This window comes from Chelonia mydas, chromosome 4 (genome assembly GCF_015237465.2).
Source record: "Chelonia mydas isolate rCheMyd1 chromosome 4, rCheMyd1.pri.v2, whole genome shotgun sequence".
Lineage (NCBI taxonomy): Eukaryota > Metazoa > Chordata > Testudines > Cheloniidae > Chelonia > Chelonia mydas.
Genome location: NC_057852.1, coordinates 129,663,295 through 129,735,383, shown reverse-complemented (window position 1 = coordinate 129,735,383; position 72,089 = coordinate 129,663,295). Strand labels below are relative to the sequence as shown.

Genomic DNA, 72,089 nt, shown 5'->3' with positions numbered 1-72,089 from the left:
TGCCTCAGACCCCCGGAGCTAGAAAGAGTGAGGAGTCACTGCTCATGTGGGACTGAGTGGTAGGATCCACTCATAACAGACTGATGCCCATCCAGAGAGGGGAACTGGGCCAGGTTGTGACACCTGATCTTAGTTAGGGCCTCTAGGCCCTATTGTAATATAAACAACAACAACATAAGAGCTGAATACTGCAACCATTGAAGCAAAGCTCCTATTGACTTAAAAAGTGCAAGATCAGGACTTAAATGGAAGATATATTATCCAGATGATACCATCATCCGTTTGTTCAATCTAGGCTAAACACCTTCACTCTCACAGGCTGTTCGTGCATCATCCTGCAGCACAATAAGACAAATAAAAGTAATAGACCCCAACGTGAATATTTTACAGTTTTAAAAATAGTGTTCAGGTTTTTTTATCATCTTTCTGAGTGTTGTTAATTTAACTAAAAAGAAAAGGAGGACTTGTGGCACCTTAGAGACTAACCAATTTATTTGAGCATGAGCTTTCGTGAGCTACAGCTCACTTCATCGGATGCTGTAGCTCACGAAAGCTCATGCTCAAATAGATTGGTTAGTCTCTAAGGTGCCACAAGTCCTCCTTTTCTTTTTGCGAATACAGACTAACACGGCTGTTACTCTGAAACCTGTTAATTTAACTGAAGAAAGATGTGTCAGGCTTTTTGTCCTCATCAACTCTTTTGTGCCTTGGACCTGTAAATACTGTTACACCATATGACTAACAAAGTTTTTTTTTTACTCCCAGGAAATTACCCTAGTACCACTTACCTTTCCCTGCAACGTGTAGAGAGTGCTTGTTTGTATAGACAGCACTCATTTTGTGAATGCTGACTCTGGATAAAATCTAATGGCAGGTCGGCAGATGGTTTAAGTTTGAATGACAAGTATGTTTTTGATGAAATGATAGAGTTCATGATTCTAAGCAATGGTAGGAGGGAGAACAGCAAAATAAAGACAATGGATTTTAAGAAGGCAGACTTCAGCAAATTCAGGGAGTTGGTAGGTAAGATCCCATTGGAAGCAAGCCTAAGGGGAAAAACAATAGAAGACAGTTGGCAGTTTTTCAAAGAGACATTATTAAGGGCACAAGAGGAAACTATCCCACTGCATACGAAAGATAAGAAGTATGACAAGAGAGCACCCTGGCTTAACCAGGAGATCTTCAGTGATCTACAAAAATTGAAAACTAGGTCAAATTACAAAGGATGAATATAAACAAATAACACAAAATTAGAAAGGCCAAGGCACAAAATGAGATCAAAGTAGCCAGAGACATAAAGGGTAACAAGAAAACATTCTACAAATACATTACAAGCAAGAGAAAGGGTAGGCCCATTACTCAATGAGGGGGAAAAATAATAACAGAAAATGTGGAAATGGCAGAGGTGCTTAATGATTTCTTTGTTTTGGTTTTCACCAGAAGGTTGGTGGTGATTGGACGTCTAACGTAGTGAATGCCTGTGAAAATGAGGTAGGATCAGAAGAGGCTAAAATAGGGAAAGAACAAGTTAAAAATAACTTGGACAAATTAGATGTCTTCAAGTCACCAGGGCCTGATTAAATGCATCCTAGAATATTCAAGGAGCTGACTGAGGAAATATCTGAGCCATTAGCGATTATCTTTGAAAGTCATGGAAGACAGGAGAGATTCCAGAAGACTGGAAAAGAGCAAAATATAGTGTCCATCTATAAAAAGGGAAATGACAACCCACAGAATTTCAGACCAGTCAGCTTAACTTCTGTACCTGGAAAGATAAGGGAGCAAATCATTAAGCAATCAATTTGCAAATATCTTGAAGATAATAAGGTGATAAGTAACAGTCAGCATGGATTTGTCACAAACAAATCATGTCAAACCAACCTGATAGCTTTCTTTGACAGGGTAATCAGCCTTGTGGATTGGGGGGAAGAGGTAGACGTGGTATATCTTGACTTTCGTAAAGCTTTTGATACTGTCTCACATGACCTTCTCATAAACAAACTAGGGAAATGCAACCTAGATGGAGCTACTATAATGTGGGTACAAAACTGGTTGGAAAACTGTTCCCAGAGAGTAGTTATCAGTGGTTCACAGTCATGCTGGAAGGGCATAAGGAGTGGGGTCCCTCAGGGATCAGTTCTGGGCCCGGTTCTGTTCAATATCTTCATCAATGATTTAGATAATAGCATAGAGAATACACTTATAAAGTTTACGGATGATACCAAGCTGGGAGGGGTTTCAAGTGCTTTGGAGGATAGGATTAAAATTCAAAATGGTTTGGACAAACTGGAGAAATAGTCTGAAGTAAATAGGATGAAATTCAATAAGGACAAATGCAAAGTACTCCATTTAGGAAGGAACAATCAGTTGCACACATACAAAATGGGAAATGACTGCCTAGGAAGGAGTACTGCAGAAACGGATCTGGTGGTCATAGTGGACCACAAGTTAAATATGAGTCAACAGTGTAATGCTGTTGCAAAAAAAAAAGAAAAAAAAAGTGAAGGTCATTCTGGAATGTATTAGCAGGAGTGTTGTAAGCAAGACAGGAGAAGTAATTCTTCTGTTCTACTCAGGTCTGATGAGGCCTCAATTGGATTCCTGTGTCCAGTTCTGGGCGCCATATTTCAGGAAGAATGTGGACAAGTTGAAGAGAATCCAGAGAAGAGCAACAACAATGATTAAAGGTCTTGAAAACATGACCTATGAGGGAAGATTGAAAAAATTGGGTTTGTTTAGTCTGGAAAAGAGAAGACTGAAAGGGGACATGATATCAGTTTTCAAGTATGTAAAAGGTTGTGACAAGGAGGAGAAAGAAAAATTGTTTTTCTTAACCTCTGAGGAGAGGACAAGAAGCAATGGGCTTAAATTGCAGCAAGGGAGGTTTAGGTTGGACATTAGGAAAAACTTCCTAACTGTCAGGGTGGTTAAGCACTGGAATACATTGCCTGGGGAGGTTGTGGAATCTCCATCATTAAAGATTTTTAAGAGCAGGTTAGACAACCACCTGTCAAGAATGGTCTAGATAATTAGTCCTGCCACAAGTGCAGGGGACTGTACTAGATGACCTCTCGAGGTCCCTTCCAGTTCCATGATACTATGATAGATTTGGCAATTTCCGGCAATATCCTTGGGAAACCTTGCTGAATTAAGTTAAAATATCCATTGTATTCAGTGACTGGTTTATGTATTATTGTGGGCCAGGAATGTATGTGATTTCTCTCTGGGGGGAGATGGGATGTGAACCCAGAGAAGTGTTATGAATGTCAAAGGACTATACTAAACAATGTGCCAGACAAAGATGGACTTTGGGGGCAAACAGTGCAAATGGTTTGCCCAAGGGGAGGTGAACGCAAATTCTTCTTCGTCTCTGACTGTGGAAAAAACAAACTTTTGGAAGCTACACCGTAAGGAGGGGACCATTGTCTGCTGACTACCCTGTCCCGAAGTCTCAACATCAAAGGCCCAAGATGTATAAAGGAAAGCTGTGTAAGGAAAGAGTAACCTATTCATGAGCATTCTAGTTCTGAGCTGAGGCTGTTATGAACTTGTAACAACAGAAAAAATCTTTCGTGGGGTTTGAAGGACTGACTCCTACCAGGGCCGTTGCTGGAGTTTGCGGTTGGGGGGGGGCGGGGAAGAGAATCTCTGGGAAGCTTATTAGCATGTGAGTAGGTTCCTTTCTCACTTTACTATGTTTTCTCTGTAATGCTGTCACCTTAACAATAAATGTGCTTGCTCTTAAAGAGCTGTGCGGTAACCGGTGCCTGCTGGCAATTACATACCTTCTGAGAGAAACCAAAGCACAGATGCTGGCCTGTTTACACAGTCTGGCTTGCTGAGAATATTGCAGTGTAAGCAGGGAACCATACAGCCTGGAAAAACACCAGTCAGGAGGGAGAGAAATGTGGATCTCTACTCAAGAGAGTCGATGGCTGAGAAGCCAGGAGCCTAGAGTGGGTGTTCTTCAGGGACCACAGACAGGGAATATGGGTAGAACTGTCCTGTAACAGTATTGATCTGGCTGCTTTTATGAGAGCAGTCGGAAGAGGCCCAAATGAACACCTATGTTTGGCTAGAATATAGACGTATGTAAGAAAGTCAAACACTTGGAGCTATTGAGAACTAGGATAATACTGCAAAAATATATTTATTTATTATTATTTAGATTTAAAGCACCCCACAAAGAGCTCTCATCCAGATCTCTGCATGCCCTTGACCTAAATGTAAAAGCACAATAAAGAACAAGTTACACAACTAATCCAGTATAATCACTGATCAGCAGTCAGAACTTATTTGTATTAAAGTATCACCCAGAGGTCCCGAACAGGATCAGGGTCCAATTGCAATAGCACTGTCTAACTACAAAGAGACACAGTCCATGCCTTATGCACGGTCTGGATAAGGACAAGAAATGACAGACAATTGGATGGGGGTTGGGAATGGAAGACGAGTTTAACAGTAATGGGAACACAAAATTACATACAATCATTTGATTGTACACTCCCAAAGTCAGAACACAACTATTCCAAGATGCAGCTGCAAATATAATCCTATTCTTACTACACCACATTTTCTAAGTAGCAAGACCACTAGATTATACAATATCAATGAATATTTTTACGACTCAAAGCCCTGGTGAAATCAATGGCTCAGGGCTGGTCTACACTAGAAAATTAGATCGACTCACTCAGGGGTGCCACTGTCATTGTTTAAGCGTAGATGTAGCCTCAAGAGGCCCTATTTGTTTCAGGGAGTCTTTCAGTAAAGTGAAACTACTGGTCAAGTTGATAACAAAACAATGCTCTAGTCATACCAGTAAGCATTTTATTCTTAGCATGCTGTGTTTCCTTTTTGCAACATAAAGCAATATTACAACACAAGATTTTTACTATGAAAAGTTCTATTAAAATCAATAATGCAAGTGCCATCCTTCACACTACTAGGACTTTGTATGGTAAAGATAACATGCAGTGTCCTTGTGTATATTACAAAGAAATTTGTACTGCCTGTTATGAAATATACACACACGAGGTTTAAATCTTTTCATTTATTTTCTTTAATAAATAAATGGGAGATATTAATACCTCTCAGAAAGCCATTACTAGCTGGGAGTTTAATGCAGAAGTGGAAACTAAGAAGGCAAGTTGGCACCACAGAAGATGAGAAGAGCCTTGAGGGGAGGGAGAACAGGGTAGGTTCAGGGAGACTGTCCCCTGCATAATGGGAAGCATGAGTGATGGTACCTGTGGGAGATGTGAACAAAGTGGTAGAGGCTGACCTCAATGGCACAGCAGAGTGGGTAGGAGATGGTGAGATAATATGTAAGAGCAGACAAAGAAGGGCTTGTTCAGGGGCGGGGGAAGGGGCTTCAAGCTAATGACTAAAAGTTTGTGTTTGATGTGGCAGAAAAGGGGAAGCTAGTGGGGAAGACACAAAGGAGGGAGTGACATGGTGAGAACAAGAAGCCAGAAGGATGATCTGTAGCAGCAGTGTTTTGAAGAGACCTGAGTGAAGTGAGGTGAGTCTCAGGAAGGCCAAAGAGAAGGAGGAGACAATCAAAATGGAATAGGAAAAGTACCAGGACTAGGGTTTTACCGGCAGGATCAGCTCTGGGAACGCTGTACAGGGAGAAGTGACATGATTTCATACACTCATTTGAATGAAAAATCATAACCAACATTTACTTGTTTTCCTTGAACATTCAGACAAGTTGGGTTTGTTTGCAGGAATGTTCTTGTGAATATTCACATGAACTTGAACTCACAAGGGAGCGTTTACACAGTTCTCTTGAAATTTAATTTCTCTCCTCCTTCCAGCCAGAGGAGCGTAAACAATACCATGTGACTTAGCTGACCTTTCTGTCAATAACCAAAGTAAAGAGCAGCCAAAGGAAGCCATTTGCCATACACACCAAGAAGATGTATTTCTCCTACAAAACCCAGGAACTGTGCATCACATCCTTGAACTCCAACTGTTGGCACTTTGTCTATTGACTGGTAGAAATCACTCCGGTAAATAATGTCTTCTGCAGTTTCCACGATATGCTATGCATCCGATGAAGTGAGCTGTAGCTCACGAAAGCTCATGCTCAAATAAACTGGTTAGTCTCTAAGGTGCCACAAGTACTCCTTTCCTGTAAGACTATCACACATCCTGAGAAAAGAATATTGCATAATAAATAGCTTGAGACCAACCAGTAAGATGAACTCTCCTCCTATAATGTGTTTGTCAGAATTTTTTTAATAATGAGCAAACTAATAACATTCAAAGTCTCTTCCCGGGCAATTTTCAAAGAGATAATAGGGCTAAACTGATCCAGTAAATTATTAGCTGTGAACAGTTCACCCAGCTGTATTGCAGATTCTCTCTTATCTATGGCCTGGCCTTCAGAAGCAGTTGGTATGCTATACATGAGTGTGGTGTTTTGAAAACTGTTAAAATTACACACTATTACTTTAAGGGGTTTCCTGATCCTGTTTGCAGGCTCTGGGTCTCTGGAGAGAAGCATGAGATCCGAGCCTTGACTAGTTCATCTGCAGAGTGCTAGCCTAGAGCCAGGTGGGTTGAGTTGTGCTTCTTTGCTTTAAGGAGCAGCCTGCTTTATCTCTCTGTTTTGGGGGTCTTGTGTGTTAGGTTTCTGAAGTCTAAGCAATAAAGTAATGTTATGTTGCAACCTTCCAGAAAGAATATTGTAACTTCTGTGTGTGTGTGTGCTGTGAACAAGTAGCAAGGACAAAATACTATTTAAAATTGAAACATTTATTTTAATGGGTGGGACAAACCAATATAATAAGGTGAATGGTAAGTAGTTGGCTTCTACTGCTGTCAAAAAAAAAGACAGCAGGGGGATCATTTCTTATTTTCTCTAAGCATCATATTAAAGCACTGTTGGTTTTATCTGAGCATTTCAAATGCTTTACAATCATTACTAAGTTAGACATTACAACCGCTTTGCACTAAGCCTATTCTACAGGTTCCTAAAGTAAGGCTCAACTAGGTAAATGTGGAGAATGTTATGAACCAAAAAAAGCCCCAGACCCAATCACTTTGGTGTGGGTCTCAGTGGTGTAGCTCAGGTCCATCTCTGACTGGCTAATGCCCTGATTCCATAAGTTGTTTCATGCAGGCAGATGTGTGCTTCCATATAGCACCCTATTTACTCAACAGGGTTCTACATGTACACTGGGATCTGTGCATGTGGAGCTCGCTCATTGCAGGACTGGGGGTGAAGTCTGCATGTAAAGGTGATCTCCCAGGTAGAAAGAGGGTTCAGGAGTTTTGGCTTCAAAGTCACCCCATGCTCTAACCACTAATGCTTTGATTTTGCATGCAAAGCACTTAAGCAAGTGGTTGAGTCCCCACTGATTACATGTGCTTCGATGCCGTGCTAAAGCAGAGGGCTAAGAAAACCCCTTTTCCTGTAGCGTTTGTAAGCCAGGAGATGAAAATCATCACAGAAGATACAAATGAAACAGAGTTAAGCATTTGATCCATTTCAGAAAGCTGCTTTGTCAAACTGCTTCAGGGAATTTGCAAAACCCAGAATATTTTTAAAGACATGTAAGCGTGCAGCATACGCCTCAAATTTCTCTGCAGAATGCAAAGCAGTATGTAAATCACTCTATAGATGTGTTTCTTACTGATCACAATTTTACATGCTGCTTTTATGTGGTGCCAGTGAGTTAAGTGTCTGTTACTATTTGGGCGCTCAAAGAGTCAACATTTATTAGAAGCTCTAGTTCAATCTTTGACACTTTAAATTGCTACATTTAGTTTCAGGGGGTGAAAAAAAACAGACAATCCTCATGGGACACCGTGCAATTTCTCATCTGAATCTCACAATTTTTTTTCTAACGTGTAAATAAATTCCTTGTTAAACACACTGTGGGGTCTTTGCATACATTCTGCCTGCCCCCTTGGAATAGATGATTAATTTAATGTTTCATTAGCATGTTTTAGCATGGTCTCATTTGTTTCTAATAGCTTTGCCTCCAAAACCTGTCAGAGGGACACTGACGGAAGCTGACCCGATCCTCCCTTGCATAATAATGAATCCCCATTGGCAAGGTCTCACCGTTAATAAGAGCCAGTGAAAGTCTCTACACATTTCACTCCTCTTTCAACTACATAAACCTGAAAATTCAATTAGAATTAGCACTCATGCTACGCTGCTCTCAACTGTCATGGGTAAGACCTGAGTGAGATTTTTTTTTAATTAAGCAGCAAATTAAGCCAGACCTAACCTTTGACTCAGCAGTGTGGAACAAGGAGCATTGGCGTTGATTCTGTCATTGGTAATGTATCTTGGCTTCTTGCTGTGATACTGCACCCCATATTCTTCATGGTGATGTTATTATGATATGATCATGACATAATTCTGATGTATGTTATGCAAGAAAAGTCACATGACGTGTCATTGGAAAAGTTATGATTTGCTGAATACGATTACCTTATGTGTATGAATGTATCATTTTTTTAATCTAAAGTTATGAATATTGACTATTTATCGGTATTTCAAATGCAGTTACACCTGGGTAATGCCCACTAGACAAGATCCTTTCAGTCTAGATACTGGGTGGAGAATGGGCCATTAGGAAAAAACAATAGGCCTTAGGAGAAGCTTATCTCCCACCTGGGGAGCCTTCCTGAGAATGCTCCAAACAGCCTGTGAGTAATGGCTGCTATTCTATGACTCTACAAGTACATGTGATCAGACAACATGATCCTGGACTCTATCTTGGGATGTCAGCATTTTTCCACAGACTGGTCTGGGAAGCAAGCTTTGAAACAAAGGGTTCCGACCATATACAAAAGCTATATAAAGCAGGGAGTGACATCATCTGGTGTTCTTCACTTTCCACTCAAGAAGACTCCTGGAAACAACTGAGGAACAAAGACTGAGTGGGGGAGAAATGCTGGACCCAGACTAATGGGATTTCTAGCCTGTGAATGAGACACCTGGAGATTTCAAGCTGTAAAGCAAGTGCAGCTTTCCCCTTAAGAATCTGCAGGCTGCTTGTATCATCTCTTAAGGTGAGAATCTGCTATTCATATCCAATCTATTTAGTATAATAAGCTTAGTCTGTGTTTTTTGTTTGCTAAGTAATCTGCTTTGATCTGTTTGCTATCACTTATAATCACTTAAAATCTAGCTTTTTTAGTTAATAAACTTGTTTTTGCTTTATCTAAACCAGAGAGTTGGAGTGAAGTATATGGGAATATTAGCTTAAGGGGCAAAGTCTGTTGCATATTCCTTTCCACATTGAGGGAGGGGGCAAACTTTATGAGCTTACGCTGTATAGTTCCCTGTACAGCACAAGATGGTATAATTTTGGGTTTATACTCCAGAGGTGTTGTGTGCCTCAGGAGCTGGAGTTGCCTTAGCTGTAGCCTTCCTTTGCAGGGTCTGGTCAGAGAGACTCCATGTAACTGCAGCTGGGTGTATCCCTACCTGTATGTATGCTGGTGAAAGTGCAGGCTGGAGGGCTTTGCAGCTTGTCACAACAGTACAGTACATGAGAGGGAACCCATGCTCATGGGTCAAGGGACTCAGTGGTACCTCAGTTCCAGATGGCATCCTGGGGGGAACCCATCACACTTGCCCTTATCCATTGTATCAGGTCATTCCCCTCATGTTGTTGTGTGTTCAAAGAGTCTGAGTAGCTGTAAAAGCATTCAGCAGGCCAATGCTGGGAGCATCACAGTCTTCCCAGAAGATCCAGTATGTCAGTAGAATTTATTGAAGCTGCAGAAACTCTATAATTCTCAGACTAATAGCTAGAGGGGATTAAGAGAACTTGGTGGTTGAAAGGACCATTCGGGAGAGGAGAAAAACCCAGTAAGAGCCTGGTTCTGGGGCAGCTGCATAAGGGAGAACCCTAAAATAATCCATTAGCATCACCCATAATTTCCCATTCCCCTACCTTCCGCTGGCCCAGTGACCATTGCTCTACACTGCCCCATAATATTGACACTTGGTATTCAGATTTGTGAGCACGTCACAAAAGCATCCTTCTCTCTATTCTTCTGATGGGGAAAGAGAGGCACAGAGCACTTAAAAGGCTTGTTCAAGGTCACTCAGCCAGTAAGTGGAGGAGCCAGGAAAAGACCGCAGATCTTGCGATTCCAAGGTGCTGTGTCCAATGCACTAGACCATGTTGCCAGCATAATAGACAGGAGTGAAGTTGCCTAAAGTGGGTTCTCACTTCCTGGCCCAGCAAAGCCTGGGAGCACTAATGGGTAGGGCCCTACCAAATTCATGGTCCATTTTCGTCAATTTCATGGTTGCAGGATTTTTAAATTTCATGATTTCAGGTGTTTAAATATGAAATTTCATGGTTGTGTAATTGTGGGGGTCCTGACCCAAAAAGGAGTTATGGGGGGGTTACAAGGTTATTGGGAGGGGGTTGCGGTACTGCTACCCTTACTTCTGTGCTGCTGCTGACGGCAGCGCTGCCTTCAGAGCTGGGCAGATGGAGAGCAGTGACTGCTGTCCGGACGACCAGCTCTGAAGGCAGCACTGCCGCAAGCAGCAGCTCAGACATGAAGATGGCATGGTATGGTATTGCCATCCTTACTTCTGCGCTGCTGTCTGCAGAGCTGGGCCCTTGGTCAGCAGCTGCCAGTCTCCGGCCACCTAGCTCCGAAGGCAGCAGCGCAGATGTTATGGTTTTGCCATCCTTACTTCTGCGTTGATGTTGGTGGGGCACTGCCTTCAGTGCTGGATGCCCGGCCAATAGCGGCCAATCTCCAGCTGCCCAACTCTGAAAGCAGCACAGAAATAATGGTGACAATACTGCAACCCCCCTAAAATAACTTATGACCCCCCTGCCATTCCCCTTTGGACAGGACCTCCACTTTGAGAAACCCCAGCCCCCCCGTGAAATATGTATAGTATAAGGCAAACACACAAAAAAGACCAGATTTCATGGGAGGAGACGAGATTTCACAGTCCATGACCCATTTTTCATGGCTGTGAATTTGGTAAGGCCCTACTAATGGGATAGGACACTCAGTCCTTAAAATGGAATGAGCACATTCTTCTGCACTGCAGAATCCCACTGGCCAGTACAGGACAAATATTAATAGTTCAAAAGGGAGTCCTATCCAACCTTCCTTGGCTGGAATAAGACATCTCAGGCATGGTGAGGTAGTCCATCAGGAAAGAACAAAGTGGAGAATTCTTAAAAGTCCCCCTTTGAGGCACAGGGGAGTCACCATGGAAGAAAACCAGCCCCTTTTCCTTAATTTCTGTAATTCCAGGTCCTTCCGTGAATCTGAATGTGTTGTGATAATTACACAGTGATGTATTTTTAAAAAGAGAAACAAAGAAATCTCATTCCCACTGCTGCCGTAGAACTCCTAAAGGCTATAAGTGAATAAAGTATCAGATCATTATATTCTTTCCCTCCCCCGCATTAACATATTCAAGAGCATTAAGGGTAGTCAAGCTGTAAATCAGGAGAGCTTTAGGAGAGATCAGAAAATGGAAAAGATTATACACTATTTAGAAAGAGAACAGGGCACTTGAAGAAACTGTACCACATGCCAGATAGTTCTGAAGATTCTCCTCAGAGCTAAGAAGCGAAGCAAGAGCTGGCTTGTTTTAATGCTAAGAAGTCTAATTGTGTAATGGACACAGCTGGAGCAAATAAAGTGGAGGTTGACTTGAGTTCCTTTCCACTAAGAGGGAGAGGCTAATTTTCCCAGCCATTCTTACCCACTTCCAGTCTATTTAACATTTCAGCCATAGCTGGGTTTGGGTTGCTGCTGTCAATAAATTTAACAACGGATAAAAATAAAACAAAAACAAAACCTGTCCCAAGTTGTCTGCCAATAAAGTTCAGTAAAAATAATTCATACGGTAATAGAAGTGGAAGTTAAGAGCAGTCCTACTGGGTCAGACCAAAGGTCCATCTGGTCCAGTGTGGCCAATGCCAGCTGCTTCAAAGAGAATGAACAGAACAGGTAATCACCAAGTGATCCATCCCCTGTCGCCCATTCCCAGCTTCTAGTAAACCGGTCTTAGAGACACTATCTGTTCCCATCCTGGCTAACAGCCATTGATAGACCTATTCTCCATGAATTTATCTAGTTCTTTTTTGAACCCTGTTATAGTCTTGGTCTTCACAACATCCTCTGGCAAGGAGTTCCACAGACTGACTGTGTGTTGTGTAAAGAAATACTTCCTTTGGTTTGTTGTAAACCTGCCGCCCATTAATTTCATTTGGTGACCCCTAGTTCTTGTGTTATGAGAAGGAGTAAATAACACTTCCTTATCTACTTTCTCCACACCAGTCATGATTTTATCAACCTCTATCCTATCCCCCTTTAGTCGTCGCTTTTCCAAGCTGAAAATTTCCAGTCTTACTAATCTCTCCTCATAGGGAAGCCGTTCCATACCCCCAATCATTTTTGTTGCTCTTTTCTGAACCTTTTCCAATTCCAATATATCTTTTCTGAGACGGGGCGACCACATCAGCACATAGTATTCAAGGTATGAACATACCATGGATTTATATAGAGGCAATACGATATTTTCTGTCTTATTATCTAACCCTTTCTTAATGATTCCCAACATTCTGCTAGCTTTTTTGACTGCCACTGCACATTGAGTGGATGTTTTCAGAGAACTATCCTCAATGATTCCAAGATCTCTTTCTCGAATGATAAGTTAAAAATCATTGTTTTGTTTTTTTTCCCCTTACTCAGGGAGTTTGCAGACTAGTCAAAGAATGTATACATATCTATATCATCTACATGTGTAGACATAGACAATCATGTGTTTGGGGCACTATAAAGTCATATCTCCTTGGTGATATGACACCATCCCTCCTGAGCTCTGTGATGACAGTTGCTCTATCCTTTCAATTCACAAAGCCATGCTATTCCTTAACACTTGGGTGCTCCTGGAGGAGGCAGAGAGATATTACATGCTTGCATGAGTCTGCCAGCCAGAAAAGATGTATGTAGTGGTGTTGTAGCTATGTCAGTCCCAGGATACTAGAGAGACAAGGTGGGTGAGGTAATATTTTTTATTGGACCAACTTCTGTTGGTGAGAGAGACCAGCTTTTGAACTTCCAGTTCTGAAGATGTCGAAACCACCTTCCTGGGTCACACCAGCTAATGAAGAGTCCCTGGTGAAGGAAAATCAGATGAGGGAATGGGTGGGAACAGAGGTTGAAGTGGCACAAATCAACAGCAATAGCCCCTCTGCCAGCAGAGGAGTTCCCCAAAAGTGGGTTGGTGCCAGCCTGGTAGTATGGTAGGGCAGGGGAGGAAAGGGGGCTGTAGCATGGGACCGTCCTATAGACTCTTCCGGTGGGTCACCGGTACAGCCCAAGTGGAGCTTAAAGCTGCCGGCACCCTGGTGTGGTCCCTTACAGATAGGCAGATGGACATACTGCCTGCCCTTCTGCCACCACACACACACCAAATGTGCAGCCAGAGACAATACGTAACTCTTGATAGTGGGGGGCACAATTTAAAGGCTCGGGGAGGAGGGACATGACTGCCCCATGTGTCGCCTCTGGGAGGTGGAGGGACATGGGGAAAGTTGAAACTTGCCACTGACTTTGGCTAGACTTTTGCTGGCAGCTGGTGCAGAGCCGTTCACAGGTGAGAAGCCCCATCCGGCAGAGTGGCCGGCCAGCGGGCTGGCTGGGGGGAGGCGGGCCAGGCTACAGCTGGGAGCTGTTTTGCCTGTGGGTGTGAGCCTGGGAGCAGTGGTGGAAGAGATCCCAACCCGGGGAGGGAGAGAAGTTGGAGGGGAGCTCAGCACGGACTGCAGTCCCGTTAGACCGTCTGCTTCATTCCCAGGTGGAGAACGCGGAGAGGGGAAGGCGCTGAGTTGTTAGGAGCCAAGAGGGACTCATCCCACACAGCCCACCATACCTAGAGATAGCAGGGAACTGGGTAGGTTCTGCTCTCAGCACTCCAGGGAGCAGGGTCAACTGGAAGGCAGAAATCTGAGGGGGGCGGGGGGGCATGAGACCCCGCCTGACCCCCCCCGCCCCATGCATTGCCTCTTGGCAGCAAGCTTTTCTATGAGAGCAGTAGGAGAATTTAACCCTGTGGTTGACCTGCAGTTGCAGAGAGACCACTGCCTGGGACTGTGTTCTAAGATGAGGTGGGCTATGCCATGTAAAGTGAGACTCAAGTACTCTCCTGGATTACACCCTTTGCAGTCACAGTGAAGTCAGAGGGGATACCCTGGATGTAACTGAGGTCAAAAATCAGTCTGGAATTTACCCATTACTATTATTACATTATGTTGAGTTTGAATTAGGAGAATAACCTGAACTGGATTTCTATGCCCCTAATTATGGGGCTGCTGCTGTGATAAGCTTTCCCAGGAAGTTGTTTGATACATTTTCCCCTTAAGAACTGGGGAAGGAGTACAATAGGTATATAGCTCGCAAAGGGCCCTCATTTTGAGCCACATCACTCATTGCAGTCTCAAAGTTAGCTACATTCCAAAAAAACGGAGCATCCTCTTGCTTTACTTGTTGAAAATCAGTTCTACGAGAAATAAAGAATCATGAAGTAGCTTATAGGAAGAATGATTGGCTCCAAAGGAATCAATCCCACAGCATTTTAAAATGGCATCAATAATTTTTTTGTGTTACCCATCACACAACTCCCCCTCTCCATTGGCAGGTTTGAGAAGTGCAGCAATATGGTAGAGAGAACAAAGAAGCAAGTGTCAAGATACCAACTCTCAAGTACCAAGATTATCTCCTCTGTTCACTGGGGATGATAAAAAAAATATCTACCTACACTCACAGAAAGGTTGTTAGCATTAAATAAATGAAGGTTGGAAACAGGATGTATTGATTTAAATCACCAAGTGGAAAGCCTGGATTTAAATAATCGATTTTAATCAACTTTTCCATTTGTACTTGTTACTTTCTAAAGAAAGGTACATTTTCATAGGTTGATATGGCTATTAAAATATCTTGATCTATAACTAAATAGAGCCTTTACATCAGATGTGGTACAGCTTTTTGCTACCTAGGAGGATGCATTATAATGATATACATTTATTTAAGTAATTATATAGTTTATTTTTTTCAGATTGATATTAATTGTACCTTTTTAGTATGTTAGAAAATGGTGAGTGATATATTGCTTATTTACTGGATAATTACCTTTTTGCACAAGAATTGTATCAAACTGCATTAGGATGGTAACTGGAATATAATTAAACACACAAAACAACATATAACATTTATTTTTATTAAACAAAATTGGCCCCTAATAAAGCCCATGACCTGATTTGCCGTATTTATAAAGATTGAAAAGCAGCTTTTAACTCAAGTTTTTTGATAGATGTTCATGGATTCCACATTTTTTTTTATTTAAATGATTTAAGAGATTATAATAACTTTAGGCTTTAACATATTGTGTCTTAAATTCAGATTTCATTTTAAACTGGTTACTTTTAAAAAAGAAAAATCTATTTAAGTAAAAAATCTGATTTATTTGATTTTTTTAGGAACCCGATGATGATGATGATGATGATGGTTAGAAAAGCAATTTGTGATCTTTAAAAATACAAGCCACTTGTGATGAATCACTGAAGGAGTGGAAAGTTAGTGAGAAGGTCAGAACAGAATCTTCCATCATTACTTGGATTACAATAGCACCTATAGGCCTCACTGAAGATCAAGGCCCCATTGTGCTAGGCTATAAATACCTTTCAATCCAAATAGACAGGACAGCCTAAGGGAAACAGTCACAAAGAGGTGAGTGACAAAGCTGAGGCTAGAAAACTGGTGTCTCGCTCCCATGCCAAAGACCTATACACCAGACGCCACTTCCTTTCACATACCTTACACCCAGAAAACAATTCACTAGTGTATATTACATTGATTTCTGCCTTTCTGACCAATAGAGCAATAACCACTGTCTGTGTTTACAAGCATTAGCCTTGCCTACCACATGGAAAATTTGGTTAGAAGCCATTGTTTCTGTATTAAACCGTGACAGCTGGAAGCAATAACTCACCGCAATGTACACCAACTTAATTGTATTACCTGGGGTCAGAAGCAAACAGCTACTGCATGTTTTCCACGCTGTGGATGTCTGTAATATGCTATAGAGAGAGACTAACTGCATTTGGCAAAAGTTCAGGAAAAGGTAAACCAAGGACATAGGCAGGGCCAGGAGATTAAAGGAAAATGCTTTTCACACAACAACATCTTGTTAGATGTTCTCAACTTTCATTAGAGTCTTTGTCCCATTGTCTCCTTCCCCCTCTACCCAATTATCTTGGCAACAATAACAGACTTTGACAGGTGCAAGAATAAAACCCATCTTTCCGAGAAAAACAATTGATACTTTTGAAAGTATCTCATCAACCTCCATAGCAGAGCCTGAAAACACAAACACGAAAGTACAGCCCTCTGTGATCAATGTTTTTTGCACCCGTAGAAGATTTACTCCGTGTTCCTTTTCACGCTAAAAAGGCTGCTTTCAATCTTCAGAATGCCATGAAAATAAAGCTATACTTACCATCAAAATAGAATTAGGGTCAGACTCTGCCCTTGGATACAGCTGATGTGTATGTGCATCTAAGGCAATGTTTGGCCTTTCATTAGTAAGTTTCCGATGGCATAGCTACGTGATCCAAGAAGAAAGAAGAACAGTTACTAATCTTTCCGTAATTGTTGTTGTTCAAGATGTGTTGCTCATGTGCATTCCACATTAGGTGTGCACGTTTCATGTGGTGCAGCACATTTATTTGCCAGTATAAGGGGCACCGACGGCACCGCACCCTCTCAGTTCCTTCTTGCCGGCTAACTTTGACAGAGGGGCAGGAGGGTGGGTCATGGAATGGGCATGAGCAACACATCTCAAAGAACAGGTATGGAAAGGTTAGTAACCATTTTTTAGTTCTTCAAGTGCTTTCTCATGTCCGTTCTACGTTAGGTGACTCACAAGCAGTACCCAAGGAGTAGGGCTCGGAGTTCATGGACATACGAATTGCAACTCTGCTCTTCCGAACTTGCCATAATCTCTGGCCTGCTGGGAGATGGCATAGGGGGAGGAGAAGATATGTATTAATGACCAGGTTGCAGCTCTGCAGATATCTTGAATCAGGATCTGGGCCAGCAACGCTGCTAAAGAGGCCTGAGCATTTGTCAAATGAGCAGTCAAGACAGCAGGAGGTGGAATGTTCACATGCTTTTAGCATGCCTGAATACAGGAGGTTATCCAGGATGAGATTTTCTGGGCTGAAGTTGGCAGGCCTTTCGTCTTCTCTGCTAGTGCCATGAAGAATTGCGTAGATGTTAAGGAAAAGTTAGCACATGTGACTCCATTTTGGTTTGGGGCCCACCATTGTCTAAAAGCAAGCACATCATACACCAGGAGGAGTGATCCTTAGATACTGAATCCCTGTGAAAATCCTCCTCCTTGTCTCCAGCCTGCCTTGACTCCCAGTATCTGTTTTTTGTCAGTCTGTAACACCCTATCTCTTGGCCTTTGACGTGAGGCCTCCCATCCTGATAATAAAAGTTACTGATGCATGGCTTTAGGACCATGCTATGTAATTAACATACTGGTTTAGCATGAGGAATGCACCAAGCAGGGATAGGTGGTAGATAAGAAAAGGGTTTGTGTATTGGCTAAGGTTTCCGATGCACGAGGGCAACATGCTTTGCTAAAACGTATATAACCTTTGTATAATCTGTATTCAGGGTCCCCTCCTGGCTAGCAGGGGGGCACCACGCTCGAGCGTAATAAACTTAGTATCTTTTGGGAACTCTGCAGTTGTGGACTTTGTTTATGTGCCTCAGCCTAGATTCGAACTGTGCGTGACCTATCAGGTATAATTCGTGGCATTTGTGTGCGTGTCCTACCAGGTGTAATTCGTAGCATTTGTGTGCGTGTCCTACCAGGTATAATTCACAGCAGTTGTGTGCGTGTCCTACCAGGTATAATTCGCAACATAGATCTATGGAACAGCTTAGTCGTCTCAATGTAGCAGGTTAGGGCATGTCTGACATTTAATGAGTGAAGTCGCTGCTGTTCTGAATTTCTGTGCGGTTTTGGGAAGAAAATTGGCAGGAAAATGGCTTGGTTACTAATGAACTGCGAGACTACCTTTGGAAGGAAGGCCAAGTGGGGGCACAGCTGAACCTTGTCCTTGAAAAATACCATGTATGGTGTTTCTGATGTAAGGGCCCTGATTTCTGAGACCCTTCTGGCTGAGGTAATCACTACCAAGAAGGAAAAATTCCAGGAGAGAAATAGCAGAGGGCACAATGCTAGCAGCTCAAAGGGCGGGCCCATGAGTCTTGATAGGATCAGGTTTAAATCCCATGGGAGAATCGGTTTGCAAATCTGAGGGTAAAGTCTCTCTAGCCCTTTAAGAAAATGGATGGACATGTCATGTGAGAAGACTGACCTTCTGCTCACTGGCAGGTAGAAGGCTGAGATTGCTGCTAGGTGTACCTTGATAGATGTGAGGGTCAGAACTTGTTGTTTTAGGTGAAGCAGGTATTCGAGTATAGACTGAATAGAAGACCGAGTAGGCGAAAGACCTTACTAGGATTACCATATTGAAAAATGCCTCCTCTTGGCCAGGTAGGTAGCCCTAGTAGACAGCTTCCTACTACCTAGCAAGAACTGGAAGACTTGTTCTGAACAGGCCTGGTTCCCCACGTTCAACCATGGAGCTACCACGTGGTCAGGTGAAGGGCCCCAAGGTTTGGATGGAGTAAATGGCTATGGTATTGTGAGATTAAGTCCACACAGAGTGGGAGAAGTAGCAGGGGCACTGCCAACAAGTCTAGCAGCTTGCCAAACCAGTATTGGCGTGGCCACACCAAAGCTAAAAGAATAACCTCACCTTGTCACATTTGATTTTTAGAAAGACCTTGAGCACCAAAGGAATTGTAGAATAGGAGCTCTGACCATTGAAGCAGGAAGACATCTGAAAGGGAGCCCAGGCTGTGACCATGGCACAAGCAAAACTGATGGTATTTCCTGTTCTGCCTTGTTGCGAACAGGTCTTCCTGGGGAGATTCCCAAATTGGAAGATGAACCTGGTGACTTAAGGGTGAAAGGACCTCTTGTGGTTGAGGAGAAAGATATGTTGAGGTGAGATGCCAGGGCATTCTAGGGTCCCAGAAGAATGGCAGCTTTGAGGTGAATGGACTGCTTCATGCAGAAGTCCCATAGAGGGATGGCCTCCTGACACAGGGTGGAGGAATGCTCTCCTTCCTGCTTGTTGATGTAGAACATGGCCGTCATGTTGTCTGTAAGTATTTGTACTACTTTGGAAGCAACACTTGGCAAGCTAAGCAGACCATTCTGAACTCTCTGCTGCTTCTGTGTAGAGAGAGCTCTTCCTGGGACCAAACTCCCTGTGTTCTGAGGTGATCAAGGTGGGCTCCCCAACCTAGATCATAAGTGCCCCAAACTAGAGACACCAAACACTGCAGGGTGGCAAAGGAAATGCCTGCCATTGCTGACTAGGGATCCTTCAACCAATGGAGGCGAGGACCGGGGCTGGAACAAGAAGCACTGAGTCCAAGTGGTGTCTGTTTGGTGAGTAAACTGAAGCTAACCATATCGGCAGGGGTCTGAGGTGCAGTCTTATGTGTTGTACCATGTAAGTCCATACAGACGTGTCCCAGAAGCTTGAGGGCTGTTGTGGCAGGGTGGACCTTGACCCTGGATATCAGATCTGACATTGTCTGGAACTGAGCCTCTAGAAGGAAGAGTCTGGCCTGGGTCAAGTCTAGCACTGCCCTGATAAATGCTATTCTCTGTACTGGGACAACAGTCGACTTTTGTTCTTTTATCAAGAGGCGAAGGGCTCAGAAGGTGGCTGGTCCAGGTTGATTCTGTTCTTTACTTGAGCCTCTGAGCAGCCCTTGATCAGCCAGTCATCAATGTATGGGTAGACTTGGACACCTTGCCTTATGAGGCAGGCCACTACCACTGCCATGCATTTCATAAAAACCCACGGGCCTCGGACAGACCAAAAGGCAGGAAAGTGAATTGGTAATGGGACTGGTTTACTATAAAACTGAGAAATTTTCTATGGCCTTGAAAGATGGAAATGTGGAAATAAGCAGCTTTCAAGTTGAGGGCAGCGTACCAACCCCCTGGATCTGGGAAGGGAATGATGGAGGCCAGGGAGACCATGCAGAACCTCAGTTTCTTGAAATAATTGTTGAGGCGGTGCAGGTCCAGGATGGGTCAGAGACCCCCCTCGGCCTTTGGGGATTTTGTTTTGTTTTGTTTCCATTTGACAGTTCTTTCATGGCCTCTGTGAAATGGGAAAAGGACTAGCTTCAGTCTAGTTCCTGGTTAACAAGTGTTCAGATAATATAAAATGCTAATTAGCACCATTCTTAGTGTAAAAGAGTAGAGGGGTGATGAGGCAATACTATATAACTCCAATATACTCCCCGTCTTCCTGCACCTTAGCTCTACTCTTTGCTTAAGCACAGGCTGCTGTCTTTTCAGGACTTTTCAGAAAACATTACAAAGCTTTAAACCTCAGGGCTTTTGTATGTAAACCCCTCAGAAGTAGGTGTCAGTAGTTCCCAGGCAACTTCAAAGAGAGAGTACCATGTTAGGGGGCTTATTCCTTCACCCACTTACTTCTCTGGTCCTTCTCGCATGAACAGAGAGCAACAATACCCGAAGTCCAAAGGTGCAAACAATTCAATGTTTATTGGGGTGAACTTCCAGCAAGCATGATTCCAGTTTCCTTCCTTAGTGTCTGTCCCCCTTTCCAGCTCTGACACCACAGAGCCTTACACCTGTGTCCCTGTTCCCATTCCTGCCCTTACCGAAACATGATTCCAATTTCCTTACCCCCATTCCCTGTTCCCATCTCCCCCTTTAGCAAAACATGATTCCAATTTCCTTACCCCCATTCCCTGTTCCCATCTCCCCCACCCATACACCCACCCCCTCACTTCTTGATTGACTGCAGACTATACAGTAAAACTTGAATTCTGCTTAGCTATACCTTAACCAATCATTTTCCTGAAATTTAACTAACCAATCCTAACATATTGTAACATGATTATGTAACCAATTATACCCCACCACCTTAATTAGTTTACACCCAGCAAAATTAATTATACAGCAGACAGGAACAATCACAGAACCAGACAGAGATTATACAGACAAACAATAGCAAAGTGAAAAGGAGTACTTGTGGCACCTTAGAGACTAACCAATTTATTTGAGCATGAGCTTTCATGAGCTACAGCTCACTTCATCGGATGCATACTGTGGAAACTGCAGAAGACATTATATACACACAGAGACCATGAAACAATACCTCCTCCCACCCCACTCTCCTGCTGGTAATAGCTTATCTAAAGTGATCATCAAGTTGGGCCATTTCCAGCACAAATCCAGGTTTTCTCACCCTCCGCCCCCCCACACACAAACTCACTCTCCTGCTGGTAATAGCCCATCCAAAGTGACCACTCTCTTCACAATGTGTATGATAATCAAGGTGAAGAAGAAGAAACAGATTGATAGAGCCAGAAGAGTTCCCAGAAGTCACCTACTACAGGACAGGCCTAACAAAGAAAATAACAGAATGCCACTAGCCGTCACCTTCAGCCCCCAACTAAAACCCCTCCAAAGCATTATTAAGGATCTACAACCTATCCTGAAGGATGACCCAACACTCTCACAAATCTTGGGAGACAGGCCAGTCCTTGCCTACAGACAGCCCCCCAACCTGAAGCAAATACTCACCAACAACCACATACCACACAACAGAACCACTAACCCAGGAACCTATCCTTGCAACAAAGCCCGTTGCCAACTGTGCCCACATATCTATTCAGGGGACATCATCACAGGGCCTAATAACATCAGCCACACTATCAGAGGCTCGTTCACCTGCACGTCCACCAATGTGATATATGCCATCATGTGCCAGCAATGCCCCTCTGCCATGTACATTGGTCAAACTGGACAGTCTCTACGTAAAAGAATAAATGGACACAAATCAGATGTCAAGAATTATAACACTCATAAACCAGTTGGAAAACACTTCAATCTCTCTGGTCACGCACTCCCAGACATGAAGGTCGCTATCTTACAACAAAAAAACTTCAAATCCAGACTCCAGCGAGAAACTGCTGAATTGGAATTCGTTTGCAAATTGGATACTATTAATTTAGACTTAAATAGAGACTGGGAGTGGCTAAGTCATTATGCAAGGTAGCCTATTTCCCCTTGTTTTTTCCTACCCCCCCCCCCCCCAGACGTTCTGGTTAAACTTGGATTTATGCTGGAAATGGCCCACCATGATTGTCATGCACATTGTGGGGAGAGTGGTCAGTTTGGATGAGCTATTGCCAGCAGGAGAGTGAGTTTCTGTGTGTGTTTGGGGGGGGGGGGTGAGAAAACCTGAATTTGTGCTGGAAATGGCCCCCCTGGATTATCATGCACATTATAGGGAGAGTGGTTACTTTGGATGAGCTATTACCAGCAGGAGAGTGAGTTTGTGTGTGTATGGGGGTGGGGGGGTGAGAAAACCTGGATTTGTGCTGGAAATGGCCCACCTTGATTATCATGCACATTGTAGGGAGAGTGGTCACTTTGGATAAGCTATTACCAGCAGGAGAGTGAGTTTGTGTGTGTGTGTTTTTTGGGAAAAAAAAGAAAAGGGGGGGGGTGAGAAAACCTGTATTTGTGCTGGAAATGTCCCACCTTGATTTTCATGCACGTTGTAAGGAGAGTGGTCACTTTGGATAGGCTATTACCAGCAGGAGAGTGAGTTTGTGTGTGTGGTTTTTGGAGGGGGGTGAGGGGGTGAGAGAACCTGGATTTGTGCAGGAAATGGCCCACCTTGATTATCATACACATTGTGAAGAGAGTGGTCACTTTGGATGGGCTATTACCAGCAGGAGAGTGAGTTTGTGGGGGGGGGGGGGGCGGAGGGTGAGAAAACGTGGATTTGTGCTGGAAATGGCCCAACTTGATGATCACTTTAGATAAGCTATTACCAGCAGGAGAGTGGGGTGGGAGGATGTATTGTTTCATGGTCTCTGTGTGTATATAATGTCTTCTGCAGCTTCCACAGTATGCATCCGATGAAGTGAGCTGTAGCTCATGAAAGCTCATGCTCAAATAAATTGGTTAGTCTCTAAGGTGCCACAAGTACTCCTTTTCTTTTTGCAAATACAGACTAACATGGCTGTTACTCTGAAACCTGTCAATAGCAAAGTGGGAACTATAATGACAAAACAATACAGAAGTGAGGATTTCACATCCCAGCTATTGATAAGTGAGTTCTTGCCAGACAGGATGCTATCAAACTAAGTTTCCTTTTACATCTTCTAGGCACTTCCCTTTCTCTGGAGGTGATAGGCATTATCAGGACAGGATTGTATTCCTAACAGCCCAATAGCACCTTCTTTCAATGTGACTAGTTTGGAAAGTGAGGATGTGACCGGTCGCTTCCCAGTGTATGGCTGCCTCTGTTGCTTAGCCAAAGGCCTTAATCTAAGAACAGGGCCTCAGACTGTCACAGTAAGAGAAGGACCTTACACTGGCAGACAGTGATTTTGATTCTTTCTTTTATACCTCTAACTAGCCAAGTGATAAGAATACACCTAAATTCTTCGAGTACAGGCCTTTACCGACAGGCCTGCATATCTATATCCTAACATACCATACAGATTCTTAGTAAACAAATGTTTAACTCACACAAAAGCATTGCAAATTGTAGCTGGAATATCATGAACAACTTTAAACAAAAGCTAATAGTAAATCTACTATTGTTCCTTATCCAAACTTCCCCACTTTTTTGCTGTTACATATATTTATATATAAGGTTCCGACATAACATAGAATATCAGGGTTGGAATGGACCTCAGGAGGTCATCTAGTCCAACCCCCTGCTCAAAGCAGGACCAATCCCCAATTTTTGCCCCAGACCCCTAAATGGCCTTCTCAAGGATTGAGCTTACAACCCCGGGTTTAGCAGGCCAATGCTCAAACCACTGAGCTATCCCTCATATATGCTTCTCTTCTGTATCATGCCCATCAAAGCACATTCTCTTCTGATCCTCTCTCAGAGATCATCGCTCGGTCTTTCTAGTGTATAGTGTATACCCTATATAGACACTTGTATAGTGTAAAGGCCCTAATACATACTGTGTGTCACCTGCACTCTTCAGAGCTTAGCAGAATGGCAGCAGCTCTGTTCTTACGAACACTTCAGAACCCTGTCAGTAAACAGAGAGTCTAGGGAGTTCCACAGCTAAAAGCATTCTAATGCTTGGCTTAGGAGCTGACTTGACCTCAGTTGCTGGTGTTAACCAATATATGCTGACAAGCATATATCATGTGAATAATATACATTATCCAGACCATATATATATTAGCTTGCAATAAGCATAAATAGTATTAAGCACAACTATTATAGCATTTATATAGCCTAAACTGGCCTATGCTTTTTTATATAACTGTTCAGTAATGCTAAGTATCCCATAACTCCTACCGTTTACTGAAGTAAGTTTTTGAATTGGGCAAATAGGGAAGCTAACAAGACCAGGACGGATGCGTGCTTTACCGCAGCACCAGGAAGGGAGTTATTCTCACTGCCCAGTACTGGGATGTCCCAAAGGGAGAGGATAAGACATGAATGTTCTATCCTAGTACAAACCTAGGAGGGGCCTGCACACCCATTGGTGCCTAGTATGCATGTGTTCAAAACAAAGAGATAACGGTATCCAGGGGCGGCTCTACCAATTTTGCCGCCCCAAGGAGTTGCCGCTGAATTGCCGCCGCATGACACGGACTGCTGCCCCATTCTCAGTGCCTCCCCAAGCACCTGCTTGGAAAGCTAGTGCCTGGAGCTGGCCCTGATGGTATCAGAGAAACAAGGTAGAAAGCTGATTGATTGCATCTCGTTTCAGAGGATGTACAAAATACCTTTTACTTGTAAACAGGTAAGGTATAAAAAGATGGGTCTGGGGTGTTACTTGGGGAACATAACTTCTGCATAAGGTTAATGTAACAATGCTGCAAGAGACAGCTTCCTGGAGACTGGTATTATATAGAACCTTTCTCCTGCACCATATTATTGACTTATACTAATTAATCTGACTGGCATTGGTTATTAGGTCTCTTGAATATATTTCATAACAAACCAAAGTGTGGTCACGCAATTGACTATACAATTTCTCAACATTGGTGAAACAAAAATCTGTAACCGGTATCCAAAGTGGTACGGATATTGGGATCAGCATATAAAAAACCTACTCTTTTGATTTTTAAGGCTCTCAATTCTGTGGGGCACTATCTTTTTCCCCCATAAGTCTAGTTAAGTCAGGTATGTCTAGATCCTCATTTCATTCAGCTCTGATCAGTTCTCTCTTTAACTGAGACAGAAACCCAGTTTAAAGCAGTTAGCTAATATCTAAATGTAAGTTCCACAAGCTGTGTAGCACCTATAGGAGACAACTGCCCCCCTCCAAACTCTCTCTCCAGGTCCACAAAACATAGTCAATAGACCAAACATTATCCTAATATAGGACTTCCCTAGTAAGTAAAGCTGGAATAACACTAACCTGTATCCAAAGTGGTAGAAGCATTGGGAACCAGCCCTCTCAGCAGACATCTCTTAAACTACAGGACTGTCTTTAACTTCTATATTTATAACCTCTACCCCACCCCCACCCCCATGCTCTGATTGGCTCAGCTATCAAATGGTGAATATCTGTGGGACCTTTCTATATAGCTTTGCAGCTACTGAGCTTGTCCAGTAACTGCCAAACCCTACTTCTGGATGTTTCTGGGAATTTCTAGCTGAGTTGCCCTGACATGCACTCTGCATATGTGCAGAGAGACAATAGTATTCCAACTAAAATCCAGTCTCCAGCACACGGCTTCTCACCCTTTCTTTGGGTCAAGCAAAGTCAAATGCTGCTGAATAAAGCATTTTGTTGAAGTATAAAGCATATGGGCTGTACACAGAAAGAGAAAAGATGGCCTGGTGACTAAAGCTATGGAGTAAGAGGTAGGATTCCTGGGTTCTAGTCCAAGTCATGACAGACTTTGTGACACTGAGCAAGTCATATAAGCCAGCATTTTGAAACTGGGTTGCCTAAATTTAGCCACCTAAATTTACATCAAGGGACTTCATTTCCAGAGGTGCTGAGCATCCTCTGCCCAGTGCCGGATTTACACCTTATGCACCCTAGGCACAGCATCTTCAGCGCCTCCGGTTTACAGCCAAGCTTCCTCCCACTGCCACTCCCTCCCCGCACTGGCCGAGACTGGTCTGGCTTCTGCACCGGTCCCAAGTGGCTTGGGTCCGGGGAGGCAGGTGCTCGAAGTGGGTTAGTGGGAAAAGCAGCTTCCTTACACCATCACTTGCCTGGGAGCATGTGTAACAAGGCTGGTTCTGGCGGGACCCAACTGAGAGTGCTAATTCAGGACGAATTGCTTAAAGCAGGGCAGTTACAGCCCAAGGCTGGGGTTTCTATGCACACCAAAGCAAACCAAACCGGCCAAACAGAGAAGACTATGGTTTTACCCCACTGGCTAACCACAAGTCACACAAACAATTCCCTTAGACACTCCAGTTTCCCAGTATCACCACCAGTGCCACTCGTTATGGGGACAAATGGTTATGAAAAACAATACCCCAGTAAAAGAAAAAAGGTTCTCTCGATCCCAAAGGATCAAGCCCCAGACCCAGGTCAATATACAAATCAGATCTTACTCACAAATCACGCTGTTGCCAATCCTTTAGAATCTAAAATCTAAAGGTTTATTCATAAAAGGAAAGAAATATAGATGAGAGTTAGAACTGATTAAATGGAATCAATGACACACAGTAATGACAAAGTTCTTGCAGTGATAGAATAAACTGCAGGTTCAAATCAAGTCTCTGGAGAACATCCACAGCTGGGATGCATCATTCAGTCCTTCCTTCAAAGCTTCAGTGTAGCAAAGTCCCTCCAGAGGTAAGAAGCAGGATTGAAGACCAGATGGAGGAGCTGCAGCAGCTTTGTATAGTCTCTTGCCATGTGGTCTTTCTTTCTTTGTCCCAAAGACAAGCTGTCCATCACATGGCCTGGAAAAACCTCAGAGTTCTGTCCATAGGCATGTCCCTGCATACCTTGCTGAGTCCCAAAGCGTGTCTGCCTTCTCTCAATGGGTCAGTTGTATGGTGGATGGTCCTTAATGGGCCATCAAGCAGGCTAGGCAGAGCTGACACCAACTTGTCTGGGGTGTCACCCAGAAGAATAGCATAAGTTTGAAATACTGACAGTATAGAGCCAATATTCATAACTTCAACTATAAAAATGATAGACATATACAGATAGTATAATCATAACCAGCAAACCATAACCTTGTCTTAGACACCTCATTTGACCCCCTTTATATAAGATTTGGTGCCACTACAGGACCTGGGTTGCAACAATGATCTATACGGTCCCAGTTCAAGTCAATAACGTCACAGCATGTAACATCAGTATCAATGTAATTGCTGTGTCAGGGTTTCCTCCCCACTCTGAACTCTAGGGTACAGATGTGGGGACCCGCATGAAAGACCCCCTAAGCTTATTTCTACCAGCTTAGGGTAAAACTTCTCCAAGGCACAAACTCTTTGCCCTTGGAGGGTACGCTGTCACCACCAAGTGATTTAACAAAGAATCAGGGAAAGGACCACTTGGAGTTCCTATTCCCCCAAAATATCCCCCCAAGCCCTTACACCCCCTCCCCTGGGGAGGCCTGAGAATAATATCCTAACCAATTGTTTACAAAGTGATCACAGACCCAAGCCCCTGGGTCTTAGGACCATAGAGAAATCATTCAGGCTCTTAAAAGGAACAGAACTTTATTAGAAAAAAAAAAAAGGTAAAAGAAGCACCTCTGTAAAATTAGAAGGGAAGCTAATCTCACAGGGCAATCAGACTTAAAACACAGAGGATTTCCCTCTGGGCAAAAATTTTAAAGTTACAAAAAGAAAACCAGGAATACACCTTCCTCTCAACACAGAGAAAATTACAAGCCAAAACAAAAGTAAACTAACACATTTCCTTGCTAGTACTTACTAATTTTAATGGAGTTGGATTGCTTGCTTTCTTGATCTCTCTCTGGCAAGCCCACAGACCAGACAGGCAAAAGCCTCCCCCCCCGAGATTTGAAAGTATCTTGTCCCCTTATTGGTCCTTTTGGTCAGGTGCCAGCCAGGTTATCTGAGCTTCTTAACCCTTTACAGGTAAAAGGATATTGTGCCTCTGGCCAGGAAGGATTTTATAGTACTGTATACAGGAAAGTTGTTACCTTTCCCTTTATGTTTATGACATGCTGTAATCACCAATAGACAGGTGGTACCAAAGAATAATTCTTTCCACTGGAAATATCACTGGGTGAAATACTCTGGCCTGTGTTATGCAGGAGGTCAGCTCAGATGATCGTAATAGTCCTTTGTGGCCTGAAAATCTACAAATAACCCTATTTATGGACATGTTCTTGGCTAAAATCTGATCAATAAAGCTGCTGTCCTCAGGTGACTTTAACTCTCAAAATATGAGGCCTTGTTCCCAGCATGACTGCCTCATAGAAGAAACAGCACAGGGCAATCTACTCAGCTGTGCTGCTGATTTACCCCTACTGAAGATCTGCCCCACAGTCTTTGTAGATTGCTATCCCCAGTACACATGCAATTGCTTGCATGGTTTGGTGCCTGCCTTGAACACCGGCTTAGGGATGTGTCACTCTCCTGTCCCTTTTATCATCGCACCAAAATGCAGCTGTAAAATGGAATAGTTTAGAGAACTTGATGCATCAGATTCAAAGGAGACGTAGAAGATAGAGAGGAATGTGTGTGTTATTTGTTGATGAGTGGATGCAAATCTAATAAATGAATCTAAGGGAGTCTCTGAAAATTGGTGGAACATGTATGTTGTAGCAGACGGAAGAAGGCATGTGAATAAATTATAGGATTTGCAAACGTATTGAGCCACCGGCACCTCCCACTGAAGTCAGTAGCAGCTTCTGGGTTCTCCGAACCTCTGAAAATCAGGCCATTCATTTAGTGTTTTAGGAGGCTTTCTAGGCATACTTTAAAAAAATCTTGACATTAAGACTCCCATGGTCCATTATCTCCATAGCATTTTAAACTGCATCCGTATTCCCCGCTGTACCTAAGAAACAGCAGCAGAGCCTTCACACTGGAGCAGGGAAATGCCACAATCTGACAAAGCAAATGCTTTCTTGAAGCATCTGAGTAGCCCCGTTGACTCAATGGGGCTGACTCACATGCTTAAAGCTAAGTATGTTCTTGAGTAGGCCCTCTGAAGTCAATAGCACAATTCAAACGCCATAACTAACAATATCCTAGGCTTCGGAGGTTCACCCTGCTCAATTCCCCGTTATTACACCACAGAGCAGGTGAGACGTCATCAGTATAGATTGAGCCTGCCACTTTGGGAATGCAAAACATGGACTGCTGCTATGTGAGCTAAAGGACCCCGTTCTATCAGCCAAGCCTGTAACAGTCTCACCAACCTCTACCTGTGGCCAAGCCACCACTATAAGGGGACAGGGTCCCACACTGAGCATGTTACCTCCTCAAAGAAGAGCTGAGATGCACAGCTGCATGGCCATATGGAACAACTAAAGATTTTGCCTGCTCTGCCACTTTAAGAATGGGAAGGTTCACAAAGCTCTTTTGTGTATCCAGCTTGATTAAAACATATTGGTTTGTTTGTGTTTTCAGGGGTATTGCTCAAGTCAGCAAGTGCATTCTTGCCAACGGCTTCCCATTTGTTAGGCCTTATGCAACCTTTATGTTTTCAAATTAACTCTCCGAGTAGGTCTTTCTGGACTTACAATGGCACTCAGCTTAAATAAAGCAAAACAGTTTTCAAAATATCATTCTCCATCTCGCAAACCTCTGTGTCCTCCATAGTGACAGGCTAACTGAACTTCTCATAAAAGTGAGGAATTATTCTGCTTATCTGCGGTACTTACATCCCTGCAGGTTACAACAGCTAATAGAAAGAGACATTTCCTGTGATGCAGCAAAATATATGTTTTGTTTTGGAGCCCAGAGGAAGCTCTTTTTTAAATGACAACAAGTGGCAGATACAAGGTAGATGAGGTAATATCTTTGCTTGGACCAACTTCTGTTGGTGGAAGGTACAAACCACACAGGGGTCTTCTGCAGATCTGGGGAAGGAAATCAGTGTCTGAACTAAGTACAAGTCAGGACAGATTGTTAAACATAAGGGGTCTGGGAAGGGGTGTTGACTCCTCCCTTGCCCTGAAAGGGTTAATGTAGACCTAGAAGCGGCTAATTAACCCAACAGGCCACAGCTGAGGGAAATCAGGTGGCCAAGTAATCCTCTAACTGATTGAGGGAGCCCACCTGAGGAGGAATGATCTGGGCTGGACATATAAAGACACGAAAGTAGAAGCAGAGGGGCTGCCGCGAAAGTCTGCTGTCACTCCCTGGGAGAAGGGAGGTGCCATTGGGCTGGCAGACCCAGAGCAGGGGTGTCAAGGTTCATTCCCCACTCTGAACTCTAGGGTACAGATGTGGGGACCTGCATGAAAACCTCCTAAGCTTACTTTTACCAGCTTAGGTTAAAACTTCCCCAAGGTACAAACTATTTTACCCTTTGCCCTTGGACTTCCACTGCCACCACCAAACTTTTATCTGGGTTTATTTTATTAGGAAAGCGTTGTTTGGAAACGCCTTTCCCCCCAAAATCCTCCCAACCCTTGCACCCCACTTCCTGGGGAAGGTTTGGTAAAAATCCTCACCAATTTGCATAGGTGACCACAGACCCAAACCCTTGGATCTTAAGAACAATGAAAAAAAAGCATTCAGGTCTTACAAGAAGAATTTTAATAGAAGAAACAGTAAAAAAGAAGTAACAATAAAAAGAATCACCTCTGTAAAATCAGGATGGTAAATACCTTACAGGGTAATTAGATTCAAAACACAGAGAATCCCTCTAGGCAAAACTTTAAATTACAAAAAGACACACAGACAGGAATATCCATTCTATTCAGCACAGCTTAATCTACGCATATCTAGCTAGATTACTTACTAAATTCTAAGACTCCATTCCTGTTCTGTCCCCGGCAAAAGCATCACACAGACAGACTCTTTGTTTTTCCCTCCCCCCAGCTTTTGAAAGTATCTTATCTCCTCATTGGTCATTTTGATCAGGTGCCAGCGAGGTTATCCTAGCTTCTTAACCCTTTACAGGTGAGAGGATTTTTCCTCTGGCCAGGAGGGATTTTAAAGGCGTTTACCCTTCCCTTTATATTTATGACAAGGGGGAAGCCAGGAAGGTTGGACTGGACTCAGAAAGGCAGAAAGGTCTAGAAGGAAAGAGACCTTGACTGCTGGCTAGAGAGTCCCTGAACCAGAACCCAGAGTAGAGGGTGGGCTTGGGTTCCTGTGCCAGCCACTGGGAGTGGTACTATGAGGCAGTGAACAGGATTGTTGAAGAAGAATTTGGAACCCCAGAAGGGGAAAATGCATACAGTGACCTGGCCAGAGGGCTGAGCTTATGCAGCCAGAGAGGGGCTGCAGACCCAGGGAGAGAAGTGGAGGATGGTGTGCAACTGCAAGAAGAGGTGTAAAAATCTCACAAGCTATTCCCCAGAGCAACCAGGAGGAGGCGCCATCCTACTGGTGAGTGGAGCACCCAGCCACAGTTTGGGGAAGAATGCGGGCATGACAGTCACCCCTGATACAAGGGGAGTGTGATTGACAGTTTGAGACAGTTGCTCTGATATGAGGGGAGTGGGAAAAGCTGTAGAAGAGACATTTGGGGAAAAGGGACAATGGAGCCACTGTGAGCCAGAGGCTTTCTTTGAAGAAGGCAGATGTACCTTCCCATGCTGTATCACAGAGTTGCAGCTCTCAGTGAAGGGGGCTGACAAGCAACAAAGGGAGATGCAGGTCCTAATGAGACCGATTCTATAGAGCCAGCGGCAACAGTGGGAGGTGCAGAGATACCTCCAAAACTATATGATACAGTTGGTTGAAGAACAGCACATGACCCTCCAAGAGGTGAGCTGGGACAAGAAAAGAGGTCCCAGAGTCTGGAGACCAGAAGCCCAAGCAAGATATTGTTATACCTGTGGGCGGAGGAGACACCTTAAGAGAACTTGCCCCTATTGGGAAGAGAAGAAGCCTAGTCCTAAAGGAGGGAAAGCAGGAAAGCCCCAATGTGTCCAACCTGTGAAGAAAACAGGAATGGGGGATGCCTGTTTCACCTGTGGGGAACCAGGACATATGAGGAGGCAGTGCCCTCACAGACAGAACGGTAGCCCAGGGAAGGGCAGAGTCCCAGTGGAGAACAAAATCAGAGACAAGCCAGGAGAAAGACCAAGGGTTCCAAAAGGATCAAGCTGGACATTTGGACAATTCTGAAACTATTTTTTCAAAGTTTTTGAGTCTTGACATTTTTTGAAATGTTTGTCTTGAAATGTTTCAGTTTCAACTAATCAGCATTTTTTGACCAAAAACCATTTCGTCGAAAAATTCCCAACCAGCTTTACCATTTCATCAGTGTGAGGAAGGGGTTCACAAACTGCCTCTTAGTAGACCATGTCCATTTCTTCCCTTGACATTTTAAAGGGTGAGCTCTTCTCCTGCCACACATCTGGAAAGATCTCTGAGGAGGAGTTTAGTACAGAGCAGCATGCTGATTTCATGTGTCAGAAGTGGCAGAGCAATGCAACCTACCATAAATATGTGATCATATGAGATGCACAGTGCATGGATCTTTTTGTATTGTGATCTTTGGTTTGCCTGCTTTGGTTCATATTCAGTCCTAGCACAGCATATCCAATTTCATTAAAGTCAGTGTAGTTATCTTTTACACCAAGGGTGAATTTGTCTCATACTGTGCTCTTTTGAAATCTAATATGCACAAATTCCTGAAAGTAAACAAAAATACATTGTATACTATTGCTCAATTTTGCAAATAAAGATCAATTGACACATTTTTCCCCTCCCACTTTCATTGAAATCAGTGTAGGAGATGATTACACAAGGAAAGAGTGTTACACAAGATTGCGGCACACTTTGTCTAAATAAAGACATCATTTTAAAAAAATCTGATAAAAAGACATTTTCCTTATTGGCATCTGTGCACTGAAGTTAATTAGCACCCATGAGCATTTTGATGGGCTTGGGGCTGCATGTACCATCATTTCAAAATCTGGAATGCAGAAATGACAGATTTTAGAAGTAGGAAAGGGCCACTTTTTTCTCCTGTCATTTATGTTAACAGAGATTCTCCTTCAGCTCATGTACTAGGGGTCCATGCTTTTGAAGCAGCGGGAAACCTAAATTCTACCTCCTGTGTGGCTGTGAAGTTCTCAGAGACCACAGAGCGGATCACAGTGACATCCCTGAAGTTCTTAGCTGGCCCATGTATTTGTTGCAATATATGAACCATGTGCTCTTCATTTGAGAAGGTGGAGGGATGAATAAAAGTCTGTTGAATAGCTCTGGTGATGCCTAGGTTTTGTATTTAATTACATTTATATACTGGATTTATTTTGCTTGATTAAAATCACCATTTGAGTGCTTGAACCCTGTCTGATAGAATGCTGTACTATATATACAATAACTAAGGGCTTGTCTACACTACAAAGTTTTGTTGACAAAACTTATGTCGACACCCAAAAGTCGACAAAACAAAAATCGCCAAAGGGTGTTCACACTTGCTCCCTCTGTCAACAGATCATGTCCACATTGGGGACACCATCATCGACAGGGTGAGCAGTGCACCATGGGTAGGTATCCCCCAGTGCAGTGTTGTGGGAAGGAAGAGCTGAACGCTGTGCATCTTGGAATTCTCTCCCATTCTCCCACAGCCCCCTCAGCTGCTGAGAGCAGCACCATGAGTAGCTCTGGGAGCTCTCCCCTGCCCAGGAATGGCAAAGCAGCCCAGCAGTCTGTCCTTCTCCCCCTGCAGCAGCAGTCTACCTGCTCCTGTGTTCCTAGCACAGGGCAGAACAGGAGCATTCCTCTTTGTTTGATTTGTTCTTTGTTTGTTCCCCAAAGGGAGAAGCACACAGATACTTCCCGGAGCTTTGAAAGGGGTGGGGCGCCTGCCTGCAGGGCAGCAGAGATCAAAACACTGAGCAGAGCGATCAGGGCGGGCATTGTGGGATACTGGCGGAAGCCAGTTCTATGGACAAAACAATCAGCAGTGTCTGCACTGGCTCTTTGTTGACAGTAAAGGGAGGGGAAAAGACAATAGTCTCTTGTATGGGTGGATGTTTTCTGTTGCCAAAACTGGGTGTTTTTCGCGACAAAAGTCCCATTGTAGTGTGTACGCTCTTGCTGTTTTGTCGCCAAAGTCAGTTTTTGGTGACAAAACTTGCCAGTGTAGACAAGCCCTAAGTGACCAAGGGGTCTGATCCACAGCCCAATGAAGTCAATGGTGTTCTTTCCATTGACTGTATTGGGCTTTGGATCAGCCCCTTAAAACACAACAAGAATAACTCTTTTGGACTGTCTCTGTAGAGTGGCAGGTTAAATAACATGTTGCTAGATGATTTTGTTTTGCTGCAAATCATTCACCGAGCATTATGTGTTGTATTAGCTCAAACCTTCAATTTCTTGTTGCTTCTGCGATATGAACTTTTGGGGCCACTCTTATAAATGTAGGTTGGAAAACGTTATTAGACTGCAGTGACCTGTTCAACAGAGTTTGGGGCTGCTGAATAAGAAAGAGGAGCAGATTCTCAGCTCCTGCAAATTGTCATCGCTCTACTGGAACTGTGACAATTTACACCAGCTGAGGATTTGTCCCTGAAAGTAATAGCTCACCTCAACCCTAAGTAGTTTAATCCTTCTTTGAATTTGATGTTTTAATTTTATACATACACAAAAAACAGCTTCAATCATGCAGGCAGTTCCATGCAGGAATTCAACTGAACCCCACCCACACAGACGCCCCCATACAGAGCTTCTCACGGAATCTGGGCCCACAGCATGTTCCATGTATTTTAAATAATATGGAATGGGTGGGGGTTCTTTACAACTTGCAACAATGTTTTAAAATGTTGAGGGGGTACTTTTCGTACAGTACGGAAAATATGTATTTCCACACCGCTGTCCCCCATCCCAGATATGGCTTAACCAGTTGTTGGTGAGGTTTTGTTTGTTTGTTTGTTGTAATAGTTAAAGCCACAATTCAGCAAAGATCTTAAGCAAATGCTTAAGTGTCAGCAACTTCAATCAAAGTTAAAGGCATACTTAAGAGCTTCAGTGAATCAGCACCTAAACCTGTCTGTTTGTTGATCATATGGAACCCTAAGACGATTTTTTACCTGCTGTGCCAAGTATAGTTCTCTGCAGGTTATATGAGGCACAGCAGGGTGGGCAAGGGAATGCACATAGAATTGTGTACTAGGAGTGTAGTTTCCTGCCCCAGGCCTTGGCTAATCAATCCTTACCCAGCTATGCTGCAGAATGCGTCACCTGTAGGAAAGCTGGAGGTCAGAGAGGTGCAATAGACTCATCTACACCTGTTTCACCCCAGACTCAGAGGTGCCTAAAATGTAGGCATAACACCCATTTTACAATCCCAATCCAGAATCAGAACGCTTGTTTGCCAAATACTTTCAGCAATGGAGAAACAATATTTGAGCAGAATGGTTTCCCCGAGGCATTCTCAGGAAGCTGGTGAGACTTGTTAATACTGTGCTACATCTACACTGGCTAACTGACACAGGTACTTATCTATGTGTATGCTCACTCATGTACCCCATATTCATGCCAAGTGCACAAATATACTATGCTGGACATGGGTACAAACTATGTACATGCATATACCCGTGTCCACATTGCGCTTTTTGGTACACACATTTGGCATTAGCATTCAGAGGCACTAGCCCAGAGTTGTGTGTGTCATAGGAGACACTCTAGGAACCGCCTTGCAATGTGTTGTTGGTGCTATAGCCATGTTCATAAACTGTTGCTGGCAGTTCCCGCTCACCTCTCCCTTCTGCCAACCTTGGTAAAAGACATGACATCTGTGACCGACAGCATGATTCTGCTCCTGCTCCCTCCTTACGGGACAAATGTGTATGTGTTGGATTACGTGACCGGTGAAAATCTTGGGGAATGGACTTGGACCTTTCTCACAAACCAAAGATGGGTAACCTGGATGGTGGCTCATCCACTGTTGCCCCATGACACAGAGATGCAGAAGTGCTGGTGTTGTCACTGTATGTCCATGGGTGGACTGCCACTTCTGGATGAGGAGAACCAGCATGGTGTGATAGGATCACATCACACTGGAAACCTTGGATGCCAACCAGTGGCTGCAGAACCTCAGAAGGAGGAAACAGATGTTTCTGAAGCTCTTTGAGGAGCTGGTCCCAACCCTATAGTGCCAGAGCACTCAATTCCAGAGACCCATGTCAGTGCAGAAGCAGGGAGCTTTTGCCTTGTGGAAGCTGGCAATGCCAGGCAACTATCCGTCAGTCACAAAACACTTTAGGGTTGGGAAGTCCACTGTCAGGGTTGTGGTGGTGCCGGTTTGTGAAGCTATAAACACTCTCATCTACCCACTAGTGATTGCCATCATCAAAGTTTCAGAAATCATAGCTGGATTCCAGATAATAGGGTTTCCAAACTGTGCAGGGGCCATTGATGGCATCCACATCCCCATGCCTTCCCCATGAAAAGAAGTGAGTGAGTACATCAGTTGAAAACATTATGATTCACTCATTCTTCAAGGCTTAGGGGATCACAAAGGCAGGCTCATGAACACTAATGTTGGACACACAGGAAAAGTACATGATGCCAGGGTGCTGAGGTGGTCAGAATTCTACTTGAACAGTGTGGAAGGGACTTTATTCCCCAGAAATTATGTGGTTCTGTACAGCATCTCCATGCCTGTGATTATTCTGGGGGACTCCACATACCTGCATCTACCCTGGCTAATGGAACCCCACCCCAACACCAATGACTTGGTAAAATAGGAATTTAACTTCAAACTGAGCAGATGCAGTATGGTAGTGGAGTGTGCCTTTGGATGGATGAAAGATTGTTGGCGATGTCTATGTATCCTGTTGGCTGCCAGTGTGGACAACACCATCTGCACTACTGTGATGTGATGTGCTGTGGCCTTCATAACATTTGTGAGACTAAAGGCAAATATATTAGGAGAGAATGAGCATAGGACAGGATTGGATTGCAAAGCCTTTACAGATAGCCTTACAGTGAACGTTCATATTGATGCTGGTTTCTAGTGGGATAGGGAAATCAGGGATTCTGATAAATGAAGTGGGGTAGCTCCCTTTTATGGACACTCCACCAGCCAGTTAGCTATAAAGTCCCTCTTGGCTGCTGTTCTCTGCTTTCTTTACCTGTAAAGGGTTAACAAAGTCCCCCAGGTAAAGAAAAGGGCACCTGACCAAAGGAGCCAATGGGAAAGCAGAACTTTTTAAAATTAGGAAAGAAGCTTTCCCTTTGTGTCTGTGGTTGTTCTCTGGAGAGCAGAGACACAGAGCAGCAATACTGTAAGAAGCTTTCAGCCAGGTATGATCATAAATCATCAGATCATACCTAGAACTGCTTATCTGGAACTCCCAAGGGTGTAAGTAGATCAGGAATGTTTAGACAGATACAATTAGGGTTATTTCTGTTTATTTCTTATGGCTAATGGACTCCTCTGTGCTAACCCCAGATGCTTTTGTTTGCTTGTAACCTTTAAGCTGAACTCCCCAAGAAAGTTATTTTGGGTGCTTAATTTTTGGAATTGGTCTTTTAAAATCTAGCAAAAACCTAAGTTCCAGATGTATTTTCTTTTTTGTTTTTTTTTTTAAGAACAGGATTGAATTTTTGGTGTCCTAAGAGGTATGTGCATGTTGTTTGATTAGCTGGTAACAACAGCTAATTTCCTTTGTTTTCTTTCTCAGCTCTTCCCCAGAGTGGGGGGTAAAAGGGCTTGAGGATACCCCACAGGGAGGAATACCCAAGCGCTCCTTGCTTGGTCCAAGGGTTTTGGGGTTTTTTTGTATTTGGGTGGTGGCAGGATTTACCAAGCTAAGGTCAGAGAAAAGCTGTAATTTTTGGAGTTTAATACTAGCCTGGAGTGGCAAGTATTAATTTTTAATATCCCTGCAGGCCCCCACTTTCTGCACTCGAAGTGCCAGAGTGAGGATTCAGCCTTGACAGGGATATACCTTGGAACATCAGGCAGGCATGGTGTTCTCTCAGCTCAGTCCCAAACAAAGCTCTAGACCACATCCAGCTGCTGTAAATACACAAGGGGAAACATTGTGTTTCAATGCCCAATTTAGTTCCACTCCTGCTGACGGTCATTAGCTGGTCTTTTAGGTAATGACTCACTGGGTAATTGGGACAGACGCCTCTGCAGGCATAAGGACTCTTGGTTTGTGATTGTTCTGTGGAGGGTGTTTACCCAGTTAAATTGCAGTTATTGTTCTTTTTGCTTTGTGTTACCGTTCACAGCTGTTAGCCAGACCATGGTTTAGGAAGAATTATTCAGTTTTTGAAGGATCTTGAAAAATGTTGATGAAGGGATCGGGCAGGGGTTTTGCAAGTGGTTTCACTTATCGGCTATTAATGGAGAGTTCTCAGTGACCATGGTGTGTGGGGGTGGAGTTGAGGAGAGGCTGTTGGGCTGTTCAGTATGTGATAGCATAATTATTTTGTTTTCATGCTCTCTGTTTTGTCAGAGGCACAGGGAAGTTTATCCACACTCAACTTTATTAACTCAGGAAAAAAACTAATCTGTTTTGTCAGTGCATGTTGTAAGTTCAGCATATTTCCAGCTTACTTATTCACATATACCTAAATGGGGAGCTGGGGTTGGGAGGGATATGGAGGACCTTGTGCTGGGGACTTATGCAACTTAAGGCACTGATTTGTGGAGCCTAAAGCCAAAGGGTAGACTAAAGTTGCCACGTTATCTGGGTTTTACCTGGACAATCCGTTTTTTTGGCTTCTGTGTCCGAGTGCCGTTTAAGGTTGCCAGGTGTCCAGTTTTTGACCAGAAAGTCAGGTCGAAAAGGGGATCTGGCAATGCTTTTTGGCACCTGAACAAAAAGTCTGGTTACCACAGGGTAGGGGGAAGAGCAGGTCATTAACCCGTGCCAGATCCTGCTCGGCCAGGGCCGCCTCCTATTGATCCAGAGAGCAATAGGGAGATGGGGCGGGGGGGTAGAGGAGCGAGTGACGGGGGGGGGGGGGGGGGGGGGGGGGCTGTGGAAAGAGGTGAAGAAAGGGCGGGGTCTTGGGGAAGAGGAGGAGCAGGGGCAGGACCATGGGTGGGGGAGGAAGAGGAGCAGGAGTGGGGGCTTGGGGGTCCAGTTACCAACAATTAAAAAAGTGGCAACCCTAGGGAAGATAAAAATAAAAGTTTTCCCTTTCATCACAGCCTGAATGAAGGGTACATGCATACGTAAAGGAAATAACATTTATCGTAAGTAGCACAGGTAACATAACTGACAACATTGTGTAAATGGGAATTTTGAAAGAAAACCAAACAGATAAGAAGAACATTATAACTAATGCCTACAACCCTTTGTCCTTGGGCTTGATTGCCCCATCTCCTGGGAGAGTGGGGGAATAGCTGTGGTAAATGGTCTGGGGGAACATAGGGATGTCTTCCGTGCAGGGGTTAGGGGCCGGATACATACAGGTCTTCCGGCACAATTTCAGGCTCCTCATTCCTCTCTTGCATGTTCACAGGATTACCCTTGGGAGAGGTTTTTGGGTGCCAGTGCAGGGAGTTGTGCTGGAGTCCTACAGCGTCCCCCCTCTGACAGGGGTGGGGGTTGGAGCCTCTGCCTCAGCAGCACGCTGGGCTGCAGATGCAGGAGGATGAGGAGCTGAAGGACATGGAAGAGACGCCAGTTCCTGGACACTGGCAGTGACTATTGCAGCAGATGGGACCCAAATGCTTTCCACCACCACGTGTACCAGGGACTGCTACAAGGAATGCTCCCAGTCCCTTGGGGCAAACTCCCATTCCTTGCACTGTGCATCCTGCTCCAGGAACCAGATCTTTACTGACTCTTGCCTCTGAAAATGTTCCTCCCTCTCAGCAGCGCATTCCTCCCTTCTCATCATAAATCAAACTGCTCCTGGCTCCTCTTGTGGATGTCAGTGAGCAGGTCCCCAGGTCTAGATGAGCTGGCTAGATTGTCGGGCTCAACGGGTAGTGATCAATGGCTCCATGTCTAGTTGGCAGCCGGTGTCAAGTGGAGTGCCCCAGGGGTCGGTCCTGGGGCCGGTTTTGTTCAATATCTTCATAAATGATCTGGAGGATGGTGTGGATTGCACTCTCAGCAAATTTGCGGATGATACTAAACTGGGAGGAGTGGTAGATACGCTGGAGGGGAGGGATAGGATACAGAAGGACCTAGACAAATTGGAGGATTGGGCCAAAAGAAATCTGATGAGGTTCAATAAGGATAAGTGCAGGGTCCTACACTTAGGATGGAAGAATCCAATGCACCGCTACAGACTAGGGACCGAATGGCTAGGCAGCAGTTCTGCGGAAAAGGACCTAGGGGTGACAGTGGACGAGAAGCTGGATATGAGTCAGCAGTGTGCCCTTGTTGCCAAGAAGGCCAATGGCATTTTGGGATGTATAAGTAGGGGCATAGCGAGCAGATCGAGGGACGTGATCGTTCCCCTCTATTCGACACTGGTGAGGCCTCATCTGGAGTACTGTGTCCAGTTTTGGGCCCCACACTACAAGAAGGATGTGGATAAATTGGAGAGAGTCCAGCGAAGGGCAACAAAAATGATTAGGGGTCTAGAGCACATGACTTATGAGGAGAGGCTGAGGGAGCTGGGATTGTTTAGTCTGCAGAAGAGAAGAATGAGGGGGGATTTGATAGCTGCTTTCAACTACCTGAAAGGGGGTTCCAAAGAGGATGGCTCTAGACTGTTCTCAATGGTAGCAGATGACAGAACGAGGAGTAATGGTCTCAAGTTGCAATGGGGGAGGTTTAGATTGGATATTAGGAAAAACTTTTTCACTAGGAGGGTGGTGAAACACTGGAATGCGTTACCTAGGGAGGTGGTAGAATCTCCTTCCTTAGAGGTTTTTAAGGTCAGGCTTGACAAAGCCCTGGCTGGGATGATTTAACTGGGAATTGGTCCTGCTTCGAGCAGGGGGTTGGACTAGATGACCTTCTGGGGTCCCTTCCAACCCTGATATTCTATGATTCTATGACATCCTCCATCTACCCCTACTGTCCCTGGGCTGCTGCTCTTGGCTCACAGGCAGAATGAGCTCTCCCTCCTCAGCAAAAGTTCCTTCCAGTTGACTCACAAGAGCAGCATTGTTCTTTTTCATTCCTTTCAAAGCAGGTAAGAAATCACCATCGTAACATAACTGTGCTGTTGAAGGCCACAATATCGATACATTTCAGTTTTTCAGGTATGTGATTATTCCATCCTTCTTTCTGAGACAACTTTTGCAGGCACCCAGAAAGAAGCACTCGCTGAAAATGGTAGGTAACATCAACTAATTGTTTTTAAAAATTCAGTGTGTGATTGGACCAGAGGGCTAGAGCTGGGGAGGCAGGGACAATGTTAATGGCTCCTAATTTCTTATTTTAAGGCTGGCCATTAGTTGGAGAACACAGCCTTTTTGAAAATACCAGACTGGAAAAGGGAGGTGACTCTCCAGTCCTGTGGTGGGGATCCGGCAACCTATGCCAGAGAGATGTTTGTGCTACTTGTTACCCCACTACATGTTGCTGAATGGAGGGGTTTGTTGAGCCGTGAAGGTGGACCAAACACATTTGCACTGACGTTGAACCTTAAAAATCAGCTCTAGTTTCTGCTGCACCAGAAATTTGCAGACAAATGCTTATGGGAATGGGAGGCAATCTGTACAGGAATAGACTATATTCTAAGCTAGCTGACAGAACCTGCAAGAAGGGGGAGAAGCGAGCCACTGCAAATGCCCACCCATCCCCAAACCAGTCCCTGCAGCATCAGGAAATCCTGACTCTTCATCAAGAAAAGAGCAGAGAAAGTAACAGGGAAAAGAAAGAGTCACACAGCACCTGTACTTTGTTCCATTAACTTACAAGCCACTTGGCAAAGGGAAACAGCATGGCATTCATATAGCTGCTGGCATGGATCCCTCATCCGTCCCCCTTTCTCCTGGCTTGTGTAGCATGGCTTAAAGCGGGGACATCCTTGTCATAAATATAAAGGGAAGGGTAACCACCTTTCTGTATACAGTGCTCTAAAATCCCTCCTGGCCAGAGGCAACATCCTGTTACCTGTAAAGGGTTAAGAAGCTCAGCTAACCTGGCTGGCACCTGACCCAAAGGACCAATAAGGGGACAAGATACTTTCAAATCTCGGGTGGTGGGGAAGGCTTTGGTTTTGTGCCCTTTGTTTACGGGGTTGTTTTCTCTTGGGCCTGAGAGAGGCCAGACAGAAATCCATCTTCTCCAACCCATCCTAATCCAAGTCTCCAATATTGCAACCAGTATAGGTAGGCCAGGCAAGGCGGATTAGTTTATCTTTTGTTTTTCTTGTGAATTTTCCCTGTGTTAAGAGGGAGGTTTATTCCTGTTTTCTGTAACTTTAAGGTTTTGCCCAGAGGGGGATCCTCTGTGTTTTAAATCTGAATACCCTGTAAAGTATTTTCCATCCTGATTTTACAGCGGTGATTTTTACTTTTTTTTTTTCTTTTTTAATAAAATCCTTCTTTTAAGACCCTGACTGATTTTTCCATTGTTCCAAAATCCAGTGGTTTGGGTCTTTAATGATTTTGTAACCAATTGGTTAAGATATTATTCTTAAGCCTCCCCAGGAAAGGGGGTATGTAGGGCTTGGGGGGATATTTTGGGGGGAAGACGTCTCCAAGTGGTCTCTTTCCCTGTTCTTTGTTTAAAACGCTTGGTGGTGGCAGCATACAGTTCAACGACAAGGCAAAGTTTGTACCTTGGGGAATTTTTTAACCTAAGCTGGTAAGAATAAGCTTAGGGGGCTTTCATGCGGGTCCCCACTTCTGTACCCTAGAGTTCAGAGTGGGGAAGGAACTCTAACAACCCTGGACACCAGGGACTGGGAATGATTTAAAACATTTGTACTGTGAAGGGGACCACTGTTATGTTCCTCAGAGACGCAAATGTTCCCTTTCTTCTTCTCAGATGTAACTGGCCTTATAATAAACCCACCTCCCCCCTTCCAGAAGTCTCCCATTTGTAATGGGGAAGGGACGGTTCTGTAGTGAAAGGAGCCGAATCTTAAAAGGAGCTGAAAGCGGCTGTAACGCTGGAGAACCGTTACTCTTGTAAATGTCCTGTCCCCCAACCGAAATCTTTCCACCGGCTCCCTCGCCATCAGCCAAGAAAAGCACAGATGCAGGGGCGCTATGATAATCTGTTCTATGACTTCTGCCAAAAGCTTTATAGTGGTTCATGGTAATTCAATAAAATGGTGAATTACAATTGTGTCTCAGTTGGGGATCATTTGCTGGAGGGAGGCCAGTCTTTTAGCCAGCTCCAGAGAAAGAGGGAGGGGATGTTTCCGGGATGGGTGGTGTGTTAACTAAGCAACCTTTGGTTCCAGTTCCTGCTGTGTCTTCTCCTCAGGCTCCTCAGGAGGGGCTTGCTGAGACAGTTCCTCCAAGTAGAGGTTCAGAATAACTTGCTCCTCTTCCTCTACATCTTCTAGGGCCTCTTTCTCTGTGGTCCCTGATGCTTCTTCACACTGGCCCTTATCAGCATCCTTTTGGACGATGAGCCTGGCGGATTTAAGGAGGGGTCTTGTATCACTTCAGGTTAGATACTGGGAGCCCTGGAGAGCACCCGCTCCAGTTCCCTGAAGAAAGTTAATGTTGAGGACCTTTGCCAGAGTGACTGCTGGAGCCTTTTGCGCTCGGTACTGGAGCTTAAGGTGCTTAATCCATTTCTAGCACTGGGCCAGAGTAAGGTGAATGACTGCCTGTGCCAGTCTCTCCAGAACTGCCCAGTAAGCTGGATGTGCCTGGTTCTGTGGAAGAAGTCACAGAGGACAGTGAACTCTAACCACACATTTATCAGGGCCTGGGTGTGCTCGGCTGGCCAGGCAGCTGCTCTCGAAGCACTTTCCATGTTCATGTGTGGTGGTGAAAACAGTGCAGCAGAAAATTGTTTGAATTGGTCTACACAGCTCACTAATACTACTGGTGAAAATGGGGGGACGGGGACCTTTATATCGTTGAGCAAGAGTCAGGTAGGAAAGAGCTCAGTGCATTCTGGGGATGGGACTGGAGGACTATTGATCTCAGGACATGGAACACATCACTTACCTCCATCTACACTGCAAAATGGCACAGGTAGGAGGCCATGCCACAGCCTGAGATGTGTTCATACCTACACTCTCAGGTGTACTAGTGTTCTTCCCCCCCACCTTCCCACCCCCGTAGGGTGTTTTGTGTCCAGGCACCATGTAGATGTAGCCTGAGAAAGGAAAGTGCTTTCTTAGATTACATGCCACAAACCAAACAGACAAACAACTTATTATTTCTATTACTTAGATGGCTTAAAGGGCTTAGATACTCTGACTGACATTGGGACCCCATTGTGCTAGGCACTATATAACCACCTAGCATGAGACAGGCTCTGCCCCAGATAGCTTACTCTCGAAAGAGCAGAACAGAGAGATGGTATGAGAATGGAAGTATTGGTATCCCTATTTTATAAATGGGGAACTGAGGTGTGTGTAGATTAGGTGACTTGCCCCAGATCATACAGGAAGTCTGTCACAGTGTTGAGAAATTAACCAAATCTCCTGAGTCCCAGTCCAGTACCTTAACCACAAGACCTCTCAAGAAAGATTTGGAGGTTTACATTCCTAAATAAATTACATAGGAGAACCGCCGTGACAATTGGCACTAACTGCAACCTTTTTGACACTCTCAGAAATGCTTTCAAACCAGCCTGACGTCTCCCAGTTACAGATGGTCCTCTATGGGTCAAAGCTGAACTATGTCAACAGTAGCTACCTCAGGAACGTTGGCTTAAAAACATAGGAACGACCATGCCAGTCCAGGCCAATAGTAACCTGGCCAGTCCCAGATGTTTCAGAGGAACATGCAACTCTGGTGTTGGTAGGCTTTTATACATGTCCTCTAGACAAATGGAACCATTCAATTAGCACCTTTTCATGGGCACTCCAATTCTCTCTTTAAAAAGAAAAAAAAAAAAGAGAGAGAGAGAGAGGGAGAGCATTTTATTTCCGAGAAATGCACAGATGGTCTTTCCCTTGAGTGGTATATAAATTCCTTATCCTGAAGATAGGGGGTCTAAGCTACACCAATTTCATTGTTTCTAATACTTGCCATCCCTGCATAACTCTTTTCATTTGAAAGCTATAAAAACAACCTTGTTTTCATACTTTTTAAGACAAAAACCTGTATGACAGAGCTGGCTGAGAAGAGTCATCTTTCAGCCTGACAGTGTAATAGGGTCTTTTCATCTCAAACAAACAGCTTCTCCTATAGAACTGTTGTGAATTCATAATAACTCTGCTGTACAAGTGTATAGTCCTTTCAATTCTGCATGTCACTGCTGAGCAATGGATCTTTCAGTGTTGCGATTCAGAAAGTAGCTTGTAGATACAATTGTCCAATAAATGTGATGCATTCATTTCTTTAGGACCCCTTTCTGAGATTTTAATTAAAATCTATCATTGTTTCAAAACAAGCTGGATGGCCTGACAGTCATTGTGTGTGTGTGTGTGTGTGTGTGTGTGTGTATATATATATACACACTTTATATATATATATATATATATATATATATATATATATATATATATATATATATATATATATATAGTGTATTATATACATAAATAATATAATAACGTGTGTTTGTTATATTTATATATTATACATTTATTATATATATATTGAATTAACAGTAAATTCATTACATTAGTTCAGTCATACACACAATACATAAAATATATAGTACAGCTGAACAGCAAGGCTCTTGTACAAAGTGTCTGATCCAAATTTATTAGTCAAAGTCTACATATATAGTCAATGGGAGTTTTTCCATTGACTCCAATGGGATTTATATCAAGCTGCAAATGAAGAGGTGATATTCATGTGATAATTGCAGAGACACTTGATAAATTAAGCTATCATGCAGTTTTGACATCCTACCTGCCTTCCTGTATTATTAATTATTCATTATTATTAGTTATTATTTGCGTTAGAATAGTTCCTAGGAGCTCCAGTCATGGATTACAACCCCATTATGCAGGTGCTGTACAAATAAAGAACAAAAATATAGTCCCTGCCCCAAAGAGTTTGTAATCTAAGTATACAGTAAGAGATAACTGATGGATACATACCCATCAATGGAATAATACAAGGAAACCATGAGACAATATTGGTCAGCATAGTAGACTATGGTCTCAGCACACCAGCAGTGTAACCATTGTAAAAGTTTTTTGTAGGCCTCACAGCACAGGACAGGTTTAAGGAGGGATTATTTGAACATTTCAAACACTGAGTAGTTTCAGGCCCCAGTTCAGCCAAGTGATTATGCAATTAAGGTATCAAACAGCTGCCATTTTTAAGAAGAAGCCTTCCACAGAAATGTTTCCTGGCTTTCTAGCCAAATATGGAATTGCTCTTCCCCTCAGCTAGAAAAGAATTACCCCAGCCTGAGGCCCAGGATACAAAAAGATTCAGCCCTTCACCAGTGAAAACACAAAAATTCCATAGCTGTAAATACTGTTCTCTCATGCCCATATAGAGGCAGTAGCAGGATCTTTATATCATCGGGAAAGAGGAGGTTTTCAGTTTCCTAACTGAACCTAGAACTCACCACTAGCCCTGTAAGGGCCTCTTTGGCACTAGATTTGAACCTGGAAGGCACCATTATGATCACCGAGTCTGAACTATGTTCTTTAAAACTGTGATGTTCTCAGATAGGTCATTTCTGGATATTTCCTGATAAGTCAGGTCTTTTTAAAAGGTGTTTTAAAGTTATTAGTTTATTGGTGTGTTTGTTTGTTTGTTTTTCTTCTCCCAAGCCCTTGGTCTTGTGGTAGCCAAGGGATCTGGCATTATAGGAAAGTGGTGCTTTGAAATAATCCTAAAATACTGTTGTTTTTTTTTTTTCCCTGAGATCTCCCCTCCAAGTACCCATCAGGCTTTGCTCTGCCCATGAGATTGTGAGATCTGAGGAGACTCTGAAGTGATATTCAGCTGGTAGCTCTGTGTGTTGCATATAAAGAAGAGGGAAACAAGGAAACAGCACTAAGAGTCAACCAACAATGAAACAAAATTACCTTCTGGCTGTTTATTTCCGGTACGACAACCTGACAAGTGAAATAAAGAGCATTTCCTGCAGATTTATAACATGTAGCTGACAGTTACAAATGTACAGTTTATCTACAGTTGGTGGGGAATTTTATGCCATCTCTTATCCTCTTGAAAATGTCCAAAATAGAGTTTTTCTGTAAACAACCAAGTTTCCCTCTGAGGTGCTGGAAGACCAAGAGTTTTGACAGATTGCAGTTTTAAGATTGTAACACAAAGACGTTAAGTCAGTGCCATTTACCCCTTTTTTATTACAATGTTACTTGCCACGCAGATTGTGCCATTATGTGATATTCTGATGGATTTTGTCAAAAGAAGGAGAGTTGTCTCATATGTGCAACTATGAAAGATGGTGATATAATTTACTCTGTGACCTTTTCCATGGAAATACTGTAGTAAAAGATGGTTGTTCTACAGATAGGCTGAATATTTCTATATGGTGTGTGTGTTAAAATGAAACATTAAGTCCTAGATCCTGCAAAGTCTTATGTACATGCTTAATTTTACATAGTGTGGCCGTCTTGTTGACTATTGTGGGAGTTTGTAAAGTTAAGCATGTGCTAAAAGTCTTTGCAGGATTGTGGCTAAAATAGTAGTCCTAAAAGTATAACACAAATATCACCATTGTGCATAAGGCACAATGCATATTTGTCACATCTATATCCTGATTTATTTTCAGAGGTGGTGAGCACCCATAGCTCCCATAGACTTCAAGTAGGGTGAAAGCCTGGGCCCACTTAAAGGAATGGAAGTTTTGCCATTGACTTCAATAGGACCACGATGTCACCCTTAGAGTTTTTAGGATATGTCTACACTGCAGTTGGGGTGTTTGAGCTGGTATACCCAGAGAGAGGGGGGAACCAGAAGCTGTAGGAAGGAGTCCAGGGAAGCAGCAACAGGGTCTGAGTGAAAGTGGACCACAGTTGCCAAGTCCAGAGTCCCTGGACTGGAACCGAGGGCCACCCTGGGTTCTCCTACCGGTCACCGTGGAAGTGGCACCATCAGGGCAGCACCAGAAAAGACTGTCTGAGACCAATTGTGTGGAAGGACTTTGGGCTACATGCTGAGTGACTGGCCGAAGGGCTGATTCACAAAGAGGAAGCAGCTCCTGGTGTGAGAGAGGAGCTGTGGACTGACAGCGAGAGACAGCATGCAACGGTAGGAAGGGGCATTGGCCTGCCAGAGCTAATACCGAGAATGCCCAGGAGGAGGCACCATTCCTGCGGTGAGTAGAGCGCCCTGTCACAGTGGCCAACATCTTCTAGCTCGCCACAATGGGCAAAGGGGGAGGCACAAAGGTTCAGTGTATAGCCATTAGCAACTCAGCTACTCACTCTACATCTGAAGTGATTGAACTTTACCCAAAGGTGGCATGATAGCTCAAAACCAGGAGGCTAGACAGTTGTATCTGTCACAAGATGGGCATTGGCTGTGTTTGAAGCTTGTTCTTCCCACCTAGTATGTCACTTGGAAGTCATATTGAGGTTCTTTAGGGGAATTATCCAAATGGGGTGAGCTGAGATGCTGGCTTGATGGATTCATATGTTGAAACAGATCAATGTGGCTTATCTTGCACTTTAAGGAGCAGATTGTGCTGGGCAACTTGTCACCTGATGACAAGGAGGGGTGATGTTGAAAAGGACCAGCAGCCAGGCCAGCAGGTTCAGTCTCATAGTATCTATTATGGTATGCATGGTTTCATTCAGCTGAGTATCTACTAGTTCAGCTGAGTCACACCAGGGAACAATACTCTGCTACAGAACAGCACCAGGCAAGCCCACAGTTTCTTAGTGTCTGTGCTTCAGCTCCCTAGGTAGAGCCACCTAATTTGCTGATCAAGTTGTTTTTTGTCTTTATTTTCAGTTTTTGTGAGCCACGTGTAAGCTTCTTCAATAGAGATGTGTAAGATAGAAGTGATGTAGCCGGTGATGAGTGGTGTAAACCTGGGCCAGTTAGCTTTTCAGTTGTTCCAGTGATGTTTTTTTATTGGTGCTCACAATAAGGTACTATGAGACTGAACCTGCTAGCCTGGCTGCTGGTCCTTTTCAACAGCATGGATCAGACAATGCTGATTACATGGGAAGTCTTTTCAATACATTGCATATCGTTTGTAGTGGGTGATTGCCTGTGCTGGTGATCCAGGTGGGATCAGGGGAGTAGTCTTGCTTCTATCTGGTAGAATGAAATTGTTGTTTTGGATCATGGATAAGGTGAAGGCCATGGAATGAGACCCAGTCAAAAAGATCAATTCCATATTGATCTGACTCTCTGTATCCCCAGGTGGTGGGGTGGGCTATTAAAAATCTCAAACGTAGATGGCAAGGTGTGGGAGCTTAGGAAGAATATTTGGGGTAGCCCTGGGTTGATGAGGAGGCTTGCACACATTTGCCACTCTACAATGACCGACTCCCACAATATCACAGAGGTCTAAATTAGATGGGAGTGGTTCCATGCTACTAAGATCTTCTCAACCATAGATAACACAGCCATATTTATTACCAGACAGTAACTCAGAAGGTCATAACTTCTGATGATAAAGTGGCTGCCAGAAAGGGAGTTAGCACGTGTCTCCAGAAAGGCAGAATACATCTATGTTATGTTTGGAGGCTAGGGACTGAAAAATGGAGCATTTAGCAGCTGAGAGACCTTCAACATTTCGCGGAAGGATTTTCAGGGATGGGCTAACATTCAAGGTTTCTTGATCATGGTTAAGATCCCTGAGACTGCTTGAAAGTCCATGCTGTCCAGGATCTGACAGGTTTGGCCTACTGGTTGCAGCTTTGGTTTTCTCTTCTGAAGCAGAGTTCTTTTTGGTATACAATGGGAACATAACTGCATTATACCCCAGGAATAAGGTTCAGGTAAAATAAGAGCCTCTGAATCTTTCTTCATAAATCAAACCAAATCCCACAGGAGAGGTTACTTATTTTGTACAGTAATTGAAGTTCTTCTTTGAGTAATGCCCTGACTATTGCTTGACTTCAGCTGTGCATGTGCCCCATGCACCTTTGATAGGAGACTTTTGCTAGCAATGCCCATTTGGTCCACATATGTGCCCTAGCTATTCTCATGCACTGTACAAGGATTCATAGGGCTGTGGTGGATGAAACACCCTCAGCTCCTTTTTAACTGCCTCAGCCACAGATGGAGTGACTACCCATGCCCACTTCTTTCTCTAGCTTGCCCTTTCATAGTTTACAGCTTTAGTACATCTATTAGTTGTAAGTTTACTCTTATTAGTTTTTGTTTAATTTTGTTTGTCTTTTTCTCTCTGAGACACTCCTAGTCTCTTCCCTTCCTTCATCCATGATGGGGTGGTTGTCTCTCCTTTCTGAAGGAATCTTGTCTCCTTTTGGAGCATGCCTAAATCTACCCAGGGTTTAAGCATTGCCTCACTGGTTGGGCTCCTATCCCAGCTAGTGATGACCACTCTCATTGTATCCACTGCTTAGGGGACACTCACATTCCATCTAAGTGCAAGATCTGCTCAGGGTTCAAGAGTATGTCTAGAAAAAATAGGGAGATAAAGCTTAGGCACTTCATGATGGAGCGCTCCTTCCAACCTACATGAGACCCAGGCCTGGATACCCCCTTGTACAGAAGTCTTCCAGTGAGCACAGTGCCCCATCAACCTCTGCAGGTCAGTTGCTCATCAGACCTTTCACGAGAGAGACCTGCGGGAGACTTTTACCAAGTCTTCTAGCAAGAGAAGCTGCAAATCGCCTCACAAAGAAGTTGTCCCTAAAAGACCTGCCATGTCGGAGGCCTTGCTTCCCAGGAAGGGTACTGCTAAGGCTCCAAGGAGTCCTGGTTCTGAGGGCTCCAGTATAGTCAAACCTTAAGGTACTTCTAAGCCTCACAGCAACCATCAATTGGTACCAAAGTCTGCCCCAGTATCACCCACACACGAATGAGGTGCTAGGGGATTGAAAGATTCTGCAGTAAGGAAGACTGTACTGACTACGGCCTCTGTTTCCTCCTCCCCGTCTGCAGTACCCAAATCGACAACACAGTCCAGTCAGCCATCACATCCCACATGGTCCCTGGTCCTGCCATCTTCTACTGATGAGCCCTATCAGGTTTCTGGGCAGATTCACACACTACCAAGGGAATCCAGATTCTCCAGGGACGGCAGACTACTGAACCATGTAGCCTCAAACACTCCTCCCTACTTCTAAGGAGTGATTGCAGCCTACTTCCCTGCAGCCCCCTCTGCTTCCAAATTCCTGTCTTTATGTAAGCTCTGCCTCTTCCCACACAGGTGAGCTTCCCCTAATTAGGACTTTCCTCCCAGGCCTAATTCTCCCAGATTTCAGGCTAATTGGCTGATTGGGCCCACCTGGCCCAAGTCAGCTCTTTCAGGGCCAGTGTGGGGAATACACCCCTTCACAGCCACATGCTTGCAGGCTGCATCCATTGGCAAGGACTGCCTGGTTTCCTCAGTGATTTGCATCATGTCCTTCCCTCAGCAGTTGAAAGCTTAAGACATTTAGACAAACACACTTGACTTGATCAACCACATAGATGCAATAGCATACATACGCACCTGAGCCAATATTCCTGCTGTTGCTATGCCATTCAAATTGGCTAGATATTTCTTCACAATAGGAGTTAAGGAAGATTCAGAAATGCAGTTAAAAAAAAATTCAAGGACCATCTGATCAAAAATAAGATGACGAGCCAGTGTTCTATTCCTGACGTGATGAGCAAAACAGTTTGGCTGAAGTCCCATGTGACCTAAATTATTTGGCATCACTGACACACCAAACTAAACTCTCACCTATAACCTACCTAAAGGTTCAGCTAATTTCATCATACCCTGCTCTACTGGCTCCAATTCCTAGTTTACACAATGGGGAAAATGCACAAATAGCCTTGCTTTCACTCTGTAGTGCCTTTAGCTAAGACGGTATCTCATCACCTCGACAGATGCTTTGCTGAGATGATGAGGTGAATTCCCATCACATTTTTCAGCTGATGGCATTGTATTTCAGCTTCATTAAATGAAGTTTAAGTAGCATGAGAAAAGCCATTCCTGGGCTATTTCATGCTCCATATAACCTTCAGTGTGCTATTTTTCACCAATATTGAGAGAGAGGAGGAGAAGGGAGGCTGTTGTTTGCACAGGTAGCTGGTGAGGCGGTCCACAGGCTGTCTGTTTACATATAGTTATGTTAATAACCCAGCTGAAAGGGCTAGACACACCCCAGGACCGAATAAATAAGCGAAGAGCACAGAGCAATCACTTAAAAAGCATAGCAGTACTTTTTTACAGCATTGTGAGCGCTAGTAATAAGAGGCAAGGTAGGTGCAAAATAATTTAATACAAAGAGAAAGAAAGAAAGTCAGTTTATGGTGACTCCAGTGTGTTATAGACTATTACCTTGGTTACACATATCCTCCCTTGGGTGCTCAATAAGATGGAAGGACAGAAGCTGCCTTAACTACAAGGGACATGCACAAAGCATAGGGAGTCTAGTACCATGAGCAAAGCTACACCTACCTCCCCTTTTCGGCTTTCCCCATACAAAATGCCTGGCCGCCCAAAGAGTAAAGGGCACACTCATCAAAGCAGCAGGCACCAGTGCACAGTCCCCTAGAGCTCCAAGAGACATTGGCCCGGGTATCTCAGCAGGGTGCTGGGCAGGAGCCGGGGAAAGGGGCATGGGGTATGCTTCAGCCCAATGCCTTCTCTAGCGAGTACCCCCAATGTTACCCTGTCACAGGAGGGGATAAGGAGAACCCTTGCAATGGTAATTCTGTCTGGCCCCACCGTGGCACAATGAAACACACACAGAACTCCCGGGAACCTTGGACCCACCCCACCCCTTCCCCATCCAGCTGAACTGCATTGGGTCCACTGGGAGACTCCACTGCCCCAGAGGAGGAGGCTGGATTCGGGCTGCAGAGCCAGGATGTGTCTGTGTGTTTCTCCTAGATTCTGAGAAAAATGTAAATCAGTTTGTGACAAGTTCCTGGCCTTCTTTTCTCCACAGCTGCTAAGGCTGCAGGTATTGTTTTAACTGCTTCGGCTGATATCTGAACTTCTGGCCTTCCCGGAATTCATCAGCAATTTAGCACTAACCTGTTCTGAGGCAGAACGACGAGCTAGCTAATTGCAAACTCATTTCCAGCTAGTGCCCCACACAACTATGGTTCGAAATGAGACGGGCTCAAATGAGGACAGCAAGCCAGAGACTGCCAAAAGAAGTTCCTTTCCACATGAACTCTGAAAACAGCACTGCTACCTAGAGAATTTGAATTGCTGCACACAGGATTTAACGTTTGAGAGAGAATGGATGGTCTGGTGGCAAAGGCACTGGACTATGAGTTCTGTATTCAATTCCTGGCACTGCCTCAGTTTCTCTTCTCCATTTAGACTGCATGGTCTCTGGAGCAAGTGTGGACACTTACTATGTTCTTGTACCACATCTCATCCAACAGGGCTCTAATCTCTGCTGGGGCCAGGATTGTGTATCTGTGCAGTGCCCACTGCAATAAGTCTCCGATCTCTCAGAGGGCCTCTACATGCTACTATAAGGCAGACTAAAATAACAGTTGCCCCACAGTAAATCCATTTTCCCCTCACTTGTTTCTGTATAGATGAAGAAAGCAAAATTTGTTCTCTGTGTTTTCTTTCCCCTGCAATTTAATTCATATGAATGGAGCTTACAGTTGATGTCTGCTAATGTCTAAATAGTCAGGATGCTTTCAGGAAAGCATTTGAAGGAGAGGAAGGAAGGTGCAGGGGTTAGGGTCCTGGCCTAGGACTCAGGAGTCATGCTTTCATTTGACAGCACAGCATAGCCATTTAAGAGAAAACGTATGGACCCTAGTGTTCTACTAACATTAACAGGCATCAGGAACTGCTGAAGCCAAGCACCAGTTCTAACACTGACTACGTGTTTTCCCAATTACACGAAGGATATAATTCATAGATTTTAAGGCCATTTAGTGTCTCCTTCAGCATAACACAGGACAAGGAACTTCACCCAGTCATTCCTGCATCAAGCCCATAACTTCTGCTTAAAACAATATCCAGTCTTGATTTAAAGTGATGAAGTTTCTCTGAGGTTTCGTCACTTAATCCTGACCTCGGGGAAAGTTCAGATCCAGGTTAGAATAATAGTCACGTCATTGTTATTTTCATGGCCTTGTATCCACACAGTCCTCCAAAGCCTTAGGATAGGAGTTACAGGCATGCTTTGAACTCCCCTACCACCCTGTTAAAAAAAAAAAAAAAAAAAAAATCCTTTTATGATGTTAGATATTCCCCCAATATAAAGCTTCATTTTAGATTTATATTATAATAAACCTCATTAGTGTTACTTTAAAATCTCTCTTTTTTCCAGATTCTCAGAAGTTATGGTGATTTGTTGCAAAATTAACATGGTTCTCCAAAACAGAGACTCAATAGTGACCCGATATTGACAAGCTGTCATAGCCCTGGATGAGCTCTCCCTGCTGGACACTCACCTGGCTGCTCTGCTTCTGTGCTCTCCTGGGGGTCTTGGCAGGCTTCAGTCACAGTCTGTGAGTCTGGCCTCTTGGGAACATGGCACAGACTTTCTGTCTGGTACCCCTTCTCAGACGTGGGACCCCACAGACCAGCTTCGGGCATACCCTCTGCATATCTCTACCTTGGTGGGTACTCTGGTTAATACTTTAACTCTTGAGGGGCATGTGATAATTGAAGAAAGAAGAGACACACTTTGCAAAAGGAATTCTAAATTAATCACAATTTATTTATAGACAGCACAAGAGATATACAGATCTGTAGAAAAAAACAACAAAACCTGTGTGCAAATCCCTGCCTCAATTTCCTCACCACTCCAATGGTCCTGTGGGATTTGGTCAGTGTCTGTTCAAGGACTTCAGGATTTCCTGCATCCCCCTCTCTTCCCTCCAACTCAGTCTGATGTTCTTGTTCCGGTTGGTGAGAGAGAACTGCTCAGAGCAGATCTTGTCCTTTTATTAATTCCAGTCTCCTCTGTCAGATGACCTCCCTGGTTAGCCTCAAACCCACATCAGATGATCTGTTGGTTGGCTACCAGCCCACCTGGGAGAGCAGGATTTCCTGTATGGTAGCCAGCTCTTTGTCCCAAGGTGCTTCCATTTGAATGAAAGCTCACCGAAGTTTAATGACCTTCCATTAATAGTCCTCTGCTACACAAAAAAATTTCTCCTTACACCTCCTATGTCTTTCAGCTCAAAATAGAAGCCACAGAGCCCAGATGAAGGCACAGAACATTGTTACAATCACAGCTGCCTTCACAAAACAAAATGGAGGTTGATATGGATTCATGCAGACAAATAATAATCCATCAGACAAGAATCCTAATTTGACTCTAACTGTTCTGTTCTTTTCAGGTCCTTTTACCATGCCCATCACTGAGGTATCTGATCACTTTTCAACAGTGCATAAAGAGAGGTGATTATTCTCTGCCATGTGTGGTTCTTAACTTGTTTTTCTCTTTCGCTCTCCTGGGGGAAAACTGCATGTGTGAATTTTATACTGCTTTTATACTACTTGTTATCGGACCTAGTAGCATTTGGCATATGTGAGAAAGAAACATAATAAGTGAATCCAGCTCAAAAGCAGTAGAAAATTATTGTCACAAATATTTTACAGTCATCTTAATAGCACACACGCACGCACACACACACACACAATAAAACATTGAACAAAATTGATTTAGCACATCAGAATTTTAGTTCATGTTGTTCTTTTGTGTGCGTGTTTTGTGAATGCAAAACCAGGTTATTCTGTTACACATATTTTGTGTTACATATCCATTACGAGTAATAGTAATCCTTACTGTTTACAAGGGCATTGTGAGGTTCAGCTAATATTTGTAATCATCAAGTGCCTTGAGCTGCACTGATGAAAGGTGCTACAGAAGTGCAAATCATTACTATTATTAATGTCTGTTGAAAGCTGATGAAAGAAGGAGGTTGAATGACAGCTCACTCACCACACCACTCCGCTCTCAGCCAATCTCTGTGAATCAATAGCAGGCTTGGTAAGAGCTGAGAAAGCCGACTTGGTATCGCAAGGATTGTTAGTATTGCAAGCAGAGATGCTACCAGAAGCTTTTTTTGAAAAACACCAAGAGGGGCTTTGTGAATATTTTGTTTGAGCCGGATGTAGAGGGGAAAAAGCCTAGGGAGGAAATGGAAATGTGACAGGGAGAGGCATTACCAGCTGGAAGAGTGACAGTGCTGTGTACAGAGAAGAGAGAGAGAATGAGAAAGAGGTAATAAGGGCTCTTGAAGTAGAAATGGGACCTTGGAAATGGAGAGAAGATATGTATTAGTTAGTTAGTAAGTTAGTTCAGCTTAAAGGAGATACCTATATAAAAAGAACAGCTACGCTCCAGTTACAGGAACCCTGACCACAGTCACATTTGCAATTCCAAAATGCCACCAAAGTACCACGCAACAGTAGAAAATGAACCTATCAGGCAGTAGATAAACACCACAACGGTATACATACATCCCATTGTGCCTTCACGCTCCTGCCTTCAACTAGCCTTTATAGCATGACCTGGACTTTCAACAGACTCAGACTATTTTACACCAGTAGAAGAGTAATTTTTAGAGCCAAGGGGCCTGTGAGGGGGCAGACTGGCCCCGCACTGGTACCGCAGGGATTAATCCTTCCTTCCTGGCAGAGGAAGCCCCGCCCCGGAAGCCCTGCTGGGCATGCTCCCACTGGAGAATAAGTATAAAAGCCTGCAAAAGTGCTCAGTCTGGGCTGACCACTGGAGGAGAAGGAGGCACATCGCCAGCTCCTGAGGAAGGATAGCCAACGCTCCCGGGGCCGGCCAAGCCAGGACATACCCGGTGTCCCAGATGGAGGTCTCGGCAGGAGGGGACAGACCGGAGGGGACGGACACACACACACACACACACACACACACACACACACACACACACACACACCCCCCTCCTGGAGTGGAGAAGACAACATTGAGGGTAGGAAGTGACCCATGGTCATTTTAGAGACAAGCAGCGTTAAAGCTGCACTGATGCTCAGCGTGTTGCGGGCCGATCCCTGCTGACCTAAGCGCAAGGGGAAACCCTGCCAATAGGAGAGCCCTGGGTTGGGACCCGGTGGAGAGGGCCGGCCCGGGTCCCTGTACCCCTCCGACCACTGGAATACACTTCCTCGCCTGAGGGCGAGTTATATGGACTCTGGCCGTTGGGCCACACTGCCCGGATACTCAGGGTGAGCTATATTGACATTGGCCATTGGGCCACGCTGCCCTGAGACTTGGGGTCGCAATACATGGATTCAGACCGTTAGGTCTCGCCACCCCAACCAAGGGGCGAGCACAGGGAAACCGGCCATTGGGCCACATCGGAACGCCCTTACAGGACGGGAGTGAGAATGTAAGAGTGGTGAGGTCCCAACACCGCATCCGCTCCTGCCACAAAGGGGCACTGCAGTGCCAGACACGTCACAGGGCCCTTCTGGAAAATGTCCCCCAACTTGATCCTTACTCAAGCCCAAGGGTGTCTACTAATCTTACCTCAGGAGATGGATGATAGATTTTTGAGTAAGGCTCTGGCCTTGGGCTTAGCAGATGAGGTTCAGTTTGTGGCTCTCCTACAGGCTTTGCATGTGCCCTCTGAGAAGTCCTTTCATCTTTCCGTTCCCCAGTTCCTTGTCTTTAAAACCAAAGTGATAATACTTCCTTCCTCCTGCCCCTTTTTCCATCTTGTCTATTTAGCTTGTAAGCTCTTTGAGGCATGTCCTGTGTCTCAGGGCTTGTCTACACTTACAGCCAGAGACGTCCTCTGGGTACGGCGAATCGGGGCAACCGCTTCAGGCTCCACACTTTGGGGGGGCTCCGTGGTCCTGTGCAATTGGTCCCGGCAGTGACGGGTCGGTCCTGGAAGTGACGGATTCATCCCTTCTGCCCTGGGCCCTGCACGCTCCTAGGGATGGCCCTGCTTACAGCACTGTATTGGTATAACTATTCCACTGTAGTGCTCAGTGAAGATGGTCCCAGTGCTGACGGGAGAGCTTGTTGCAACAGCATAGATACGCCACCTCTCTGAGAGGCGGTAGCTATGTCGATGGGAGAAGCCCTTCTGCCGACAATCGCGCTGTCTACACCAGGGATTCGGTTGGTATAACTACGTTGCTCGGGGATGTTGTGGCTATTCCTAAGTGATGTAGTTATACTGACATAAGTTAGTAGTGTAGACCGTGGCTCACTATCTCTGTGTTCAGTGCCGAGCATGTTGGGGCCAGTGGGATCTGCTGTAATATAATAAAAATGATAGCTATGGTTTGGGGCATGGGGAGAGAAGTGATGGATGGGACAGTAAGCAAAAGGAATAATAATAATACAAAATAATCAGGCCTTAGAAATTCAGAAATTGATTTTCTATGTTTATATGTTTTCTTATTTCGTACAGAAAGAAACAGCCAACATCCTTAGAGAGTTACATTCCAACTGCAATGGAAGTAACATTTTACCAGAAAAGAAATGATTAAATTTAAGTATATATTTTCCAAAATGGTTAGGAAATACCATGCAGGAAGCATCCCAGGAGTGTTAATGGGACAGACTGAATGCTTTAGCAGGTTGTATCCATCTGTTATCTCAGAATGATTCTCAGAAATGACTAGTGGTAAAAAAAAGTGTCCACGTTTGTCTGAAATCCTGGACCCCTCCACTTTCTCTGAAAGCTGGGGAAAAAAGAATGACAAAAATGAAGTCGGAAACAAAACTGACCCATGCATTCATGAGGGAGTTTGGAAACTTCGAATGACATCACAAAGCACAGAATGATGCAATTGAACAGATCATGAGCTCTGGTTCCCAGAAGCGACACCTTCTGGAGGATTTACTTCCAGAAATTGTATGAAAAAGAGCCCTGAGCAGCAGCCACCATTTCAATGTAGGTTCTTAGTTGGAAAGGATTTGGAAGCCTAACTTTAAACACCTAAGAGTTCAGAGCACCCTCAATCTAGCCCATCAAGTCTATTTCATTATTTGTTCTTTCTGCCCACAAAGCAACATATAGCACGAGGACTACTATAGCTGTGAGTTTCCCATTATGATGAAATGTTCCACTATGGCTACTGTATTTGGGGACAGTTCTTTGAAATTAAAGATTTACACCGCTTTGCTACAATGTACTCTATGCTAACACACATTTTCAGCAGTAAATATTCATACACCCAATACATAATTCATTCAGCATCGCCCAGCTACTGCCACACTCGAGCTGTCTGCTCCAATATGCTCCTTTTATGATACGAATCTGTAATTTTCAAAGTTTCAGTTTTCATTATGGCTGCTTCTCCCATGTCGATCCGTGTCATACAAGAAACTCTTGCCCTCCGATTTTGTACTGTCTTAACCAGGACCATTCATCTTTTCTCCAGCTACCACTTTTTTCCCTCCTGCACTAATTCTTTCCTTTTGTTGTTTATATCATTAATATTGCAGCCTTTTATAACTTGTCATCCAATTGCTTTTTGATTAACAGCAGCAATGTGTTTTCCTGACATAATTCCTTCAGTGGCATTTCCTCACTCTCTCACTTCCCAGCGTTCTTGCTTTCAGCTATTGTCTTTCAGGGTACTTCACAGATCTGGTTATGCCTGCATGCTCTAAGTCTTAGCAAATCCCTGCTTTTATGTAACACAGTTCGAAGAGAGATTTAAAATCCCACCCCACCATCAAGTTATAAAGTAGAGGCGGACACAGTAGTCAATTAATAATGAAGCGGAAAATGGCTTACTAGCACTGTGCAGTTTTATCCTTGGAGCGGAGAATATGTGTACCACAATAAAAGGGAATTTCTAGTATCTATAAAACATTTGTTATAGGCATTTATACAATTTAACTAACAAACAACTGAGACTACAATATGGACTCATGGGCACTGAAATAATGAAACATATCTACTCAATTTCAGTTGTCAGTGCCACCAGCAGAATACTGCTGGATTCCCAGCACAGCGCAAGAGTGAACTTGGGTAACCCCTTCTTGCTTACTCAAAGGATTATGGAAACTAACAGTGGACAAGATCTATTAGATCATCATATTCCTTGCAATTTATTTCTGTTCCTAGTCTAGTCTATTTTTAAAGGCACAGGATTTCCTTCCCCTGAAAGATCATTCCATATTCTAATTGATCTATCTGTAAGGAAGCATGTCCTGGCATGCACCCAATGTTTTCTTTATTGTTATTTGTACAGTAGTGTTGTAGCACCTATGGGCCACAGTCATGGACTAGGACCCCATTGTGCTAGGTGCTGTACAAACACAGAACAAAAAGATGTTTCCATGTCCCTTCTTCATTTCATTCCTTTATACCAAGTTATGCCCTCTTAGGCTTCCCACTGGCGCACATTGGTATTGACACCCTTCAATACCTCATACATTGTTATTAGAACTTAAAAAAACAGTAAAAAAATCATTTTTTTATATTTTACTGGGTTATTTAAAAAATCATTTTAAAAAACATTCAAAATCATGGGGTTTTTTTAATTGAAATGTTTTCACCAGCTCCGTAGTGAATAAAAAATATAAATGAAAACAACAAAAACTAAAAAGCCTGGCTAATTTTTTTTAATGAAAACATCTTGTTCTTTTTAATTTTAATTTTTTTTTTGGTCAGAAGTGGATGAAAAAAATTATTGCAAAATCAAACTTTGACATATTTCAGCCAGCTGTAGTTATAGCACGTCTCCTCTCCCTCCCCCCTCTCCCCCCGCACAAACACAGGTGCCTTTAATCATTGTCCACCTAAGTTATAAATACAGAAGTAGAAGAGAGAGCACTGGTTTCCCTGTACTTGGATGACCAGCTTCTCAGCTGGTGTGAATCAGCGTAACTCTACTAAAGTTAATAGAGTTATGCTGATTTTCACCAGCTGATGACACGGCCAACAGTAGGAATGGCCATTTAAAGCTGATCACTGTATTTAGCGCTCTGTTCATGACTCAACCCCTCCAGCCTCTGAACAGGTAGGACAGCTCTGAAAATTGACTCCAGAAATGACCTTGTGCTGTTCCACATTTAGTGTATTGCACTGATTTCTAAACCAAATGTGCTCATTTCATAAATAAATAATGTCCCAGTCCTAACTGTCAACCCTGCCTTGGAGCTGAAAGTCAAGCCATGTTCTTTCAGATGCGTAGATTCGTAACTTCTAAGGCCAGAAGGTACCATTGTGACTGTCTTGTCTGACCTCCTGTATAATACAAGCCATAGAACTTAACCAAAATAATTCCTTTTGAATTAATACTTTAATCTTGAATTAAAATGTTAAGAAATGGACGTTTCATCAGACTCTGCATGTCAAATTCGATCCTCATTTGTACCGGGGCAACCATGCTGTCTGCAACAAGAGTGACCAGGGATAACAGAAGGCAGAATCTGGCCACAGAATTGGAACTTAGCCATTCTGCTGATGCTGTATGAGAAGGAATGTGATGCAGCTCATTCTCATGCTGTGCTAGCTGCATAGATCTGACAGGAGTAAAAAGTGATAAAACTTATGTTTGTCACAAAAGTAAATGAATCAAAAAATATTTCCCAGGCCTCTATCAGTCTAGCTCTACTTATCATACTTGAGTGGATTTATGCACAGAGTTCCCTGTGCACTGAGACCAGAACATTTACTTGCATTCAAAATATTGTGCTGAAGATTAGAGCTGCATTCAAAATATTGTGCTGAAACTTGAAGTTTCATCTCAGGCTTCTCGAGAAACATGAAACTCAGGGCACATTTCCCAAAACGTTTGTCAAGGTTTGCAAGACAGCAGACCAGAACCATGTTTTTTGCAGGCAAAGTTTACTTTGTAAGTAAGATGCAATTGAGCACCGAGGGTAGTTAGCTGTTGGATCCAATCATCAAGGGATGTGACAAATTCTTTATCACCTGGAGTCTTTATATCAAGATTGAATGCCTTCCCCAAAGACATGATCTCACTCAACCACAAGATGTTTCTTCTGCTGCAGAAACCACTGGGTGGAACGCTATGATCCATAGAATCATAGAACTTGAAGGGACCTCGAGAGGTCATCTCGTCTGGTCCCCTGCACTCAAGGCAGGACTAAGTATTATCTAGACCATCCCTGACAGATGTTTGTCCAACCTGCTCTTAAAAATCCCCAGTGATGGAGATTCCACCACCTCCCTAGGCAATTTATTCCAGTGCTTAACCACCCTGACAGTTAGGAAGTTTTTCCTAATGTCCAACCTAAACTGCCCTTGCTGCAATTTAAGCCTATTGCTTTGTGTCCTATTCTCAGGGGTTAAGAAGAACAATTTTTCTCCCTCCTCCTTATAACAACCTTTTATGTATTTGAAAACTGTTATCATGTCCCCTTTCAGTCTTCTCTTCTCCAGACTAAACAAACCCCATTTTTTCAATCTTCCCTCATAGGTCATGTTTTCTAGACCTTTAATCCCGTATTCTGAGGAGTCAGACTAGATTATTACAATGGTCCCTTCTGCCTTAAAATCTATAAATATCTGAACAAAACTGTTCCCAGTTATGAGTATTTTTTGATAAACTATCCTAAATGTCAGGTTTCCCGATAAAATTGCACATTGCTCTTGTGTATCAGAGTTCGGAGTTCAGGTTGAGGAGTTCCAGATGAGATCAACTACCATATCTTCGTGAATACAGCCAGACACATTTTGGGACAGATTCAATGCTATTACTAAAATCTTAGGATCTGATTCACGAATAGTGTTAGAAGACAAGGGAATTCATTGGGGTAAAATTGGAAGAACACAGTGGTGAATCAAACCCCACTGAGGTTTAATAACTTAGATTTTTCCCGTGGACTTGATAAACCCAGATAAATATTTGGCTTAATGGAGAGGCTTGAAATCACCTTAAGCCATTCTTCAGGGGGAAAACCCAACCCTAGGCAAGGCATTAGTCCTGTACCAAGCAGATTGAGCTGATCATTAACCTGAACCCTCGTCTTCCTAGTTTTAAGCTAATTGCTTGATCTGAACTCACACCTAATGTCCCAGTTCTCCTGGGGAAAGTGGGACAGGCAGGGCTGTGAATGTTCTATCTAGCTTAAAGGAAGTTGGTATTGATTCCAGACCATGCCATATCATATAATGAATGCATAGCTAGTTGTGAATGTGTATTACAGTTGCAGACCATTGTATAACCTTAGTAGCACTCACAGGCGCCGGCTTCCTCCTTGCCCGGGGGTGCTCAACCCCCACTCAGCCCCAGGCTCTACCCCCGCTCCACCCCTTCTCCCAAGTCTCCACCCCCACCCCACCCCCGCTCCACCCTGCCTCTTTCCACCCACTTCTGCATCCTCCCCCGAGGGCACCCCATCCCTCCTCCTTCCCGCCCGCCAGAGTCGCCTGCACACTGTGGGACAACCGAGTGCAGTGGGCGGGAGGAGCTGGGAGGGCGGGGAAGGAGTTGATTGGTGGGGCCACTGGCAGGCGGGAGGCGCTGAGTGGAGATGGGGGTAGCTGGCTGCCAGTGGGCGCTAAGCACCCACTAGTTTTTTTTCCATGGATGCTCCAGCCCTAGAGCACCCATGGAGTTGGCACCTATGATAGCACTAATAAGTTACAGCCTGCATTGAAACAGCCTTCTGAGTTTCTATTCTTTGATTTTAAAGTGCTGCATAGTAGACTCTTAATAAGCTAAATATTTAGGAATAATGTGCCAAATCTGGATAGATCAAGCCTCCTGAGGATTTTTTTCTTCACAAGGAAATCCTCAAGTGACCTACAACTGCCATGGTGGTGACCATGCTACGGTACGTCCCAGACCCTGGGGTATAGGGTGTGGCTAAGACAAATATGTCAAGCATGAGACATCCCTGTGGCCTGATAATTCTGGGCTGCTGGAAACTCCCTCCAGAGCCACTGGCAGTTGGGAGAAAGTAGAGCAGCCCTGTAGGAATGCCGCGCAGGATTGTACCTACGCAGAACAAGTACGTATGACCCCAGCAGTAACTCCAGACGTTGTGGTTCAGTCCAGAATATGCTTCCCTTCCACCCTGAGATAAAATAAGTATTTCCTAACAGAAATGACAGTCCATCCACTTTTCCTCTTCAAATGACAATAAATGTTGCTAAGTATACATTTGCCGTATTGCTGTAGCCATGTGGGTCCCAGGAAACGAGACAGGGTAATATCTTTTGCTGGACCAACTTGTGTTGGTGAGAGAGTCAAGTTTTCAAGCTACACAGAACTCTTTTTCATGTCTGGAAAAGGTAATCAGAATGTCACAGCTAAGTATATCTGTGGAAGTGTCTAGTCAGCTGTCACTTTGAAGGTCAAGGGTTTTTCTTGGCCATGTTGCTTTTGCAGTCTAGGGATGCATGTGATCTGAATCTAGCAGAGCCATATTGCAGCCAACATAAGAGTGAGGTTGGGAGAGTTGTGCCCTTCTGTTTTTAGGGAGCAGCCTGTTTTCTTCCTCTCTGTTTTCAGCTTCTTAAGTGCTATCATTCTGGATTCTAAGAAATAAAGTTACACTGCAAGCTTCCAGCAAGAGTATTTATGTTTCTAACTTGTCTGTAGGTATGCTGTGAACATAACAGTTTATAACAGCTTCTATGCCAGTCTCAGTCAATTAGATTCAGATAATCAGACAGAAGCTGCTTTTCCACCAGGCATCGTTAAGCACTGCTAAATCTTGGGAACAATGAAAATGATCGTGCTGTGGCCGTTCACACCTTCTGTGAACGTTCTGTGAAGAAACAGCACAATACTCTCTCCCTCAGTACATCTTCCTGTTAGCAGGAGCCCTGGAAGGGTGCCTCCTCCCCTCCTGCTATCTTCAATTACACTAAGCTGCGGAAAGCCACACATGCGCAGTGTAACTCTGTGTACATCAGGGAGGAATTAAAGGGACAGGCACATACCACTCAGCAGTTAAGCTGCCTATAATCTTAACACAGTTTTACCAGGTGGGTTACATGCAGAGATGTTTATTGGTTTGTCTTAGGTGACAGAATCAAATGTACTCTCTGTTTGTGATGGAAGAGAAAAGCAAACAAGCAAAATTCCAGTAGCTAATGTAACAAAATGAAACAGATGCATTTTATACAAAGTGCAGAAAAAAGGGATTCAGTCATAGCTAGAGAAAAAAGTTACCTAAAAATATCGCAGAATCTCTGTGCTTTCCAGCAATAATAATGAATCTGTTCAAGGGCAGCTAATTGTCTTTGGCCAGGATGTAACTCAATAATGTCAGAGGCCTAATGGGGTTCCTCATGTTAGCAGATTAAGAGCTCAGTCATTAATAGGGCTTAAGAAAAACATCCTGGGTGATCACTGAAAAGATTTTCTGCAACAGTGCAGTCTCCCTAGATGAAGAAGGAAATGAGAGAATATGGTTAAGTTTTATCTTCTCATTAAATTACATTGTCTCAGAAAGCCTGAAGTCTTGGCCAGTCCCAAAGCATATGGTGCGGAGAACCTTGTACAGAATTTCATCTCCAGCATGTATCTGCATCCCAGATAATGACAGCTGCCGTGCTGGCCAGATTCCAATAAATCTTCTCTATTGTCTTTTCCTAGAGTGAAACAAATGTAATGTTCACAGACAGTTTCTTAAAGTTCTAAAGTAGATTGTGATCTCCAACAAGGTGCCCAGCTTCTGTCCTACAATTTTCTCAGATGTTTCTCAGAGCTGCTTTCAAAAACATAATGCCAGTACAGACGGAAATGGCTGAACTTGTCAAACTTTCCTGAGAATGCAGGTCCTGTAGGGATGAAAAGCATCATACATTCATGATGGACTAATCTGACCTATCATAACCACCCTTGAGTATCCCACTGAAGTTAAGATTTATGCATGTGCTTTGCTGTATAGGGATAGAGTGATAAACTTGTGCCTTAGGCCAGGTCTACCTGACAGGCAGCTTAGCTGCATCAGTTGGGTGTGAACTCTGACCAGCATAACTGTGCTGACAGAAGCCTCTAGTCTGGACACAGCTATACTGACAAAGCTACACTTTTATGGGTATAGCTTGTTTCATTCATAGAATCATAGGGTTGGAAGGGACCTCAGGAGGTCATCTTGTCTAACCCCCAGCTCAAAGCACGACCAATCCCCAATTTTTGCCTCAGATCCCTCAATGGCCCCTTCAAGGATTGAGCTCACAACCCTGGGTTTTGCAGGACAATGAGCTATCCCTCCCCCTTCATTCATGGAGGGTGGTTTAATTATACTGATCTAAACCGCGTCCACACTAGGAGTGCTTTGTCAGTGGAGTACCCTGGTATTCCTATATTTACAAAGCACTCGTAGTATATATATATATAGCCTTAATGTGCGGTCCTCAGATTTAAAAAAAAAACACCTGTCCTGCAGGAAAGAAACTCTTTCCTCCCTTTCGCAGGAAATCATTGTTATTCTGTAGAATTAACCCAACAGGACAGGAAATTCCCTATGGGCCATGTGGAATTTTAAAGCTACAAAACACAAGTAAATAATGTTGATGAATATCAGGATCAACTTCAAACTAGAATTTGAAATGCTGGCTATTCGCCCTAGAATTTCAAGTTCTTCATGGTTAGTCTCAAAGTAGAATGATCAACTTCAAACTAGCAGTTCCCCAAGTAACCTCAAGTCACATTTCAGTTGTGCCATACGAAAGCTATTGTGGAATGAACACTACAAATATTTTACTTAATGTAAACCAAACCGTATTGCTCCTGTATCAGTTACTCTTTTTAGAGGGAAACCTCATATTCATTTTATAATCTACAGCTTTACTGATATATTTTCATTCTTGGCTCCTTTCCTCTAACCTTGGACGGAGTGATAGTCAAGGCTGCCTATCGCAATGACTTGAACTGGAGTGATACTGGGCAACATCCCTTTATCACTTTTTTTTCCTTTCTGTGCATTATATTCTTTCTCTTCTGAGAGCAAATAGGCAAAGTTACTATTGAAGTCAATGGAAAAGCTCCTCCAATGAATGACAAGAAACTGGAGTGGGCCCATATTATTGTTTTGTGGAGTGAAAACAGCATTTGGCGGTGCATCTTTTTGGCTATTGTTTGCTTCACAGTGTCCTTCTCTACCAGCTTCATTATCATCATAAAGAACTTCATAAAGAGTGCAGCAAAGTCCAAGTAGTTAGCACTTTATATTATATATGAGAGAGAGGATGGAATTTGCAAAGCCATCTGTTGGACCCAGTGCCTGCTTACTCCTGGAGCCATGGTATGTATAGGCTGCCAGTGAGTTAAATCCTGGTCCCGGTGAAGTCAATAGCAACGTCAGTGACTTCAGAGGGGCCACAACTTCACCCCAAGTGGACAGGGAAGTTCTTACCCTCCCTTACTCCTTTGTGTGGGTGCATACAGTCTAAGTTACAATATAGCCCCGTCATTCTAAATTCAGAGATTGTATGCAGACAAATCCGTTCTGTAAGTCTTTCAAAGTCACTTCTAAAATACATCTGATATCTGTTCACGTGCTTTTGGAAGCTCGGCTAGTTTTGCCTGAAATCCCTAGCAACAGCTCTCATTTGTTACATTGGTTGATACCAACACCTGTTGCTTTGGTGCCATTTCCCAGTACTAATTCAAAATATTTCATTACCAATACAAGCATAATCAGCAATAAGAAAAACAATTGCATACACTTGCTAGCTTTTATGTTGTCATTTGTCCTTGCTTATGATACTGTTATGTCTCCAGCACACCATTATCTTTCCTAATTTAGCCCCCTCAAAAATATGATCCAATGACTGATGGAAAACACATCAGCATGATTTATGCAATTAACACTCTCTTCACCAACCTGTGAACCAGCCAGTTAACCATACAATCCCAGTCAATGATATGTCTGCTACTCAATCCTGCTGCTGATACCCACATATGGGATATCATGATACTTGGATTTGTGTTCTAACCATGCTGGATAATAAGAATAAAAATCAGAAAGTACGGGGAACTTTTCCTGACCTCAGTCTACTAAAGGTGGGGAAATTAAAGAACAGAAAATATAAAGATTATTGCCTTTGCAACTGTTTCTCCATTTCAGTTTTCAGACATGGGTGCCTGTTCTTGAAAATTTCAAAGGGCTGCAATAGTACTTTACTGTTTTCTTGTTTGGAAATTGTTTGAGAGAGAGAGATTTTTAAAAGTATGTAATGGATTTAGGAGCACAAATGCCATTGGAAGACTAAACTCCTGTGACAAATGTAGGGGTGTTCCCTAAGGATTTTTTTCTGTATCCCAAACTAGTGGTGAGTTAAACTATTGGAGGGGAGAAGGCAGTTTCAACCTACTCCTCCACAGGTAGAAACAGTCATAAGACCCATTGTGGCAGGCCATTAAGTCTGAATAGGTCTAACGACACAGACAATGGAGCAACAATCATAGGGTATGCTCATGTCTACACTGGCGCTGGAACGGTAACTAATTAATTAATGTCAAGGCCATCACATACAGCCCCCAGCTAAATCCTCTCCAGCACATCATCAATGATCTGATCCACAGCCTATCCTGGAAAATGATCCCTCACTCTCACAGACCTTGGGAGACAGGCCAGTCCTCGCTTACAGACAGCCCTCCAACCTGAAGCAAATATTCACCAGCAACTACACACCACACCACAGAAACACTAATCCAGGAACCAATCCCTGTAACAAACCGCATTGCCTACTCTGTCCCCATATCTACTCTAGCAACACCATCAGAGGACCCAACCACATCAGCCACACCATCAGTGGCTCATTCACCTGCACATCTACTAATGTGATATATGCCATCATGTCCCAGCAATGCCTCTCTGCCATGTACATTGGCCAAACCGGACAGTCTCTCCGTAAAGAATAAATGGACACAAATCAGATATCAGGAATGGTAACATACAAAAACCAGTAGGAGAACACTTCAATCTCCCTGGACATTCAATAATAGATTTAAAAAGTAGCTATAGTTGAACAAAAAAACGTCAGAAACAGACTTCAAAGAGAAACTGCAGAGCTACACTTCATTTGTAAATTTAACACCATTAATTTGGGCTTGAACAGGGACTGGGGGTGGCTGGCTCACTACAAAAGCAATTTTCCCTCTCTTGGTATTGACACCTCCTCCTCAATTATTGTGAGTAGACCACATCCACCCTGACTGAATTAGCCTTGTCAGCACTGGTTCTCCACTTGCAAGGTAACTCCCTTCTCTTCATGTGCCGGTATATGCCTGTATCTGTAATTTTCACTCAATGCATCTAAAGAAGTGGGTTTTTACCCACGAAAGCTTATGCCCAAATAAATCTGTTAGTCTTTAAGGTGCCACTGGACTCCTTGTTGTTTTTGTGGATACAGACTAACACAGCTAATACAGGAGATTTTTAAGCTTTCTAAAAAAATGTAAGTTAGTTCCATTCTGGCCCTATAACTTAAGACACAAAGGCTGTCTGACTTTGCTGCTAGTAAAGTGTAAGATCAGACAAGACTAAATATGCATTCAAGCTGTTTGTTGGTTTAAAATCCTATTTCTTCTGATGCTTTGGTCCAATGGCTAAATAAAAATATTGTGTGTTACGGAGGCTGCTAGTAACTATCACGGATTTCCTAAGGGAGGAAACAGAGGTGTCTGGAAACAAGTTAGACCTAGGGAGCAAGGGTAATGTAACCAAATCCCATTCAAAGAGTCAATTCCACCCTCAGACTGGTAAGGGGCAGAGGCCAGTCACCTGAGGGGTGCACTCAATGAGTCATGAAAGGGAACAGAGAGCCCCATAACCATCATAATCTTAGGAAACTCCCCCAAACATTCCCACGTATATACAAAAACTCCAGGAAAAATGTTAGTTACATAAACAGAATCAGTAACTGTCCGAAGCCAGCTACTGAGATTACCAAGCATGGTAATGGTTTGTGCAGAGCTACTTGGCAACATGGGCATAGCCATTGCAATCTGAAATTTGCATCACAATCATTAAAGCACAATAATTGACAGGCTGGGTCAGACAAACGGTCCACCAAGTCCACCTATCTTGTTTCTGACAGTGGCCAGCACCAGATTCTTCACTGGAAGATGTAAGAACTTCCTATTCCACTTGCATTGTGACATTCTGATCTCTAACAGAGATTGGTTTAAGCCCTGAGACATGCGGTTTAAAATGCCTTCTACAAAACTTTTTAGCATTAATGATGATAACTCTGGATAGCCTTGTTATCCAAATAAATGTCTGTCCCTTTATGAATCTGGTTAAGTTTTTGGCCTCAACAACTTTCTGTGTCAATGAGTTCCAGAGCCCAATTTAACATAGAATCATCATCAAGTGGGTATTTTTTCAGTGGGGTCCCACAGGGACTGGTTATTGGTGCTATGCTATTTTACATTTTTATCAATTACCTGAAAGAAAACACAAAATCATCCCTGATGAAGTTTGCAGATGACACAAATTGGGGGAATAGTAAATAATGAAGAGGACAAGGTTACTGATACAGAGCAATCTGGATTGCGTGGTGAACTGGGTGCGAGTAAACAACGTGTTCTAATATGGCTAATTGTAAACGTACATCAAGGACAAAGAATGTAGGTCACAATTACAGGATGGGGGACTCTATCTTGCGAAGCAGTGACTCTGAAAAAAGTTTGAGGGTCACTGTGGATCTTCAGATGAACATGAGAGCCCCAGTGTGCTGTTGTAGCCAAACAAGCTAATGGGATCTTAGGATGTGTAAACAGGGGAATCTCAAGTAAGAGCAAAGAGGTTATTTTTACCTCTGTATTTAGCATTGGTGTGACCGCTACTAGAATATTGCGTCCAGTTGTTCTACCCACAATTCAAGAATGATGTTGATAAACTGGAGAGGGTTCAGAGAAGAGCCACGAGAATGATCAAAAGATCATAGTGTTCGATTCAAGAAGCTCAATCTATTTATCTTAATGAAGAGACGGTTAGGGGCTGACTTGATTATAGTCTATAAGTATCAATATGGGGAACAAATATTTAATACTGGTCTCTTTAATCTAGCAGAGAAAGGTACAACACGATGCAATGAGTGGAAGCTGAAGCTAGACAAATTCAGACTGGAAATAAGGCATACATTTTTAATGGTGTGTGGAATTAACTGTTGGAACAATTTGCCAAGGTTTGTGTTGAATTCTCCATCACTGACAATTTTTAAATCAAGATTGGATGTTTTTCTAAAAGATCTGCTGTAGGAATTACTTTGGGACCTGTGTTACACAGGAGGTCAGAAGAGATGATTACAATGGTCTCATCTGGCCTTGGAATCCATAAATGTGAAAATGTATTTCCTTTTCACAGTTTTCGATGTGCCATCTTTCAATTTCATTGACCATCCCCTTTTTCTTGTATTGTGAATGAGAACAGAAGTTTCCAACTTCTCTTCTCCAGACCATAAATTATTTTATATACTTTTGTCATGTCCTTGCTTATGTGTTTCCTTTCTAAGATAAGGAATCACAATCTTTTCAATTTCTCTTCATATTAGAGGTATTTTTTTCCCCCAGGAAAAAAATGACTGATGATTTCACTCACCATCATAGTACCCCCTGGCATCAGAGCCTGGGACTCTTGCAGGGACTCTTCCACTCTAGCACCTCTCTTTTGTCAGCCTACCTGGTTCTTCCACAGTTCTCTTCTGGGTGACTCAGCCCTCCAGGGTTTAAGAACTCTTAAAGTTCATTCCCTTTCTGTGGTAACAAAAATCTCCCTAAATGTCAAACAAACCATGGTTCTGCCCCTCTTGGATAGGGTGACCAGATGTCCTGATTT

The 72,089-nt window shown here is 43.6% G+C and overlaps 1 long non-coding RNA gene across 1 annotated transcript; it reads left to right on the top strand.

Moving 5' to 3' along the window:
• Positions 1–37,477: 37,477 nt before the first annotated feature.
• Positions 37,478–59,449, top strand: LOC122465645. Its single transcript, XR_006290635.1, has 3 exons — positions 37,478–37,611; positions 55,711–55,771; positions 58,771–59,449. It is a non-coding gene; the product is annotated as an uncharacterized LOC122465645 (long non-coding RNA).
• Positions 59,450–72,089: the final 12,640 nt, after the last annotated feature.